General features: G+C 36.2%; 2 pseudogenes; one reads left to right on the top strand and one right to left on the bottom strand.

The window, feature by feature from the left end:
• Window positions 1–1540: 1540 nt before the first annotated feature.
• On the bottom strand, window positions 1541–2300 carry LOC122753269 (annotated as a pseudogene).
• Window positions 2301–24035: 21735 nt separating this feature from the next.
• Window positions 24036–46388, top strand: LOC122755084 (annotated as a pseudogene).
• The last annotated feature ends 25701 nt before the right edge of the window (window positions 46389–72089 follow it).

Consider the following 72089-nt stretch of genomic DNA (forward strand, 5'->3'; position numbering starts at 1 on the left):
TCAGGTAAATCCTTAAATATTGAAATATTGGGTTAAATGGGATATTTTTTCTAACATTTTTTGGGGGGAATGGCATGGAAGAACTTCCAGATTATATTCTAAAATGATTCTACCTGTTTATAATTCTGCTAACAATTCATGAGTTTATCTGCTTCTCAACCACCCCACCAGCATTGAATTTTTTTATCTTAGTATTACCTTCTTGGTGCTGCTAGTACATGTTACTCCATCTACTTGCCTTTGTGCCTTTTCACCAGCTATTCCCCATTCTGGTAATGTCCTTCTTCACAGGTCTGGCTTCCCTGGTTTTCTTCAACAGTCCCCTCAAATTCAGCCTTCTGCAAGAGGCCTTTTTCCAGTTCCCATCACCACCACCATTGTTAATTCCATCCATGTAATTTTACTCCCCATTTACACTGTGTACATTGCATGTGTACATAGTTGTTTGCATGTTGTCTACCACCTTAGAAAGTGTTTTCCATAAAAGTAAGGATCATATTTTTCTGTTATTTTTTTTTTGGGGGGAGAGATATACTTAAGTATACCTAATGCTTAGCACAGTACCTGACATATAAGTATTCAATAAATGCTTTTTGAGATGCAAATGATATTTGATTATGGATTTGGGTCTGGAAGAGAACACAGAAGTAATTTTAGTTCAACACCCCCATTTTTCTGATGTGGAAACTCAGTCCCAAAATAGGATGTTTCCCATTCACTATCCTTCTAGATTCTCTGTCCTTCAGAAAAGGATCTGTAAAACCTTAGTTGTATTATACCTTAACAGATAACACTAAGCTCTTTAAGGATTGCAAAGTGCTTTACAAATGCTGTCTCATATGATCCTCATAACTCTTGGAAGATAGGTGCTATTAATACCCTTTTTCTATAGATGAGGAAACTGAGGCAGATAGTAATTATGTGACTTGTCCAGTATCACCTAGCTCATAAGTACCTGAGTTAAGATTTGAGGTTAGGTCTGGAAAGTGGATTTCTATCCACTATACCAGCTAGCTGCCTATATCATCAACTACACAAAGACAAGTATAGCTTATTAATAAGATTTTATTTCAACAAGCTTCTAGCATATTACTCTGCACTTAGTAGTCTTTTTTGGGGGGGTGGCGGGGCAATGAGAGTTAAGTGACTTGCCCAGGGTCACACTACTAGTAAGTGTCAAGTGTCTGAGGCCAGGTTTGAACTCAGGTCCTCCCAAATCCAGGGTCAGTGCTTTATCCTCTGCTTCACCTAGATGCCTCCACATAGTAGACTTTTTTTTAACTTTTTCAAAATTTTCTTTAATATAAAAGGAATCATACATACATCAAATACATACTGTACAAGTGAGGATTAGGGAATTATCTGGAATGCAGAGACAAGGGGAACATGGAGATAATGGTTGACAAGACATGCTTTATTCTCCATAGCTGATTATTTCAGTTTTGTGGGGAGGCAAGATGAATGAATGGAACCATCTCTGGGCTTTTAAGGGAGGAAATAATATGAAGCAGCCAAGTCCAGGAATCATAAGAATTAGGTTCTAGTTCTCCACCAAAGGACAATGCTGATACTTTTTGTTATGTCCCTGATCCCAGGCCCATCCAATCATCTTCAGAGGGTGTCCAGTTCCCAGAATAGCTCCTTCCTTCCTGGTATCCCACATTCTCACTCAGCACTGTGAACCATTTACATTAGGGGACCAGGGGAATTATCCTGCAGGGTGGTGAAGGGAGATCTCCCTAGGATCTTAGCAGCAAGTTTCCTTCTAAGGGATCTAGAACCTGAGGAACAAGGAGTTTCAGAGCCTCTTAAGAACTTGTCAGGGTCTTGGCTGATTGTTCAAAGTGCTGGGAGCTGTTCTGTAACTTCTATGGTGTTTGTCTGTTTGTGGGAAACCTCAGTTTCATTCAGGGAGCCTGGTAGTACCTAGCATTCAAAGGACAGCGGAGTATTCAGAGACAAGTCCTGCTTGGGTTGTGATGGTAGGGCCAACTCAGTGGAATGCTAAACTACTTTACTAGCTGTTTTGGAGAGTCTTCTGATTTGGTTTTCATGGGTGTTCTGATGATGCCAAATGTGGGAGAATGGGGATCTGAGTCCTGAAGTTGCTCTAGATCCTTGGTCTCCACTTCCTGCTGCTGTTAAGAGACAGAGGAACTTAGTTGTGGTGAGCTCTCCACCTGGATGGGGGTACACAGAATGTTTGTGCTGGGAGAACAAGGGTCTGTTAAGTGTGCCAGATACTGGTTGCATTGTGCAGGATGGGCCAGGGTGGCCGGGATGCTCTTGGCCAAGCCCATCCTCACAGCTCGGCTGGCCAGCTGCCGAGGAGGAAGCAGGAGGGAGGACAGGAGAACCTGTGAGAAGAAAGGGGCTTCTCAGGGCTCTGACACCTTCCCAGCCACTTCACCCCCAGCCAAGGGACCTGGGAGTTACCTTTTGAATTTGGCCTGTCTTGGTTCCTCAAAGTGGAGACCACAAAGCTGTCCAGGCATAGGGTCCTGATGGAGAAAGAGGGATGGAGGGAGGTGCCTCCCAAACTCCAGGAGTTTGCTCACTTTCTGGGTTCAGGCTTTTCTCATAGTAGACTTTCAACAAATACTTATTACTGTTATTATACCTTACTAGGAGAATGTAACAGTAAGAAGTTATTTGAGTCAGGGACATGCAATAAATGTTTAATAATCAGCTCTCCAGGAACACTGACACACTTTACTTCCACCATTAACATTCTTCATTACTTTCTTAACTCTAGAGACTAATCAACAAAACCATAAATGAAATCCTGATTTGTAGAATTTGCTGATTTCTGAGGTGAAAACGCTCACACTAAAAATTTAACAATTGGTTCTCAAGAGCTAATTTGAGTTGGTCTTAGTAGAACACTGATAATGGATTACATCACCCCTTTGGAAAAGGAGACTCTTGCACACATCATAGCCTAAAAAAGGGGGATAAAAAGCTGGACACATAAGGGTGGCACTCATGTTGAGGGAAGGTGGAGAACTAGTCAAAAAAAGAGTTTTGAAGTGATTCTGGCTAGTGTGGTCATTCCCTCAGATGGAAGTTCTGGGGAGGAATTCAACAATCTGAGTAGGATAACTTAGGGAGCCTTGGACTGAGCTGGATTGGGAAAGAAGGAATCTCTGTACTTACATATTGACTATATTTATTAGTGAAAGGTAAAGAAGATAATTAAAGCACTCACCTGAATAAAACAAGTTAACAACAACAACAATAACAAAATACATACTCGTGTTCAATCAAATTTTATGTTTCGGGTTTTGTTTTTGTTTTGTTTGTTTTTTTGCTGGGCAATGAAGGTTAAGTGACTTGTCCAGGGTCACACAGCTAGTAAGTAAGGTCCTCCTAAATCCAGGGCTGGTGCTTTATCCACTGCACCACCTAATTGCCCCCTATTTTTGGATTTTAGAATGATAGATTATGATGGAAGTTTACTTCTTTGTGCATATGTCAGGGAAGTTGTACTATAATGGGAATTTATGCCTATGATTTAAAAACAAATAATATGACAGATAAAGAAAATGGAAATAAAAATAAATTAACTGTGAATAAGCTTTATTGAGAATGAAACACAATTACACAATTACAGACAATTCTTTATTGTCCATGGTGAACTATCAATAGTGTGTTTGATCTGAATCAAATATTGCTTTAAAATTTATTGACAACACCTGTTTTGTTTATGTCATGTACATTCTGGCTACAAAATCCTACCCTGCATGGAACTTAAAGTTTAGTTGCCAAAACTGAGGAGGTACAAACATTTAGCTCTCTTGGCTCCTTAAAGATGATGTGGGAGATAATTGTGCTCAGGATGGTGATGTGTTGGTACAGGAGCCTGGCCAACTATTCCCAACACTGAGTGAGATTCAGGGAGAAGTTACAAAAGAGGAATTAGAGAGGAAATTTGTTTCCCTGTTGGTTCTGTCAGACCTTTTGTTGGAAACTCCATTGTGTAGTTTAGAGAGTATGAGTCTAGAACATTAATAGATCAGTCAACAATCAATTTTGAAGTGGTTATTTGTGGTCTGGTACTGTGCAAGGCACTAAGGATGCAAATACATAAGGAAAATAGTCCCTGCCCTCAGGGTGCTTATTTTCTAGTAGGAGATAACTTTCATGTATGTGCCTAAAGACAAAATAGATAAAAAGTAATCCTTGGCTTTGACAATTGCATGAGCTAATTTAAACTGGTATGGCTTCACCACACTCAGTATCATTTACTTTATACTAATAAATATAGTCAATATTTTGTGTCTAATAAAATGACAGAGAGGCAAATTGAGGCAACATTTTCTCTAGCATAAGATAATAATTTATTAACAGTGACACATATAGTGGGTCAGACTATTCCCCCTCGGTTGGGAATGAAAAGACCATATTTATTGAGATCCTGTCAAAATATGAAAGGAGGTGGGGTAGGGTAGTTGAAAAGCCTTGCAATTAGCTGTAGCTTGGGAAAGTGGGATGGCCTTCAAGTGCAGCTAATCATGCCAATTTGGGAATGCCAATTGCTTCAGCTGCCTAAGCTGCCTCTAGTAACCTTGGTGAGAAAATCATAACCTCCCCAATCAAGATCCTCCTCAAGCCTTCCCCTTTAAGAACAAATCATCTTTAACATTAGCAAGAAGGGTCAAAGTAAGGAGAGCCTGTACCCTGAGGAGGCACCCAAGCCAAGATCTTTCTTTGTTTATAGGTAAACAAAGCAAAGGTTAAAGGTTAGACTGATTGGCAAGATCTGGCAGCTAGGTGGTGCAGTGCATAGAGTGCCAGCCCTGGATTTAGGATGATTCATCTATCTGAGGTCAAAGACACCTACACTAGCAGTGTGACTCTGGGCAAGTCACTTAACCCTGCTTGCCTCAGTTTCCTCATCTGTAAAATGACCTGAAGAAGGAAATGGCAAACCACTCAAGTATCTTTATCAAGAAAACCCCAAATGGAGCCATGGGGGCTAGAAATAATCACATGATTCAATGACATCTTTAGCCAGACTGGGAGATATGGCATTTTGAACTAGACAGAGATGGAGTTTGAAAAAAAATGGGAGATAGGATGGATTGCAGAGGAATACCGATTATTAAATGAAAACATAATATTAATTTTCTTTAATGTAAATAAAGAGATTCCTCCAGGCCCACCCCCCAATCCAACTCAGTCCAAGAGTCCCCAGAGTATCTCTTCACCTGTTGGCAGCACCTCCACTCCTAAGGCCCTCTGACTGGATTGCTGCCTTCCTCCCTAAAACCTCTTTTAGAGGAAGTGACCACACTAACCAGACTTACTTCAAATGTATTTCCATGACTCTGCACTAGTTTTCCACCTTACCTCCACCTGGGTACCATACTCTTGTATTGACCTTTTCACTCCCTTTCATAAACTGTCTTCTTCTATTAGAGTATAATCTCCTTGAGGGCAGGGGAAAGATATAACATCTCAGGGAAGATACCCATAATGAAATATGAAAATTAAAAATATACTCCAAGGTCTAATAGAAGTGAGCAGAGATTTATTATGAACCATTTTATCTGTTCTTCTCTTATACTCCCGTGAATCAGTATGGCTACTCGATAGTTGCTTACTTGAGCTCTTGGCAGAACTTAGGCTTTCTAAAAAGCCAGATAGGCTTGAAATGTCAATTCCATGTGAAACAAAACAAAAGGAACACACAAACTTTCTGAGCCACCAAGACAGCATATTCAAGTTTTACAAAATATGTAACTGCACACCTGATCTCACTTGTGTTAGCCAATATGAATAAACCCATGCTTGTCCTGAAAAATTTAGGGCATGAGATTATGTTTCTAAGCACAGACATTCTTTTGATATGCAAATTACAAAATGCATGGCTATATGGGGCTAAGCCAAAAAATATTAATCAATAAAACACAACAGGGGTGCAATTTTCATAATTACACCCAGTGCTCTGCTGTATCGAAAGATTTAAGGTGCAGCCCTGATTGCTACTTTATGATAAATGTGTGCCCTTCAATTGTCTTTTAGCTAGCACAAGGATTGTTCCCTGCCAGGGAAGTTTTCTGGTTCAAAGAATATGAAGGCAGCAGTTTCCAATTCAATTAAGTAGAACAAACATTTATTAAGCACCTACTATGTGATAGGCACAAGAGATACTAAGATAAAGCCTTTGAGAGGCTTACTTTCTACTGAATAAAATTTCAGGATCAAATAGAGAAATTTAGTTTAGTTCAGTTTAGTATTTTTTCATAGTCACAAACTCTGTAATCTATAATGCCATTTGAAAACTAGGATAATTAGATTTCCTCAATTGGAATACAAATCACTTATTAACCCCACTCTCAAGCCCCCAGCCCTATCCCAAGCCATTTCATAGGACCAAACATAGGATATGAGATCCAGATTTGGAAAAAAACCTCAGAAACCACTCAATCTGGTGTACAAAGGATTTATTTAGTTGTATGGGACCAATTCTTTAAACATAAATCAATATAGAAACAAGTCCCCAAAACAAGAACATATACACATGTACATGTGTTTGCATGCCCACACACAGACACAAGTAGAATGTTCCCTGTATTATTCAGTAGAGAACCAGCAACACTTTCTCCTAAAGCAAGAAGGAAATTATTTGTCTACTTAAACTGCTATTAATCAGCTTCAATAAAATTAAGATATACATCTTGAAAAAAAAAAGGTATACATCTTGAGAGACAGTGGGGTTTCCAAGAACTGTACCTCTTGTTAGAACTGCATATTGTTGCAAAGTTCTATGGTAATCAGAGGAGAAAGTACTCATAACTAGCTCGCAGAATCAAATAAGGTTTCATAGAGGTAGTGGCAATTCAGTCTTGGGGGATAGTGTAGATAAGTAAGAAAGGAAGCAGAAATGTGGGGAGCAAATGAATGGAGAGAGTAAAAAGCATGGTATACTTATGCCATAGCACCTGACGTTGGATTGAAGTATAGAGTATACTTAGAGAAACATGGGAGATAACATGAGAAAGGCAGGTCTGTGGCCTAAGCATGGAGGGGTCTGAATACTCGGTGGAAAAGTTTGTACTTATTTTGGTAAGAAATTGAAAAACTCTGGGGAAGCTAGGTGGAGCAGTGGATAGAGCACCAGCCCTGGATTCAGGAGGACCTGATTTCAAATCCGGCCTCAGACACTTAACACTTACTAGCTGTGTGACCCTGGGCAAGTCACTTAACCCCAATTGCCCTGCAAAAAACAAAACAAAACAAAAAACAAAACAAAACCAACAACAACAAAAAAAGAAATTGAAAAACTCGTTTTTTAGAGGAGTAATATATTGGAAGGTAATATTCTGGTATCCTGAGCTGGAACCTATGATTCATTTCACCACTGAAATAGTGTTATTAATGAAGGTGTGGTTTTGATATTTACTAACTGTGTGACTATGAGCCAGTCACTTAATCTCTCATCCTTAGTTTTCTCTTCTAGGAATCCAATTGTATCTTGGAATTTAAAGCTAGAAGGGTCCCTGGGGATTATAATATATGACCTACCTTCTTCCCAGGTATTTGGGGTTTTTGTTTTTGTTTTTATATGAGAATCAAACCATATGTAACAAATATTTAATAGCAAATTGTAAATTATTACAATATCATTATTATTATCAACAAGCTACATAGCATTGAACCGCGGAATGTCCCAGTGTCTGAAAACAGAGAGTTGACAACCATTCAGTGGGCAATCAAGATATTCCCACTGAGCATTAGTAGGCTGGAGTATATTAGCAACAAATAATTGCATGTAAAGACCATGGGCTCCATTTATTCCCATTCAATGTCAAGTAATCTAGACGTCACCCTTCAACACTTAGGTATGTCACTATGGGAGATTTATGGAAGAATTTGAACAAGAGACTCATAGCAGGAGAAAATTATGATCTCTATAACTGGAGAGGGCACCAACATCTATTAGATCATAGCTCCATCAATAAGGAATTATTAACATAACTGGGAATAATGTAATTATTATTATGAGTCATTTGGGTTATTATGGAAGTAGGGATTTATATATACAATTTTTTTAAATTGGAAAATACAGTCTATTTCCTAATTACCTTTATTTGCATCACCTAAATTTATACCAGGATGACTCTTCTTACACCTCCTTGAGTTAAGTCAAATATATATATATATATATATTTAGTAATATGTCCTGTACATTCCCCACTCCCAATGAAGATAAACAGGTAGGTAGGAAGGTAGGTATATAGATAGATCAATAAATAAATGCTTAGGGTCCTTATACAGAAATATGCAGTCTGGCAAAATAAATCTCTAGACTAACCTTGTCTGAAAATTTGGATCATTTTTTTCTGTTTAGAATTTTATTTTCCAAATTACATGTAAAAACAAATTTTGACAACAAGTTTTAAAACTTTATGTTCCAACTTCTCTTCCTCCCTCCCTTCCCACCTTCCACCCCAAGAACTCAAGCAATTCAATATAAGTTATACATGAGTAGTCACAGAAACAATCTCCACATTACCTAGGTTGTGAGAGAAAACAAATAAAAACAAAACTTCAGATTAAGGAACTATCAAAAAAAATTATGCTTCAATCTCTTTTCAGATATCATCAGTTATTTCTCTGTAGATGGATTGCAAATTTCATAAGTCCTTCAGACTTATATTGGATCATTGCCATGCTAAAAATAACCATGTGCTTCCCAGCAGATCATCTTACACTATTGCTTTTATTTTGTATACAGTACATTTCACTCTGCTTCACTTTATGTAGGTCTTTCCAGGTTTTTATGATAGCATCCTGTTCATAATAACTTTTATATAGTACCTTAAACTTAAAAAAGAGTTTTTTTCAGAAGAGCACAGCAAAGTAGGTACCATATATTTTGCCATTATAATCAATCATCAAAACTGTTTCCCTCCATCCTATTCATTTCCCATGATATTTACTCTATTTTCTATCTTCTTTTATCTTATTCCTCCTCAAATATGTTTTCCTTCTGACTACCCTTTCCCCTGTTCTGCCCTTCTTTCTTTCATTCTTCCCTCCTTATCATCTTCCATCCAACTTTCCTTTAGGGTTAGATAGATTACTCCTCCAAATCAGGTGTGTATGTTATTCCCACTCTGATGAGATTAAGGTCTATGAGCTAATTCTGTATTCTAAATTTTCTTCCTCCCTCCCTCCTCAACCATCCCTATGGAATCAAGCAATTCAATATGTCATTACATGTGCAGTTATGCAGAACATCTTCACCTGCCTCAAAAGTGTTTTGCTTTTTACTGCTCCCTCCCCCAATCTGCCCTTCCTTCCTTCCCTTCTTCTCCCCCCACACCTATCTCCTTCCCCTCCCACTTTCCCTCAGGGCAAAATAGATTACTATACCCATTTGATATGAATGTTATTCAAATGATAGTAAGGTTCACTCACTATCCCACTCTTATCTCCCTTCCTCTCCCCTCCATAAGTTTTTCTTGATTTTGGGTTTTTTCTTTTTGTTGTTTTTTTAGTGAGGCAATTGGGGTTAAGTGACTTGCCCAGGGTCACACAGCTAGTAAGTGTTAAGTGTCTGAGGCTGGATTTGAACTCAGATACTCCTGACTCCAGGGCCGGTGCTCTATCCACTGCACCATCTCGCTGCCCCTTTTTCTTGATTTTTTGTTTTGTTTTTTTATGTGAGCTACTTTCCCCCAGTCTACCTCTCCCTTTCCCTTTCTTCCAGTGCATTCCTCTTACCCCTTAACTTTATTTTAAAGATGTCATCATCAGTTAGCTAGGTGGCACAGTGGGAAAAGCACCAGCCCTGGACCCAGGAGGCCCTGAGCCCAAATATGAACCCGTACATGTGATACCCCACCCCACCTGCCCCACATAAAAACAAGGATAAACAAAAAGTAAATGCCTTACAGATATCATCCCTTCATATTCAGTTCAGATGTGTGTCCTCTGTTTAGGTATATTCCTTTCAGCTGCCCAAATACTAAGAAAGTTCTTATGAGTTAGAAATACTATCTTCCCACGTAGGAATGTATACAATTTAATTTTTTAATAACTCTCATGATTTCTTTTCCCTTTTTTACTTTTTTATGCTTCTCTAGGGTTTTGTATTTGAAAGTCAAATTTTCTATTCAGTTCAGGTCTTTTCATCACAAATACCTGAAAACCCTCTATTTTTCATCATTGAAGTTCCAATTTTTCCTCTGAAAGATTATACTCAGTTTTGCTGGGGAGGTGACTCTTAGCTGTAGTCCCAGTCCCTTTCCCCTCTGGAATATCATTCCAGGCCCTCTGGTCCTTTAATGTAGATGCTGCTAGAACTTGTTTTTATCCTTGTAGCTCTACAGTATTTGAATTCCTTTTTTCTAGCTGCTTGCAATATTTTCTCCTTGACCTGGGAGCTCTTGAATTTGGCTATAATATTCCTGGAGGTTTTCCTTTTGGGATCTCTTTCAGGAGGTGATCAGTGGATTCTTTCAATTTCTATTTTACCTTCTCTTTGTAGAATATCAGGGCAATTTTCCCTGACCATTTCTTGGAATATGATGTCTAAGCTCTTATTTTGGTCATAGTTTCAGGTAGACCAATTATTTTCAAATTATCTCCCCTGATTCTATTTTCTAAGTCAGCGGTTTTTCCAAGGAGATATTTCATTCTGCCCTCTATTTTTTTAAATTCATTTGGATTTGCTTTATTGTGTCTTGGTTTCTCATAGAGTCACTAGCTTCCATTTGTGCAATCCTAATTCTTAGGCAATTATTTTATTCTGAGAGCTTTTGTATCTCCTTGTCCCTTTGGCTTTTCAAACTGTTGATTTTTTCTCATGAATCTCCTGCATTACTCTCATTTCTCTTCCAATTATTTCCTCCACCTCTCTAAATCTTCCTTCTTTCTCTCCAACTTTCTCTTCAAAGTCTCTTTTGAGCACTTCCAAGGCCTGAGACTAATTCATATTTTTCTTGGTAGCTTTGGATGTAGGGGCCCTGAGGTTGTTATCCTCTTCAGAGAGTATACCTCTATCTTCCCTGTCACTAAAGAAACTTTCTATAGTTCCCAATATTCTTTGCTTGCTCATCTTGCAGTCTTTTACTTGACTTTTAACTCCCACTTACAGTGGGGCCCTACTTCCAAGCTACACTGTCCCAAGCTTCAGAGGGTCCCAGGTGTTTTCAATTTTAGAAATGACAGGTTTTTCTCTTGCAAGACCTGTTCTCTTGTCTGAAGTTAACCTCAAGCCAACTTGCTAATTATCTAGCCAGCAAAACTTTGTGTGCTTTGTTTCTTACTTCTGAGGAGCCTGTTCCCTTCCCCAACCTGGGCCACCCCCTGCCCAAGATTTCTTCCTGGTTCCTGCAGACACCCTTCTATTTTCCCACCTGGCCAGACATTCAACCCTCTCACAGGACCATAAGCTTAGTTCCAGAAGACCCTGGTGCTGCAGCTGATTGGGAGTCTTGGGGGTAATTTTCTCTGATATAGCCTGCCTGGGGACTGTTTCGGCATGATCATGGTTTTGAATTCTTCTTGCAGCCCAGCACAGCCCCCCAAGCTGTCTGTGACTGAAAAATAATCTCAGCCCATCTTTTTTATGGGATTTGCTGCCCCAGGGTTTGTTTTATTGCTATTTTGCGATAAATGTGTCAGGAACTCTGTGTGTTTAATGTCTTTCCTCCAAAAATGTGTGTCTCTTGATGGATTTTAAATTAATCACCGCTCTCACAGAAGTTAAATGACATTTTATATATTCATTCTTTAAATTTTTGGTTTATCATTATGTAAATAAAGATCCTAAAGCCTTTCAGAGTTGTTTTTTCTCTCTAATGTTATTATATAATCTCTTTTCCTACTTCTCTTCTCTTCTCTCTGCATCAGTTCATGGATATCTTTTCAGCTTCCTCTGAAATCATATATTTTATTATTTATGACACAATAATATTCCATTACATCATATACCATAATATGTTTAGCTGTTCCTCAGTTGAACACCTCTCTAGTTTGCAAAGTTTGACTACTGCAAAAGAGTAACAACAAATATTTTTGCATATATAGGTCTTTTTTGTTCTTTTTACAAAATTTTTTTCAGGTATAGACCTAGTAGTAGAATACCTCAGTCAAAGGATTTGGACAGTTTAGTAAATTTGGGGGCAAAGTTCCAAATTTCCCAGAATGTATGAACCAATTCATAGTTTCCACAATAATATTCTATTGTACCTATTTTTCCCCCAGCCCCTTCAAACATTCAACATTTTCCTCTTTTGTTATCTTTGACAATCTATTGGATGTGAGGTGGAGCCTCAAAATTACTTGAATATTCCTTCCTCTAGTTATTAGTAATTTCTAACCTTTTTATGTGGGTTTTTATATCTTATATCTCCTTTGAAGATAATGTGGTTGTTCTTATCTTATGACCATTTATCAATTGTGGAATGGCTCAGTTTTACAAATACATATCAGTTCTTTATATAAGACTTTATGAGAAAATTTGTTGCATAGATTTTTCCCAAGTTACCAGTGGCCTTTTTGAAACCAAACACATGAAAATGTATGTGTATACACATATACATATATATTAAGTCAGTCAAAAAACATTTAAGTGTCAACTATGCTCAAGGCCAAGCCTTAAACTTTTACACTCATGACCCCTTTTCACCAGAAAAATTTTTATGCTACTCTTCGTATATAAAATAGGTATATATAACCTTTTACTCCTGCCAAATTATTTGCCACCACACATTCAGTTACACAACCTCATGTGTGGTTGTAACCTACAGTTTAAGAAAGTTTGCTTTAGGTACATTGCTAAGTACTGGAGATAAAAAAAAGTCAAAAGAACATCCCTAACCTACCCTCAGATTTTACAATATTATATATATATATATATATATATATATATATATATATAATTTATAATATAATTTACAATATAATATATATAATATATATCTATATCTATATTGATACCCCATTTTATCAAGTATGATCTTTTCTTTCAATTGTCCAGGCATGACATTTTCCTTTATCTATAAATCTGAAGGACAATTTATTGTTATTACTCTAATTTGTTTATTTTGTGACCATTGAGATCCAGACCATATATTCATTTGGAGCTTATCTTGGTATATGGTATGAGTTGATGGCCTAAAACTTGAGTGTTGTCTAGTTTTCCCAGCACTCAAATAGTTACGTATTTTCCTAATACCTCATGTCTTTAGGTTTATTGAACACTATATCAGTGTGTTTGCTTCTGTATGTTGTTGGGTTTTTTTTGCTTCTATATGTTATGCAAGTAATCAATTCCACCGATTTTTTCTGTTTTTTTTTTTTGCCATTGTTGAAAAGGCCTTTATTTTTTCTCTATTTAATATAATATGTTCTACTCCAATGTATTTGTAAAATATAAGGTTGGCTTCTGTGTGTGTGTGTGTGTGTGTGTGTGTGTGTGTGTGTGTGTGTGTGTGTGTGAAGTGAGGGGCTAGGTAAATCTGCTTTCTGGATTCCAGAACAATAAGACATTCTCTATTGGTGAAAAGAATTATAAACCAATACATGAATAATGTATGAGGGAGTCAGTGATCATCCCGACAAATGAAAAAAAAAAGTGCTGCCTTTAATATCACAGGACCTGTGTTCAAAACTCACTTATGATTATACTAAGATGATACTTACATTACCAATGAGTTACGGGTTAGGCCTGTTAGGCCTCAATTCTGTACATAAAATAAAAGGAGTAGACTAGAAGGCCTGTGGAGTCTCTCCCAGCTTTAGATCTTTAATTCTATGATTTCTGCATAAAATTCACTGTTCTTCCTAGTCAGAGACATTCACATAAAAGGAATGTGGAGGATATACCATCCTCTAAGGTCTCAGCCCTTGCATCACTACAGAATCAAGGCAAGCTTGTATTGTCAATGCTTCTGCCTATGAAACACAGCCTTTGCCTGTCCAATAAAATTGAAAGGATTTCAAGCATAGGGCTTGTATTTGACTATGTGTCTGTTGCCTGACGATCAATCTAGCTAAGCAAAGAATTCACTACCAAATAGCTGTACACTAGGTCATTAATTTGGAGACAGCTATAACTCATGAAGATTATCTTCTAAGACAATACTGGGATGCTAAAACCTTCATCAGTGGAAGACATGTCCACATTGATGAAATTTTTAAAAAAGCATTTAAAGAATTTGTGCAACATATCCATCAAGGATCTGTGATGTCACTGGGGAAGTGATTTTTTTTCCACCTACAAAGATCAGAAGATAGCTATAGTTTATATTTCCACATAATTTCTTGAAGGTTATGGTTTTACTACTCCTCATATGAGATCGGATTTGAAACCAGTTCTTCCTAACTCCAGGTATAGTATTCTACATACTATGCAGATCTGTTACTCGATATATTCTTATGCATATAATAAAAGTCTGATTTAGGCAGATACAAGTGTGCTTCCAACATTAGGAGTAGAAATATATTACTCAGTTTGTTGACTTAATTACAATTTGAAATTCATTTTCTCCCTGGGTGCCATGGAACATTTCTCACAAAACCAAGCTTATGATGTGTTATTTCAGCTTTCCAAATAATCACTTTCTCACTCACCCAGGGCAAGTAATAAAGAATGATGATTTCACATGTTTGATTTACCTATATGCCTGGGGGCAGGGGAAAGGTTTAGAGAGAGGTCTGGTTTGTAGAACATTTTTTGTTGGGTGATACCTGTAAAATTTAAAAAAAAAGTCTATTTGCTTGGAAATGCTGTTATTAATTTTCAAAAGTCTAATATTTGGCTGCTTTAAGCTTGTAGTTCAGTTTTTATTCTTTCACCCACCATAGAAAATTATTTTCAAACTTGTAAGGACAGAACAAAAATAGTTACAATGTAGTTCAATCTCAAACGGAGAGATCTTGCCACCTTTTGTAATTCAACTCATCTAGCTTGAGTAAACTACATTAAATTCAATAAAGATTTATTAAGTGCCAACTATGTGAATGGAACATTAGATGATAGATAGATAGATAAATAGGTAGGTAGGTAGATAGAGATATCCTAGGTTACTGGAAAGTGGAAAAACTTATAAGGGGGCTTGGAATTGGTTGATGTGATTGTTAAGAGACATCGTCATCCATCTTTGAAATATCAGCCAGTGGAAGAGGATTGGAAGAGGATTTTTCTAAATAAAAAAGGAACATGGCACAATAATAAATTGTTTTTTAGTGAGCTTTACTTTGAATAATGGTGGGGGAGGGGCTAACAATTAAAAAGAATGGTTTGTGAAAACAGAAAGGAAACCAGTGATGACAAATACAAGCAAGTCTTTCAGACAACAATTTTCCCAAGGCTGTTTTTCTTTCTTTTTTAATAAGACTGCTAAATACAAATCAATGGAATACTGTAGATCTAATATACCTAGATTTTTTAAAAATGCCATCTTATTCTGGCTTTGTGGACCAGATAGAGAGAAATGGAGTAGGAAAAAAAGCATGATGGATTCCCATGTGTTTGAATGAAACAAACATCCTCCCATCCCATATTTCCTATTATTAATAGGAATATAACCATTTTCCTAATCATCAAGTTTACAACCTTGGTGTTATCATGGACACCTCACTCACATTCAGAACACACACCCAATCAGTTGCCAAATTCTGTTGTTTCTAGCCTTAAAAAATGGCTTTCTGCCTCTTTTTCTCTATGTTGATCTCTCTTCTGTTCTCTTTTTCTTTCTCTCTTAACTGTCCCCTTATCTTCTCTTACATAGGTCGCACCTTAGGATAGGTTCTTTTTCCTGCAGTAGCTTTTATCCTGCCTCAACTCAAATCTCTTTCAGTTCTCTAATCAATCTTCCACTCATCTGCCTGGACATTTAAGATCCTCTTTGCCCAGGCTTCAGCACAGGGTTTTTTTTTTTTGTTTGTTTTGTTTTGTTTTTTTTTATGCTTATCTCCTATTACTCCTTATGCTTCAGTAAGTGACAATTGGAATGATGCCACTTGCTGGAGAGTTACTGTAGGAAAGCTCTGCCGTGAGGAGAAGGCATCTGAGGGCAAGCCATGTGGCTTGGAAGGTCAGTTCCTTGGCATCAGGAAGTGACATTTGCTTGTGGTTACTGTTGATCAAAGCAACCAGCCAATTAGCTTGGAGCTGTGTGTGTGTGTGTGTGTGTGTGTGTGTGTGTGTGGTTGGAATGTTCCTGGTTTCACAGGAGGCTTGTGGGATGAAAAAGGGGCAATGCACACTCTCTCTCTTTCTTTCTTTTGCCAGGACCTCAGGGGGGAGTGCAGCAGGAGACACTGGCTCCCTGAGATAGATACCTGAATCTGGGCCTCTTTTTCTCTCTCTTCACCAAATTCTTATGCTCCTTAATAAATGCTTAAAAGTCTAAACTCTTGCTAAAGCTTCTAATTTATTAGGGACCACTCATTAAATTTTTAGGCAGTATAGCTAGAATCTTAGCAACTTCACAAGTCAAATTTGACTTCTATATGCTCACCTAATATATCCCATGCTCTCCTTCCTTTATGCCTTGGGTTCTAATTAGTCCTTTCATGTGAAACACCTTTTGTCCCAAGGTCATCTGCCAAAACACATGACTTCTTTCAAAACAAAATGTAATTGTCATATTTTAAATTAAGCCAGCCCTGGTCTTTATTACCAAATGAGTGATTGTGCCTGTTTTCCAAGATATGGTGAGGGAATACATCAATGATTATACTTGTACATGGAACTGCAAGATGAGTAAACTTCCTCTACCAACACAAGTCATCATCTTCACTATAAATTATAGGCTTGGAGAGTCATACACAGCCCTGAGAGGTTAAATAGCAGTTGCTTGGAGTCATAAAGCTAATACTTATCAAAAGAGAGACTAGAATCAAGGTATTCCTGCATTTTGGGTCAGCCCTTGATCCATGACAACCTCCTGTCTCTAACCTCCTTTATAGTTATCATAGATCCCTATTTGAATTTATTATTTCTGTCTGTATCTCCTAAAACTTAAACTCTGTCTTCTATTTGCATCATCAGTTCCTTGTTTATCACTTTGGGCATCTAATATACTTCATTATGTTTACGTACCCCATGTTTCAAGACATTCCAATGTCTCTGGACTTACATGAAAGGCTTTCAATCTCGTGGGCCTGACCCAAAGTGTCATTTTCTCTCTTTGCCTCTTTATGGCTCTATCTTAATTTTTCTAAGAAAATCTTCAAAATACAGCTCAGGTATGGTTAATGGCTAGATAATAGGCCCCCTAGCCTTTACATAGTCACTCAGTGTATAATATTGCCACAGGAAATTCATATGGCATAAAGGTCACACAGGGGTCCAGGAACATTCAAATAGTCCATCATACAAAATGGCTCCATCAGGAAAGTAAAGACACTTCCTATGACCAAGGAACAAATCTTTTCCTTTCATTTCATATGCAATTTCCAAACAAATCACAGAAAATCATTAAAGACCTGCAAGGTTCATTCTTACACCCTCAAAATATGTCATCCAATCTCCAACTACAGGGCAATCATCTTTGTGCTCTTCTCCCCACAAGAATGAAATTGAGGAAACCATTTCCTTCTAGAAGGCTCAGAATCAATGGAATGGGGTGGGTATGATGGGTTGTAAGTATGTTAATCATTGAAGAATGAATTCAGGAATATTACCATTGTCCACATTGCACTGTCCGTGAATCGAGTTGTACCAGGAAACTGCTGGGACAGCATCAAGAGACTATGGTTGGCTCTATGTGGGGAGAGAGAGAGAAAGGATGGTGGAGTAGCTATATGGAGTTCTTGGAGCTGACTGGAATGGTTCCAGTAAGGCAAGCTTAACCAAAGACATTACCAGGAGGAGGACTGATACAGGAAAGACACACTTTGATGTTGCAAATTTGGAGTTGGTATCAGCGGGAATATCTAAGCAACAATGGATATATCACAAAGAAATAGGAAGCCCCAGGGGCAGCTAGGTGGTACAGTGGATAAAGCACTGGCTTGGAGTCAGGAGGACCTGAATTCAAATCCAGCCTCAGACACATGAAACTTATTGGCTGTGTGGCCCTGGGCAAGTCACTTAACCACAATTGCCTCACATAAAAAAAAAAAAAATAGGAAGCCCCAGGCAGTAAAAGATTCTTTTTTACTTGAGATCTTTAAGAAGAGGTTGAATAGTTTTTTGTCAGATGAATTTTAATAAGTGTATTTTATATATATTAGGGCATTGTATTTTTTAGTATATGGCCACTGAGTTCCCTTACAAGTCTGAAATTCTGTGATTCTTTTAATGACTAAGATCCCAAAATTGATCCAAATTTCTAGTGATGCTTCACACTTCTGGTGTAGAGTGGACATAATAGAACAGGCTCTTAGTCTTATTTCAGATTAACATCTTTAGAACAGCATAGCAGTGACCTCAGAGGGGACATGGTTCTAAGCTTGTGGGTTACCTTATAATGGTCACACTAATGTAGCCAGAGATGACTACTAGTTCCCTTATTCTTCCTTGAAAGGTGGAGCGTCCAAATATTCTAACAGCCTTGACAAATACATATATTCCATGGAACTCTTTACCAATTTTTCAAATCACAATGTATCAACGCTTGCTAATTTTTTATTCTTTCTGGGATCCTTAAAAAAAAGTACAAAACCAGTGATTCAAATATGAGAAACAAACTATCCTTTCAGTATCAGAACTTACACATTTTTTTAAGTGAGGCAATTGGGGTTAAGTGACTTGCCCAGGGTCACACAGCTAGTAAGTGTTAAGTGTCTGAGGCCGGATTTGAACTCAGGTACTCCTGACTCCAGGGCTGTTGCTCTATCCATTGTGCCACCTAGCTGCCCCTAAATTTTTTTTTGATTGACTGTTTTACTTCATGGACATCAATGTCTACAGGATGCTACCTTTGCCTTATTGCCATGGCTACACTGAGGAATCAATGCAGAGAGGATGCTGACACATCCACCTCCCTAAAACAGCAATATTATTAGCATTCCCAACTCTACTCACCCATTCTCAACAGGATTTTGAATTTCCAAAGATATGTCTTCAAAATAGGTTGCTGTAAATGCTTCAATATCATTTTGAGGAACTGCATACCAGTGCTCTAGCCCTATTCTGATTGCCTGCTTCATTCAAATGTTGCACACTCTGGGATTTCCTTGAAAAGACTAAAAATTCAGCCACCTGATTCCTTAAAATCCTTAGTAAGAAATGAAAGGCTGGCTTACTTGGGCTGTTTTTCCTACTTGGGAACAGTAGGCCTATTTTGGTTCCATGCAACAAGAGAATGTTATTATGGTGATTATAGTGGGTTGGGCATGGGGAGAGGTGGGAAGAAGCAGTGAAGGCAGAAGCTTGGAAGAATGATTTGGGCCAGTTTGCATTTTTTAAAAACCAGAATCAATATATAATGAGTACATCCTTAGCTTTATATCTTACCTTAACCTATAGTGCCGTAATGAGTGTTTTTATTGACCAAAAGAGGTGCTAAAAATCAAGACCACAGTAAAGTTTCTATTTTCTCTCTTCGGGTCCTGTTTGTCAACAAGATAAATAGTCTGTTGTATTATAAACATAAATCTATTATCTCCATGAAGCAGTACTCCTGATACAAAGCTTTAAATGAGCCTTATGATAATGATGACTTCAGAGAATATCTTTACAGGATGTATAACCTCTCTTAAAACACTTCAAAAAGAGGTATTTTATTTGCACTGTGGTTCTAAAGAGGTGGCGATGAATACTCATTTGTAAATGTTAGTACTAAGGTCACTATGATATGGCAGAGGGGGAAATATGAATGCAGAAACTGGAAGATGGGTTGATTCATTTCACAAAGGTAAATATCGAGGCCTGCATAACTGTCTGCATTTAATTAGATTGTCAAAAGATTTTGACAAAGACCTCCAGTGGATTACTGAGTAAACCTGAGCTTGTGATTACTTCTATTGAATCATGTCTTGTCGTTCATAGCTTTTAATAGAATTGATATAATCAGCCTAGTTCTATTTCCTTATCAATTGTATACCCTTCTTTTGTTTGAGTTGGGAACTAGAAGGTTTTCTAGAAACAATTTTGTCTCCTCCCAGGTTGCTATAGCTGGTCTATACTAAGGTGCACACTTTAGATCTCTACTGATAAATATATATATATATATATATATATATATATATATATATATATATATGTGTGTGTGTGTGTGTGTATGTGTATGTATGTATATATGTATACACACATATATATATATTTATTTTACAAATTATGGTTTTTAAATTTATTTCTTTCCCTTGGTTTTCAAAAAATATGTCTTTTATAGAATGTTTCTTTTTGAAGTCTACTATTGAGACACCATAAAACTAGGGTCATTAAAAAAAAAGCCAAATAATAGGGATGCCCTGGTGGTATTCATGATTTTTTTTAACATGGAACACATTTTTTAGTGTTTTATTATTTATAATAATACTCTTCTCACTCCAAACTGATGTGATAGAAATTAATGATAAATTTAGAAAACCAGAGGGAATCCCATATCAAGCAATTTTCCTCTCACCCAAAACAGATAAATACCTAGAAAACCCTTCAAGTTAATAAAGATAATAGTTAAGTCCAAGGGTTGGATGACCTTTGTAAATCTATTAGGAGTGGCTAAAAGTCAAAGTAAATATTGAAAAATAAAAACCCCCACTTCAGCAGTTGCTGCCTATTCCACTTCAATAAATGAGTGTGAGGTGTGACTGGGGGTCTTTAAGAAGCCAGATTTTATATACGATAAATGTTCACTATCACCAGCATAAGCACATAGCTTTTCATAGGTAAATGTTTCATTTTCTCCAAATCCCTAAAAAGCTTAAAAAATGAAAAAAAAAACTTCTAACACAGGGAGTGTTTTCTTAATGGACAGATTTTGACTATTTTGGTACAAAAGTGTAAAATGAAGTCAAGGGGGAAAATAATTTTGGAATGTTTTAAAATCACTCCAGAGTTACAGGTATTTCCCAGATGTCACAAAAGTTAAAGGTATTTTTTTCTGATCAAAAGTCAAATACAGTAGACAATCTGTTAAAGTGACAAGAGGTTCAACAGTAATCTTCTGCATCAAGATGAGAAATCTAAAAAGGTTGGTTCTCTAGAGAGTCATATCAGCCAAAAGGGTATAACAAAGAAGATAGGGGCTGAAACAATCATGTTCGCTGAGTCAAAAGACAATACCTTCCCCCTACATTTTCTAACACATTAATTTCAGGCAATTGATTAAACCAAATACATGGATTGCATTACATGAATATGGCATCTACATGATTCTTTTAATTTTATTCACAAATTATATATTTGTAGATGATGCATTGATTCAAACATTGTCCTCACATTCCATAGTGATTTATAAATTATCAAATGACAGGTCAGGAAACACTCGAAAATCAAAGCAGTATTCCCAACATTACATAACCTAGAAAGGAAGTAAATTTCAATTGTATTTTCAATGGGCCTCATTTTTCTCCTTCGTGAAATGAGAGGATTTGACAAAATTTTCACTGAGGTCTCTTCCAGCTTTAAATGAATGAATTCATGTTCAGATGTGACAGGCAGACATGAAACCCTAAATTCTGGAGCTATATCTGGGGAAAGGTGACTAGCACTTTCCCATATGATGCAGAAATTTGGAGTATTTTTGTATTACTTTTACTCATTAAACTGACAGAAACACTTGATTAGTCTTAATAGCAGATGCAAACAGCAAGTTAGCCTTAATAGGAATCTAACAGATGGTTCTAGATTTCATGTGAGTTCCTACCTACCAGAACTTATTTTTCCTTTTCCCTTTGTGATTGTCTGTCCAGCAGTGGTTTCACAGCTCTGCAGCATACCAATGCCTGGCCCACATAGAGTCCTCTGTCCTGAGTTCTGAAGTTTCCCCAGAGGTCTCTGTTACACCAATGTATTTGCTCAAAATCTTGATTTGGGAGTGATTTGGTGACTCTTTCTCTGAATATATTTTGTTGTGCAACAGGATCAGTAGTATAACTACTGATATATATATATATATACATATATATATAACTACTATAAGACCTCTTAGAGTAACTTCTAACTATAAATTCTAAAATCCTATGGAGACAGAGAAATTAAAAAAATATTTCCCCATTCTTCCCTAGATTATCAAGTAATAGGTTGCTTGTGCGTCTACTTTTACAGGTTTAACTTATGGACAAAAGCTATGCCAATTCTCAAACCATAGAATCACCTGCTTTTCAGTCAAAGAGATGAGAAGGAACCAAACTGAATTAGATCACAAAACCCTTAAGGACCTGGTCCAGATTTGTATCCCCAGAGCCCTGTTTAGTTCCTTGCATATAATAGACACTCAATAAATATTTGTCAATGATGGTGATTACTGTAATTAAGTTAATTACCCTGACTAGACTAAGCCAACCTCTGTAAGCTAATTCATTTGCTTCCTGAAATCATGAAATTCCCAGCTCTTCCATTATGTGTCTACTCATGTGGGGTTTCTCTGTATATTTCACCCTGACAAACTGTACAGACCATACAAAATTTATCCAGCTACATATTTTTTGTTTCTGTTTTTTGTTTTGTTTGGGGTTTATTGTTTCTTTTGTTTTTGTTTTGACATATTCTGTATTGGTGATCATGAAGCACTATAGTCTCTGAAGAATTAAATTTGAAAATTAATCGAAGGGCAAAAGGGAGGCTTATGCTACGTAAGAGCTGGTCATAATACACTATACATATATATGTGTGTGTGTGTTTGTGTGTATGTATGTATACATATAATATATAAGATACATAATACATATATTACAACATAAAGAACTAAGAAGAAGGAGAAATGATAGAAGGAGAGTAGAGAACAAGAACAAGTAATAAGCTAGGCTGGATATATGGTAAATTAAAGAATATTAGACAGCACCTATACCCAATTGTGCCAGTTGTGGAAGGGAACAGTTACCACATGTGGGTATATAACTTATAGCAAGTTATGAACAATACTTGCACAGGTTGAAAATCTGTGAATATGTTACACTTTATTTGTCAAAAGGAATACCCACACTGGTAAGAACTCAAAGCTTGATGCATAGTTAGTGTTTAAAACTCTATAGAAAAAAAACAAACAACTCTAAAGAAAAGCTTTCCTTAGAGATGAAAATAAAGCATAGAAATATAAAATATATGCCAAAGGTTGATATTATTTATGCTTCTCCCCAATCTCCATTAGTCAGATTTCTGCCTAAATTCCACATTTTATTTTATTTCTTTTGTTTTAAAGAATTAAGGAAGCAAAAATATCAGTCAAATATTCAATCAGCAAATATTTCTTTATTGTTGACTCTGTTCATAGTTAGTCATTGGAAGACTAATGAAGTATCAAATGTGGCCCCTTCCCTTGTCCTGCTTAACATGACTTGAGGAAACAAGAGAGATTAGATGAATGAAGGAGAAATGGAATTATACAAGGAAGTATTTAAGTGCCAAGTGAATGGCATAGGGGTTTACGTGCAATGGTAGTTCATACGAAGTTGAAGTTAACTACTTTATGTGCTTTAGTGACAGTGATGTCATTCATAGCAGAGGTAGGATTTAAAGTCAGCCTTAAACAAAAAGAGTGAAGGTGAGAACCAAGATGTTGAAGTGTTAGGAAACAATATGGAGCTCCTTTTCACATACTCCTCTAAATCTATCTTAAAAATGTACCAGCCCAAATACTGATGGGAAATTTAAAAAAAATGCAAGGTGTCCTTTCTCCAGGCAATCTCAGAAAAGTGAGATGACTCAAAATGTCTTCAGATCTTAGAGACTGAATTGGGCTTGGAATAAACTGGGTGGGAGGTACCCCAGAACCTAGAGTAAAGGTATGGACAAGGGAAAGAGAAGGTTTTAGACCCATACTGAGAACACAGACAGAAATAGATACAAACTGGTAGCTTTATCTCCCACTGTCCAATTCCAGGACACAGATATAGGATGAACTGAGAAGGGATTTGTGCAGTGGAATGATATTCTGGAGGAATAAAGACACAGGGAGTGTATGAAGAAAGGAGGAACTTTAGAAGCCTCCAGCAGCAATAACAGCAGCAGCAGTAGCAGCAGCAGCAGTAGTGAGACTCAGATCCAAAGCACAGAACAAGGTATCTCTTCCAGCATCTGGACCATACTTCAGAAGAACAATCTAGGTATGAAACCCAAACCAAAGAGAAGACTAGCATTCTGCCTCTGTGAATCAACAACACTTTCCAGCTGGTAGACATAGTGGAATCTACTCTTTTGCAGGTCCAAACCCAGGTCAAAAACTTGCAGAGTTCAGACTACAGAGACAATAATCAGACTGTGTCACAGATTGGACAATGTGGGGTACACAATAAGTTTTCAGATCCCCAGCCTGTCCCTAATACCCTGGAATAAAACAACACTTAACATGCCAAGAAAGAAGCATAAAAAGCAGGGAGTAGGATAGAAGAATGATCAACAAAAACAACAAAGAACACTCCCATAATGAGCTATTATGGTAGCAGGGGAAAAGAGATACAAATATAAAAGAGAATGACTCAGGGGCAACTAGGTGGAGCAGTGGATAAAGCACTGGCCCTGGATTCAGGAGTACCTGAGTTCAAATCCGGCCTCAGACACTTAACACTTAATAGCTGTGTGACCCTGGGCAAATCAATTAACCCCAATTGCCTCATCAAAATAAAAAAACTAAACTAAACAAAAAAAAAGGAAATTATCTAGATTATTTAGAATCAGAAGGCAAATTAAAAATCAAAAGAATCTACTTGCTAACTCCTAGGGAAAAAAATCATCATCCCCTCCTAGAAACATCATATTCAAAATCCAAAGATTCTCAGTAGTCAAACCCTGAAAATCAATTACCAGAGTCACAGTGATTATGCAACTATTGTTATCTCTGAAAAATAGTAATGAGCTCAAAGAGGTAATACCCCAACCATTAATTCTGAAAAACAAAAGAAAACAAAACAAAATGAAATATAACCAAAGAGCTAACAGTGGTTATAGTCAAAAAGCTTTCTTTATTCCTTTGGAGGAAGGAAACCAGACATGTGTGCCATGGCCTCCTCTAGGGAGACACCTGATTTAATGAGGTCAAGCCTAGATACATATAGCAGATGCTACACAATGAACTGTAGCCATGACAATGAGAGATAATAGTAACAATGAGAAAAGTTTGATTCATATTAGGGCTTCATGGCCAGAACATGGTTCCTACAGGTGCTTGTCCAACCTCAGGGACCACCTGGGGCTGATAAGAAACAATTCAGGGACTTTTCTTCAGCAGAGTTTATCCAGAATATGAGATCAAAGGATCGCTGTTATGCTAAGCTCAGGGCACAGCTTTCTTGCTCAGTCTTACCTTTGAAAAACAGGGTGTCTCCTAATAAGTAAAACGAGAAGGGTAATCTTGGCATGGGGATCCTGACACAGTAAATGAAAAAACGTTCCATGGGGTCAGAAAGAAAATAAATACTAAGGAGCAACAGTTAGTCAAATGTGACTTAGCAGCCACCCTTATAAAGGAGCAGAAAACTCAGAATCCAATATTCCAGAAGGCAAAGGATATGAACTTATAGTCAAGAACAACTTACCTTGAAAAACTGATTATAATGGTAAGGAGGGGGAAATGGATCATTTAGGAAACAGAACTTCCAAGCATTACTGTTGTTTTCATCAGAAAAAGAAACAGAAATCAGAAACAGAAGAGAACTACAGAAAAACTTTCAATTTCAAACACAGGTGTGAAGACTAGTATGAAAAAGCTAAATCTGAATTAATAATGATAAGTGCTAAACAAGAATAAACTATTTATATTCAAATATGGGGAGATGATATATGTATCCCCTCTGAATCCTACCATCATCAGAGTATATAAAGGGTAGATCAAATCCAACACTTGGAAAAAATTCTGTTATGGCTTATTCAACTTCATTGAAGAATGACAAAAAAGGGGAAGAGGAAAATGGCAGGGGCTGGGGAAGAGAGAAGGAAGCTTAAGGAAAATTATCTAAAATAATCAGGTTGCACAAATAGACATCTATACAAACAAGGACGAGAGAATGTGGGGAATGGCTCCTTGAGTCTCACTCACATATGAAGTAGTCAAAAGAAGGAAGAACACATAGAATATAGAAATAAATTTCAACAGGGAAATCAAAGGGTAAGGGGAGAAGAGAGAGGATAATTAAAGGAAAGGTAGATTAAGAATGAGTCTAAAACCACAACAATGACCATAACAACAACAACAACAACAACAACCTTAAGGATATATAAATGTATCTGTACCTTTTTTTGAAGTGGTAAATAATAGGACCTTAGGAGAAAGTGATCATTTGGTCTAATAATTATTGTTTTTCAAAAAGGAGATGGTATCTAGGCAAATGAATGAAATATCTGGGATGCAATCAATCAAACATGCTCAATATCTATATAGAAACAATTATAAAATTTTCCTTAAACGAATAAAGAATTTAAATAGTTGGAAGTATATTCAGTGCTCATGAACTGTGTCAAAATTTACAATAATACTATAATTAATTTATAGATTTATTGATAACCCAAGCAACCATGGGGACACTTCATATAGGTTAGACATAAACTATAAACAATTAATTTGAATGATCAAAATATCTAAAATATCAAAAGAAGTGATAAAAATATGTTAATTAACATATGAAATATCAAAATGAGACTTCACATTATATTTTATGTAATGATATTCAAAGTCATTTGGTTGTTGTAGTTCAGTAATTCAGCCATTTCTAACTCTTCAAGACCCCATGGACTATACTGTCCATAGGATATTCTTGGCAAAGATAATGGAGTAGATTAAGAAAACTAAAGTTGTGACTTTCCCAAAGTCACACAGCTAGTATGTGTCTAGGGCTGGATTTTGACTAAATCTTCCTGACTCCAGGTCCAAAACTCTATCCACTGAGCCTTTTAGTTGCCTCTACAAAATGAATGGGAGGAGGGGGTGGAGTAAGTCGATATAACAGGTATTACAAAAAGAATCAGGAAAAAATGAACTCAGTAATTCATTATTTGATAAATCTAAAAACATACATTGCCTGAAAAAGAATTCCCTATTTGCTAATGATTTCCAGGAAAATATGAATATTATTTGGAGGAAGTTAGGCTTATATCCATATCATATGATCAATGCCATAATAAATTCAAAATGCATATGAAATCTGATTATAAATTATCATACCATTAATATAGAAGAGAAAGTTATCTACTTTTGACAGCTTTTGTATAATGATGGAATTCTTAACCAAACAAGGGACTGAACTACTACTAATAAAAAAATTAAATTAGATAATTTAAATTCCATGGAATTGAAGAACATTGAACAAAATTAATGGTGAGGATAAGAAGGAAAGTGGGTATGTGGGGATAAATCTCTTTACTTAATGTATTTGAAAAGGTTCTGACTATATGTGTGTATGTATATATATGTATATGTATACATATATATACACACACACACACATATATACATACATACATATATATACACATATATATATATACACACAATTAAGAGAAATATTTTATTAAAACAATACCCCAGTGGATAAATGATAAAAAGATATGAACAAGTTTTCAAAGGAAAAATTGCAAACTATTAACTATGAATGAATTATCCAAATCACTAATAATGAAGAAATGGCAAATTAAAACAATCCTGAGATATTATTTATCTCATACTTACAAAATTTGCACCAAAAATACAAAAATATAGGAAGAATCAAGGCTGGAAGGAATATAGAAAAATAAGGACATTAATTCATTATTAGTGGAGCTATAATATTATCCAACCCTTCTTTAAACATTTTGGTAGTGTGCAAGAAGTATGGCTAAAATGTTCATACTTCTGAACCCAGAGATTGCAATAATAGGCATACACCAAGGAGGTGAATAAAAAAAAAAAGAAAGGTTCATGTGAAAGACAATATTTATAGGAGCACGTTTTTGTGTGCATGGCAGCAAAAAACTAAAAACAATGTATATGCATATCAACTGGGGAATAGTAAAACAAGTTGTGGACATTAATACAATGCAATAGTACTGTGCTATAAGAAATGATAAATATAATGAATATAGGAAAATATGAGAAGATATATAAAGTAATGAAGAAAAAGAAGCAAACCTGGAGGAAAAAAAGAAACATGCATATGGATTTAATGTTGTTGAGTCATTCAGTCATGTCTGATTCTCTGTGACCCCATTTGGAGTTTTCTTGGCAAAGAGACTGGAATGGCTTGCCATATCCTTTTCCAGCTAAGTTTAGGAAGGAACTGAGTTTAGAAGGAACTGAGGCAAACAAGGTTAAATGACCTGCCCAGAGTCACACAGCTTGTAAGTGTCGGAGGTTAGATTAGAACTCAGGTCCTCCTGACTCCAGGGCAAGCACTCTATTTACTACTGTACCACCTAGCTCACCTGACCATGGATTACAATAACATAAATGGAAAATCATTAACAAAATCAGTCAAGAAACATCCTTTATGTTTCCACTATTTTCCAGCAAATATGCTAAACACAGAGAATACAACAAAGTCAGAGAGAGAAAGAGAGAGAGAGATATTAATTAAATTAGATTTTTTTAAAAGTCCATGCCCTCAAGGAACTCACAGTCTAATGGGGGAGAAAACATGCAAACAATTATGTACTAACAAGTTCTATTCAAGATAAATTGGAAATATTTAAAAGAAAAAAGACATTTGAATTAAAGGGGTAGGAAAGTTTTCATTCTCCCACTTGTAGAAGATAGAATTTTACCTGGGTCTTGAAGAAAGTGAGGAAATCCAGGAAACAGAGATGAAGAGAGAGAACATTCCAGGCATCTGGCAGAGCCAGGGAAAATGCCTGCATTTGGGAGATGGAATGATATGTTTTAGGAAAGGCAAGGAGGCCAGTGTCACTGCATAGCAAAGAATATAGTGAAGTGTAAGGTGGAAGAAGACAAGAAAAGTGCATGTGGAGGGGGTAGATAAGCAGATTATAAAGGATTCTGAAGGCCAAATAGATGACTTTGTATTTAAATCTGGAGGTGATAGGGAGCCATTGGAATTGATTGAATGGGAGCATGGGTATAACATGGTCAGACTTGTACTTTAGAAAAATCACTTTGGTATCTGAGTGGAGGTTGGACTGGAGTGGGGGAAAGGTCTTAAGCCAAGAGACCCACCACATCACTACAGAGAAAGCTATTTCATGAAGTGATAAAAGTCTCCACCAGGACTGGGTGGTAACAGTGTTAGAAGAAAGGAAAGGGAATATACAAGAAAATAAAATTGAGAAGCCTTGGCAAAATTTTAATTATGGGAGCTGAGAAAGAATGAGCAGTCAAGGATGAATCTAGGGTGAGAAACAGAGTGATTTGGAGGTTGACTGTACACTCACTAGCAATAGGGAGGTAAAGAAGTGAAGATCTGGGGTAAAGTATGATGAGTTCAGTTTTGGACATTTTGAGTTTAAAATGTCTTAGGGTATTCAATTTGAAATATCCCTATAGGCAATTGCAGATTGGAAACTGTAGCTCAGGAGAAAGGTTAGGGGTAGATACGTAGATTTGAGATTTATTAGCACAGAGATGATAAATAAATCTATGAGAGTTGGTAAGATGAATAAATAAAATAATATAGAAAAGAAGTGGGCCCAGGAAAAAAGTCTTTAGGGACCCCCTCAGAGAGCAGCACAAACTGAATGAAAAGCCAGCAAAGGAGGATGAGAAGGAAGATAGCTGAGGAAAGGCTGTGACTTGCCTGAGCTCTCCCCAAGATGCCTCCAAATACCTTCAAATAATGTCACAAAAAATTCCTGGAGCAGCAGAACCCATAAAAAGCCAGGGTGAAATCATTTTCTAGCCAAAGACTACTTAGAAGTTTGGCAGATGGGGCAGCTAGATGGCGCAGTGGATAGAGCACCGGCCCTGGAGTCAGGAGTACCTGAGTTCAAATCCGGCCTCAGACACTTAACACTTGCTAGCTGTGTGACCCTGGGCAAGTCACTTAACCCCAATTGCCCCGCAAAAAAAAAAAAAGAAAGAAAGAAGTTTGGCAGAAAAGGTCTGTTGTACCTGGGTGAGAGTGGATCACTGCCCTCCACAGGCCCCACTAGCACAGACCCAGCCCTAGCACAGACCCAGACTCAGCCTCAGCAAACCAGGAGCAGGCATTGGGAGTCTCAGAATCAGCAGTAGCAGAAATTTCTTCTGGAACTCAGCTCAGAGACAGTAAGGGGGGTGAACAATTGACCAGAACAAGATTCCAGGGATCTCTTCACCAGCACTGAGGCAGGACCCTATTGTTTTGCTCATACTCATATCAAGGTCCTAGTCTTGGGTGGCAGTCCCAGGCAGGAGAGGAGCACAAACATCCCAGAGCATGTGGCCACAGTGGAGTGGGATTCTGTTCATAGTTCCAGGGCAGAAAAACAGGCCTACCTTACTTGCAGACCACAGCATAGGCCAGGAGAGTAGTAAACATACCTCTCCTTAAATCATACCACCTTGGAAGAACTAAAAACTTACAAATTCCAAGAAGTATCTCTGAAAACAACTGCACTAACCCCTTAAAACTTGGGACAGTAAGCCCTCCAGTCTGGAAGTAGTGCCACACTTTAACAAAGAGTTAAAAGTCAAGAATAGACTGAGAAAATGAGCAAAAAGAAAAAAAAAATGCTGAAGCTAGAAAGTTTCTATGCTGACAAGGATGATCCAAATATACCCTCAGAAGAAGATAACAAGGTCAAAGCTCCTACATCCAAAGCTTCCAAGAAAAATATGAATTGGTCTCAGGCTATAGAAGGGGTCAAAAAAAACTTTGAAAATAAAGTAAGAGAGGTGGAGGAAAAAAATGGAAAGAGAAATGAGAGTGATGCAAAAAAATCAGGAAAAAAATTAAACAGCTTTGCAAAGGAAGCACACACACACACACACACACACACACACACACACTACTGAAGAAAAGAACACCTTAAAAAACATACTAGGCCAAATGGTTAAAGAGGTACAAAAAGTCAATGAAGAAAAGAATGCCTTGAAAAGCAAATGGAAAAGGGGGTACAAAAGCTCTTTGAAGAAAATAACTCCTTAAAAATTAGGATTGAGCAAATGGAAGCTAACAACTTTATGAGAAATCAAGAAACAATAAAGCAAAGGCAAAAGAATGAAAAAATAGAAGGCAATGTTAAATATCTCATTGGAAAAACAATAGACTTGGAAAATAGATCTAGGAGACATGATTTGAAAGTTATTGGACTGTAACTAGAAAATGACAAAATACTTTTATGATAAAAAAGAAAAATTTTGGACTATCTGAGAGCCACGATTAAATAAAAAGGAGCCTAAACATCATTTTCCAAGAAATTGTCAGGGAAAATTGTCCTGATATTCTAGAAGTAGAAGGTAAAATAGAAATTGAAAGAATATACTGATCACCTCCTGAAAGAGATCCCAAAATGAAAAGTCCCAGGAATATTATAGCAAAATTCCAGAGCTTCCAGATTAAGTGCAGCAGCTAGAAAGAAACAATTCAAATATTATGGAGCAACAGGCCAGATTAGACAAGATTTAGCAGCTTCTACATTAAAGGATCAGAGGGCTTGAAATATGATATCCTGGAGGACAAAGGAACTGGGATTACCAACAAGAATCAACTGAGCTGTATAGAAAATTTGACTTTCAAATACAAGACTCCAGTTCAGCATAAAAAGTAAACAGGAAAAAGAAATCAAAAGAGATATTAAGAGGTTAAACTGATTACATTCCTATATGGAAAGATACTTGTAACTCAAAATAACTTTCTCATTATTGGGGATACTGAATGGGTTATATTTAGACAGAGGGCACAGGTGTGAGTTGAATATAAAGTGATGATATCTTTTAAAAAATTTTTAAAATAAAATGAAGGGGTGGGGGGAAATGCACTCGAAGAAAGGGAAGGGGTGAGATGGAATGGGGTAAAGAATCTCACATAAAAGAAGCAAGAAAAAGCTTATATAGTGGAGGGGAAGATGGGGCAGGTGCCAGGAAATGAGTGAACCTTATTCTCATCAGAATTGGCTCAAAGAGGGAATAACATACACACTAAATTATGTATAGCAATCTATCTTACCCTGCAGGAAAGTAGGAAGGGAAGGGTATAAGGGTGGTGGGGGGGTATGATTGAAGGGAGGGTAGATTGGGGGAGTAGGCAATCAGAAGCAAAACACTTTTTAGGAGAGACAGGATGAAAGGAGATAGAGAATAAATTAAATGTCATGGGAAGGGAATAAGCTCAAGGGAGATAGATTTAGCAAAAGTAACTTTGAAAAAAATTTTGAAGCATATTTTTTTCTGACAAAGGCCTCATTTTTCAAACATAGAAAACTGAATCAAATTTAACAAAATGAGAGTCATTCCCCAATTGATAAATGATAAAAGGATATGGAGTTTTCATATGAAATAATCAAAGCTATCTTTAGCCATATGAAAAAATAATGCTCTGACTGACTATTGATTAGAAAGATGCAAGTCAAAACAATTCTGAGGTACCACCTCATACTTATTGGATTAGGTAATACGACCCCAAGGGGAAAGGGCAAATGTTATAGGGGATATGGGGAAAATGAGACATTAATGCACTGTTGTTTGAGTTGTAAACTGATTCAAACATTCTATAATGCAATTTGGAATCATGGCCATAGGGCTATAAAACCATGCATACTCTTTGACCTAGTAATACCATTACTAGGTTGGTATCCAAAAAGAGATAAAAAACAAAAAGTTAAGGACCTATATATGCAAAAATATTTATGGCTTCCCTTTTCTGTTGCAAAGAATTAGAAATTGAGGAGATGCCAAACAATTAGGGAATGACTGAACAAATTGTGGGATAAGATTATGATGGAACACTATTGCGCTATAAGAAATGATGTGTAGAATGCTCTCAGGAAATCGTGAAAAGACACATGATTGGATGCAAAGTGAAATGTACTCTGTACAAAGTAACAGCAATATTGTAAGATGATCAGCTGTGAATGATTTAGCTATTTTCAGCAACACAATGATCTAAGAAACTCTGAAAGACTTGTGAAAAATATAATCCATCTCCAGAGAAAGAACTGATGGTGTCTGAATACAGACAGAAGAATATTTTTTGTTTCTTTTTTTTGGTTGGAACTGCTTCTGCTTTACTTTTTCCATAAAAATATTTCATTATTTTCCAGTTACATGTAGAGCTAGTTCTCAGCATAGGTTTTTATAAGATTTCTAGTTTCAAATTTTTGTCCCTCCCTCTCCTTCCTCACCCCTCCCCAAGAAAGCAAGCATGCAATATAGGCTATATATGTACAATCACATTAAACATATTTCTGCATTAATCATTCTGTGAAAGCTCTAAATTGCCCCACAGAATGGCCTGACCAGTTCACAGCTCCACCAACAATGCATTAGCATTTCAATTTCTCCACAGCCTCTCCAACATTTGTCATTCTCCCATTCTGCCACACCACCCAATCTGATAGATGTCAGGTAGCTCCCCAGAGTTGTCTCGATTTGCCTTTCTCTAATCAATAGTTATTCAGAGCATTTTTCATATGACAATAGATAACCCTGATTTCTTCATCAGAAAACTGCCTCTTCATATCCCCTGACCATTTCTCAATTGGGGAATGATCTGGATTCTCATAAATTTGATTCAGTTCCAATATATTTTAGAAGTGAGGCCCTCATCAGAAACACTGGCTATAAAAATTGCTACGCAAGGCACCTAGGTGGCACAGTGGATAGAGCACCAGCCCTGGAATCAGGAGGACCTGAGTTCAAATCCGGGCTCAGACCTTTGACACTTACTACTTGTGTGACCCTGGGCAACTCACTTATCCCCCATTGCCTCACAAAAACAATGCTTCCCAGCTTTCTGCCTCCCCTCTAATTTTGGAAACATTGCTTCTGTTTATGCAGAAACTTTTTAATTTAATGTAATCAGAACTACCCATTTTGCATTTCATAATATTCTCTATCACTTGTTTGGTCATAAACTATTCTCCTTTCCATAAATCTGAGAGGTAAACTATTCAAGATCAAGAATATCAAGGGAACTACTGAAAAAAAAAAATGGACAAGAAGGTGGGTAGCTGCACCAAATCTGAAGCTTTATTATAAAGCAGCAGTCATCAAAACTATTTGGTACTGGCTAAGAAATAGTTTGGCCAATCAATAGAATAGGTTAGGCACAGGAGACAAAGTAGTAAATTACTTTAGTAATGTACTGTTTGATAAACCCGGAGACTCCAGCTTCTGGGATAGGAACTTAGTATTTGACAAAAACTGCTGGGAAAACTGGAAGATTGTATGGCAGAAGCTAGGCATAGACCAACATCATAGACCTTATAATAAAATAAGGTCAAAATGGGTACATGATTTAGACACAAAAGGTGATAGCATAGGTAAATTAGGAGAGCAAAGAATAATTTACCTCTCAGATTTATGGAAAGGAGAACAATTGATGACCAAATAAGAGACAGAGAATATTATAAAATACAAAATGAATGATTTTAATTACATTTTTTATACAAACAGAATCAATGATAGTACTTCTGATAAAGTCCTCATTTCTAAAATGTATCAGGAACTAAATCAAATTTATAAGAATCCAAGTCATTCCCCAATTGAGAAATGGTCAAAGGATATGAACAGGCAGTTTTCTGATGAAGAAATCAAAGCTATTTATTGCCATATGAAAAAATGCTCTAAATCACTATTGATTAGAGAAATTCAAATTAAAACAACTCTGAGGTACCACCTCACACCTGTCAGATTGGCTAATATGACAAAAAAGGAAAATAACAAATGTTGGAGAAGCTGTGGAGAAATTGGAACACTAATGTATTGTTGGTGGATCTATGAACTGATCCAACCATACTGGAGAGCAATTTGGAATTATGCCCAAAGGGCTATAAAGCTGTGCATTCCCTTTGATCCAGAAATACCAATATTACGTCTTTTTCCCAAAGAGATCATAAAACAGGTAAAAGGATACACATGTACAAAAATATTTATAGCTGCTCTTTTTGTGGTGGCAAGGAATTGGAAATTGAGGGGATGCCCATCAATTGGGGAATGGCTGAACAAGTTGTGGTATATGAATGTAATGGAATACTATTATGCTGTAAGAAACAAAGAGCAGGCAGATTTCAGAGAAACCTGGAAGGACTTACATGAACTGATGCTGAGAAAGATGAGCAGAACCAGGAGAACATTGTACACAGTATCACCAACATTGAGTGTTGATCAACTGTGACAGATAGTTCCAAAGAACTCATGATGGAAAATGCTCTCCAAATCCAGAAAAAAAGAACTATGGACTCCAGAAGCAGATTGAACCATATTATTTCTATGTTGTTTTTGTTTTTCTTTTTTGCTCTGATTCTTCTTACACAGAATGACTAATGCAGAAATACATTTAATGTGATTGTACATATATAACCTATATCAGATTGCTTGCTGTCTTGGGGAGGATGGAGGGAGGGTGGGGAGGGCGAAAAATTTGAAACTAGAAATCTTATAAAAACAAATATTGAAAACTATCTCTACATGCAAATGGAATATAATAAAATACTGTTATGGAAAAAAGGTTAAAAATAAGTGTGTTATAATTATTTTCATGTAGTTCCTGGGTTTGGCCTGGAAGGTATACTCTCAGGTATTTTATGCTATGATTATTCTAAGTGGGGTATCACTTACTATATGTTCTTACAGGGTTTTGTTGATGATATATAGAAATAGTGATTTGTATGGGTTTATTTTATATCTTGCCACTTTGATAAAGTTGTTCATTGTTTCAACTAGCTTTTTGGTTGGATCTCTAGGATTTTCCAGATATATCATCATTTCATTGCAAAAAAAGAGAGTTTTACTACTTTATTGCCCATTCTCATTCCTTTGGTGTCTTTTTTCTTCTCTTATGTCTTTTGCTAGAATTTCTAATGTAAAATTGAAAAATATTGATGATAATGGGCATACTTATTTCACTACTGATCTTTTTGGGCAAGCTACTGTTTACTCTCCTTTGTAAATAATGATTACTTATGCCTTATCATTTTAAAATAATCCATTTATGCCTATGCTTTCAAGTGTTTTAATAGGAATGAGTATTAAATTTGATCAAGGGCTTTTTCTGCACCCATTGATATAGTCATATGATTTTTGTTAGTTTTGTTATTGACATAATCAATTGTGTTAATACTTTTCCTCATGTTAAACTATCCCCACCTTTAATGTTTTCTCTTCTATTAAAATGTAAGTTCCTTGAGAGTAGAGACGGTCTTATCTTCTTGTTTGTTTAGACTTAAAATATATTGATAATAGTGATTAAATTTAATGGTATATGGAAATAATTTCCCTCACCCCTCATGCCCATCCCAGTTGTGAAACATTAACTAGCATACCTCTGTATTGCTCCATAAGCATTGGTTGAGCTCAGCAAGAACAGACTAGAAGGCTCAGGAAATGGAATCATCACCAGACTAGAGTGTCTGTGACTATAGGGTGATGATGACGACAACAACAACAACAATGATGGTAACAACGACTGGCATTTATATGGCACTTTAAGGTTTATAAAGTTCTTTAAATCCATTTGCTCATTAAAACCCCACCTCAACTTTGGATATCTCTGTGACATTAGATGAATAGGCAGCATAGCACAGCAACAAGGGCACCGGATCTGGAGTCAGAGAACAATGTAGATTTGTATTCATCTCTGCTACTTATTTGTGACTTCTGTGACCTTGTATAAATCACTTCTCTGAGACTCAGTTACCTCCTATATACAAAGACAGGAATAGACTAGATAATCTCTTAAATTTCTCTGTTGCTAAATCTATTATCCTATGAAAATAATTTAACCCAAAATTTACCTGACTCTATGTAATAAATAATCTATGTATTAAAAAAGAGCAAATTCCAGAAACTGTATTTATCTTGGAGGCAACTAGGCAGCATTAAAAGTTTCTAAATTGGAGCAGATGCTAAATGATGAGTTTTATTTGAAAGATAATCTTTTGGCACGATGGTTTTTAAATAGTTAAGACAAGAGGGAATAGAGAAATTATTTTCAACGAAGTTGTAAGTACCATTTAATGAGATTAAAAGAGAAAAACCAAAAAAAGGAAGGGCAAAATAACCTTTCCAAGGAACCCTATAATCTGTTTCCCAAATCTCATTTCAACTTCATTTCTTACTAATAGCTTATAGAAATTCCCCCTTTGGCTTATTTGATCTGTCCCTAAAATGTGTCTTGTGGCTATGTTGTTACTCTTTGCCCCATCTAGAATGTTCTCTCTATTACTGACTTTATGTTTTAACTCTCCATCAAAACCCACATATTTTCCCATATCCTTTCAAAAATTTCCCTTGGTAACATCCAACTATAAGGGATATCCCTCTTCTGAAATTGTCTTATCCTTATTGTTTAAGTTATATTCCAGCAGTGACTTACTGCTAGGTATGGTATATATCAGGAATAGGCCCCCTTGATTGACATTTTGACCTTTAAGGTCTCCAATAGAAATACATTGCTCTTCCATTATGAATCTACTTGTCCTAACTGCTTACTTTTGGTTACTATTTCTATTGGTTCATATATTTATATATTTATAATACCTAAGAGAGTTGTTCTATGATATTGTCAGGGTCCATTATTGCGATTTAGGTAATTCAAAGAAAACTTAGGAAGGCCAGCTAATGATACTTAAAACAAAAATACTATTTTTTTTTGTATGCTTGAGGGAAGAGCATGGGGGCTAAACTGAGAAATCCTAGGGAATAGAAAAAAGAAGGCAGGAACAACGAGGCCAATTTAACTGAGATTCTGTGTCCAAGACTGACACCTTCAAAGTGCAACTGGGAAGACACAAAAAAAGAATTTAATGAGGAAGGTGTTCTTAGCTGTTTGTGAGTCATAGACTACTTTGAAACTAGTGAAACCTGTTGAGCCCTTCTCTGAATAATATTTTTAAAGATACAAAACAAAATGCATATGATTACAAAAGAAACAATTATAGTAAAATGAAGATGTATCTTTTCATATACAAGTTCATAGATCAGCTAAAATATGTTCATAAGAGGTCTATGAATCTCAGGTTATGAACCCATTCATTATAGGGTACAGTTGTTATAGGTGAGAGCCAGCATCCCAATAATAATAAGAAAAATCCTGCATTCTTCAAAAATGGGAGTGTTGGGTAGGAAAAGTAATTTGTTTTTTAAAAGACTAGGTCTCACCCATTTCACCCAAGATGGAATTGCAAAGGGCTACTATGCCCAAAACAACTAATGGGAGGTTTGACATGCTCCTTTTCTGATCTGGGTCAATTTGCCCCAGTTTGGATAGCCTACTGTGCTGACACTTCATGGGGTTCACAATACTGGTCCCTAACATAGTGTACCTACTCAATTGGTATAGCCCAGTAAATTTAGAATTTCTGAGCTCAAGTCACTTGCAAATCTCAGTCTCTTCTATAACCATGGAATTACAGGCATGCACCACCATGCCTGACCAAAATAGAGTATTCCAAAAGCACCCTTGGGATCCATGTGAAATCTTCATACCATAGCATAACTATCATTTTGGCCATCTTACTGACCAGTACAGATGAATCCTGAATCACATTAAATTATCAGAATTATCATAATAAACAAGATTTTAGAATTACCTTCCACTAAGTTCTATTCCAAAGAAATGGAATCCTTGTTTTTTTAAAGTATTTATTTTATTCTGAACTTAAATGAAACAAACATTTCCATAATACAATAGAATAGTATTAGAGAATAATCCCTCCCCTTCTCCCTCCCGGAGACTGCAAACAATCTGATATGGGCCATGCACGCATGATCACGTAAAACATCACCATACTTGACACTTTGTACAAGAAAACATAATCATAAAAATGTAAGAATGTTAAAAATAGCATACTTCAGTCTGTTCCATAAATATCAGTTCTTTCTTTGGATGTGGATAGTATATTTTATCAATAGTCCTTTGAGAATTTTTTGGATCATTGTATTATTGAGAATAGTCCAATCATTCACAGTTCTTCAACAAATAATATTGCTGTCTCTTTGTACCATGTTCAATTGATTTTTGCTCATTCCCAATACATCATTTCATACATGTCTTTCCAAGCTTTTCTAAAATCATCCTGCTTATCATTTCTTATTGTGCAATAATATTCCATCACCATCATATACCACAGTTTGTTTAGCCATTCCCCTATGGATGAGCATTCCTTTGATTTCCAATTCTTAGCCACCACAAAAAAGTGCTGATATAAATATTTTTGTACAAATAGGCCTTTTTTCTCTTTTTGGGAATGTTTTTGGGATATAAACTTAGTAATGCAATTGCTGGATCAAAGGGTATGCACAATTTTATTGCCCTGTTAAGGAATCTCTGTTAAGAACCCTTGCAAGTAAGGGTTGTCAACAATGAGCCTTAAGTAGTATGGTTTTCAAATTATGGAGGAAAAAAAGAAACCAAAAGGGCTTTAGATTGCAAGGTGCATCAATAGTACATGTTTCATGGCATCTCAGGGCACTTGTGGGATCAGTGTATCCCCAGAATCAGGAAATCTCCTGCAATTTGGGGGATAGGTAGGGTTCTCCTCAGTCTAGCCTGGTTGGCCCCTTACTTCCAGTGTCACAAGGTAAGAAGCATAAGTTCCTGGGAAGGGGAAGAACATAAAAGAAGGGATACCAGGCAGAAGGAGAAGAAATGGCTAGTGTAAAAATGAATTTTCTAAATAAGAAAGAGTATACATGAAAAACCAGAGGTTTTCCCAGATTTCATCAAATACCAAATGTTTCTACCACTGCCTTACATGTCTACTTCAGCCTGAGAGGCTTTTAACTTTAAAGATTCAGATTCTGTAAAATTAATTAGCTCCCTGTTTTAACAGCAATGTAAGAGAGATAGAGATTGAAGGACACTTTTTATTATACTGAAATGCCTAAGAGTTCAGTATATTTAAAAGAGGAGAAAAATCACCCATTAAAGGAAGAATTTGGGGGAAAAAATCCATTCAAATATTACTGTTCTCTCTCTACTTCCAAAATGTTATCTTTTCTACCCAGGACTGATTATATGGAGATAGCAGAATGCATCCTGTAATGCTCTGGACTGGGAGTAAATAGAACTTTTTTTTTTTTTATACTTAGCTCACTAAGTTCAGGCCCAGGAACCTAATCAGGATATTATGTGTATATGTGAAGGTGCCTTTTTCCCAACTCATGCACTAGACATTTAGTCCTAATGGATGCTATTTGCAGACACTGCCTCACCATAAATAACTGTTTCAACGAGGTCAGGACCCTTTGTGTTCAACTTGTTGTCAGTGTTCCAGCTGAATGGCATTTGTGCTTATATCCTGCTTCGGGGGAAAATGCAAAAAAAAAAAAAAAAATCTCCACAGTTTCATAAACCACATCTCCATTCTACACATCATTATTTGTGTCTAAAAAGTTTTGGTCGGAATGAAGCTGGGTAAATTGAAGATGACAAAATTTCCCATGTTTTCCAATGGACAATCAGAATGTGTTTTGCTCAGCTATATATCTTGCCTGCCTGTTACATATTTTATTTATTTTCTCATTTGTTTCTAAATGGCTAGACCTACATTTAAATTTACAGATATAGATCACAGAGCCTCTGGGCACATTTAAAATACAATAAAAAAATGAGTGCTATTACAAAAATTCCATGAAAAACAACAAGAGAACCCAATTTTCTGGGTCTAGCAAGAAGAAAAAGGATTAGAAAACCTAAAAAGGCCTCCCTCAAACTACCAGGTAAAATGCAGACATAATCCAATAAAAATCAAATGTTGTCAAGGAGGATTGTGAAAAAGTAACACATACAAAAGACCTATTCTTTTTAATAGCTCCTTAAATAAAATGAGCATAGGTGTGCTTTATGGTACCAAATGGAGTTCCATGCCTATTATAATCAATTTTAAGCAATGGAAATTATATCAAAACTAAGCAATATCCTTTTCTTTCATATCTCCTCTCATACAAAATGCCGTTAGGTTTGCTAATGCTTGATTCGGATGTAGCCATTTTCCTAATAAAAACAACAACAAACAAACAGAACAAATACAAAACCAAAAAAAAAGAAAAGAAAAGAAAAGAAAAGAAAAGAAAAGAAAAGAAAAGAAAACCCCAAACCCTTCAGTGGCTTCAAATGGATAACCTCAAATGGCCCAAACTCCTTACCACTCATTGGGAAGAGATTTTAGACCTTTGACATTTGAAATTTACTGATTACTATGAATGTAACACATACTATTCATTATTAAAAACAGATTTTGTGGGATAGTGGGGAAAAAAAAGACCAGAAGATCTAGTTTCTAGTCTTAGTACTCTAACAGTGCAGTTGAATGACATAGGGCAAGACATTTAATCTTTTCCTGGGTTCAGTTTTCTCACTTGTAAAATGAGGGATTTGCACTTGAATTCTAGGATTTAAAGCCCACCAAATGTAAAAGAAATAGGTGAAACAATTCTTCCTATCTTTCAGCACTGATTCTGGAGTAAGGAGACCTGCATTCAAATCTGATCTCTGATACTAGCTGAGTGACCTTGTGCAAGTCAGTTAACTTCCCTGAATTTCTATTTCCTCATTTATAAAATGAGGCAATTGGACTAATTAGCCCCTGGGGTGCCTTCCAGATTTAGATCTATGCATGACTCTATTCCTCAATAGCACTAATAAATAGGTATTACATGGTCATCATGTTTTAGTCCATTGTTCTCCTTTTAGATATGAATTGGATACTAATAATTAAAGTATGCAGCATTTTGCACTGTTTATTAACACATGACTGTAGGCAATAGTCTTCATGTATGATCTTGGTATTTTATCTGTAATTACATTTTCTCATATATGGAGGAAAACTATGCCTTTGGTACTCTCTTACATATGTTATTGGGAATAATAAAATTGTTATCAGGGTAGCATATGTTTCCCAATTCAGAGTCCAATGGATGCAAATAATTAGCATTGCAAATTCCTTCAGATAATTCATAAAACAGCATTCTGCAATATTAGGAATAAAGAAAACATGTCATAAACACTGCAAAATTTTAACAGTAATTTAGAAAGTTTTTTTTTAAACCATCTAATAACAGTAGGTGTTTAATTTCAATTATCCAAGGTAATTTGTGTCCTATAACTGCAGGAAGCCAGTTTTCAGCAATTAATATAGCTTTAAACTTTTCAAAACTCATTCTCAAGGAGGTATTTTTCCCCTAAATGGCAAAAGACTTAAAAATTAATGACCCATTTTCAGAATAGGAAACATAACTAAAATGCCTCATTTGGATGATTGTTATGGTTAATTCAGAAAAAAAATAACACTATAAGGAATAAAATTAAATTATCTAAATTAATTTAACATAACTTCTAATCCTCAGTATTAATGTGTGACCTCTGTAGTGCATACCATAGGGGAACAATTCTTATTGTGACTACTGTGTTCAAGAAAGAAATGGATGACAGAACTGGGAACTGGGGAGGGAGTGGGATGGGGGGGTGGCCTTCTACATACAGGAAACATGTACTATTCCCAGTTCACAGGATTGTGTAACATATTTGATGGAATATAAAGACGGGTGGCCCCTCTTCTTCAGGGTTTGAGGTACCTGCTTCTTCATTGGAATAATTACTCATTATCAGAGGCTAAACAAATAATTTTAAAATGGGTAACATGGATTTACCCACAATCACACATTTTTGAGCTCTTTGGGACTTAAAAAATACTTTCTTTATTCTTCTATGTAAATTAGTAGAAGTTTTATTAACCCCATTTTATAAATGAGGATATTAAGAGTCAAAGAAAGTAAGTGACTTGCCCAAGGTCATATAGCTTCAGATTAGCTCATTATAACTGCAATTCAATTCATTTCAATTCAACACGTGATTACTCTGTGTTTATTATATCTTATAAACTGGTGATATAAAGACAAAATGGAACAGCCCTTGTCCTTTAGGAGTTTAGATTCTACTGAGAAGAAAGCAAACACACTAATAATATTTACTTTTAGTTTTTTTGTTTTTTGGGGTTTTGGGGTTTTTTTTTGCAGGGCAATGAGGGTTAAGTGACTTGCCCAGGGTCACACAGCTAGTAGGTATCAAGTGTCTGAGGCCAGATTTGAACTTAGGTCCTCCTGAATCCAGAGCTGGTGCTTTATACACTGTGCCACCAAGCTGCCCCCATAAGATTTATTTTTAAAACAAGTAAATGCATAATTTGAAAGATGGGGACTTCCAAGAAGTAGGAAAAACAGGACATTTTATTGAAGGCTGTACTTATGCCAAATCTTGAAGGTAACTTGGGTTTCCAAAAGGAAGAGGTAAAGATGAAGATTATTACAGGCCTTAAATCAGGTTTTGCAAAGGCACAGAGATGAAATGTCGCATATGGGAAATGTGATTTAAGGGACAAAGGAATTTTTATTATGTCCTAGGGGTAATAGGAACTAGCAAAGCTTTTGAAGTAGGACACTGATATGGTTGAACCTGTTTTCTAAAAGTGTCATTTTGACAAAGGTGTGAAAGGTAAAATGGAAATGAGTGATACTTGAGGAAGAGATTCAAGATAGGAGACTATAACAATAGTCCACACAAGGAGTGATGAATGCCTGAAAAAGGATACTGGTGCTGTGAATAGACAGATCTAATAATGAAGGATACTTTGGAAGTAGATCTAATAAGACCTGAGAAGTGATTGGATAGAAATGGTTTAGTTAAAGGGAAGAATAAAACATGACAGGTCAAAAATCTGAGTGACTAGAAAGATGCATATCTTCTACATAAATAGATAATTTGGGAGAAATGGATCTAGAGGAAACCATGGCTACTGTTTTAGCTATCTTGCCTTTGAGATACTCATAGGACATCTAGGTAATAATATCTAGCAGGTTGTTGGGCATGAAAAACTACAGAACATATACATGTTTTTAGGGTGTTCTACATTGAGATGATAGTTAAAACCACGATATCTATAAAAGAGAGAGAGAGAGAGAAACAGAGACAGAGACAGACGAGAGAGAGATGCAGAGATAGATGCAGAGAGAGACAGAGAATAAGAAAATATTCCCATATCTAGTGGTGGTTGGGCTATTGATATTCGTGAAAAAAAATAGAATGAAAAATGATTCATCAGTCAGGTAGGAAGAGACAGAAGAAGAAAACGTTCATTTTTTTAAAAAAAGGAGGAGAAGAAGGAGTATTGTATTTGTTAAGAGAATCTGTGTGATCTTTGCCTCAAGAGGCAGCTAGGTGGTACTGTGGATGGAGTGTCAGGATTGGAATCAGGAAAAAAAATAAATTCATTTTCAGACACTTGCCAAGTGGGTGACACTGAGCCAGTTATTTAACATCTGTCTGCTTCAGTTTCCTAAACTAGAAAATGGGAATTATAATAGTGCTAACCTCTCATGCTTGTTGGGAGGATCAAATGAGATAATGTTTATAAAACACAAAGCACATGATCCATAGTAGGTGAGCAAGGGGAGGGGAATAAGCATTTATTTAACACCTACCATAACCTAGCTGTGCTTAATATCAGTGAATGCTGGTTTCCTTCCTTCCCCAATAGAAGAGCATTCATTAATTTCCAGGCACTGTCTTAGGCATGATGACATACAAGGACAAAAAGGAAATAGTCCCTGCTTTCAAGGTCCTTACACTATATGAGAGGGAATTATGATAATATAAATATGTATATGCAAAATATTTATCAATTTTTTATGATTCTGGGTGAATCAGCAAAGGCTATACCCAGAAATTGTAGTCTCTTCAGCAGGTTTTAGGGTTTTTTTACATAAAAAAGAATGAAATATTTTCTTTTTTTAAACAATAAACATTTTTATTTATAGTTTTGAGTTCCCATTTTTATCCCTCCTTCCCTCCTTCTGCGCTGCCCTTCCTGAGATTGTAAGCAATCAGATATGGGTTATACATGTTTGATTTTGTAAAATGTTACCATATTAGTAATTCTGTAAAAAAAAAAGGTTTAAATGAAAGAAAGTGAAAAATAGCATGCTTTATCTGTGTTTAAATCCATATCAGTTCTTTTTTGGAAGCTGGTAGTATGTTTCATCAATAGTCCTTTGGGATTGTCTTGGATCATGTGTATTGCTGAGAATAATTGTCATTCACAGCTCATCACACCATGTTGCTATCACTGTGTACACCATTCCCTGCTTACTTCACTATACCTCAGTTCATAAAAAGTCTTTCCTAGACTCTCTGAAACCATCGTGCTTGTCATTTCTTATAGCACAATAATATTCCATCCCATCACATACCACAGCTTGTTTATCCATTCCCCAATTGATGTGCATTAGGATTTCTTGTTTTGTTTTTGTTTAAGAGATAAAGGATTCCAGGAGGTAGAGATAGTAGTACATTTGGGAGATTTGGGATAACATTTGGGCAACAACCAGTGCAAAGGCATAAAAATGGGAGATGGGAGATTTTAAATGAGGAACCTCAAGAAAGCCAGTCGGCTTGAGCTCTATAATGTGGAAAGGGAAGTAATATATAATACGGTAGAAATAAATGCAGGTTGTGTCTAGACTGTGCAAGGATTTGAAGCTAAGGAGAAAAGTTTACATTTGATCAAAGAGGCAGCAGGGGGGCATTTAAATTTATTGAACAATTAAATGACATGGTCAAACCTACGCTTTAGAAACATAATTTTAGACTGCCGGTACCACTGCCCAACAATGATTAACTACAATGAGGGCGAGGAGCCACTGGCCCCATTCGTGGGCCTCAATAGTTTCTGGCCTAGAACTTCAATGGCAAAGATGGGAAAGGGAATGGAAAAAATGGGGGTCTAGAGCATGTTCCCTCCTCATCCTCCATTCACAATGGAGACACGGAGAAGATTCTTTGGAATTCCCGGCATGAATCAGGTCAGAGTAGCTCCAGAGGCAGTTCTTACTGCGACACCCCTTCCCCACAAGAAGATGGTCTGATAATAATTGATGTGGACATGCACACCAGTGGAGAACACAGCTCTCCAGAAGGAGAAAAAGAAATGGAAGCTTTGCAGAAAAGTGTGGACTAGGTACAAGGCTGGGCCAGTCCAGCTGAGAGCACCGCTATCCCCCAAGGAATTCCACTTCTGCCATCCTAGACGTTCTGTTTCGTATGTGTGAGGAAAAGTAGAGCCATGAAGAAAAAGGGCATTTTCTCTGCACAATTTCTTAAAGTGTTCATTCCATCGTTGTTCATTTCATGTTTTGGCTTTGGGACTAGACATCTATATTGGAAAACGACTGAGTTCCCCATCTACTAGCACCTACTGAGGAAGAGGAGAGCCCTGGATGGACATGCCCCACAAAGTGCTTGAACTCGAGACCATTCTAAGCATGCCCCAGCCCAAGACCCTCTTTTTACGTATCCAAGTTCCAACTCCTCTTGGGATTCAGTATTTTATTCAAATTCTTGGGAAGCATTTTCATTACGTCATTCCCTTTTGACCTGTAAGACCTCAAGTTTACAGTTGTCTAGACATTTGTAAAGTCTTCTTTTCAACTCTAATGCCACCAACAAGTGATTTTGTCCATAGCCCTGTTTGTTACCTCCTTTTCAATCCCACCTGGTTTAGAGCTGCTGCATTCCCATAGAAATATTGACTGCTTTAGGACAATGACCACTCTTTTGAAGAAGCAAGCAGGTTAGCAAGTATCGCATCAAACCGTGATTTTTCAAGACACACAAGCTCTTGTAACCTCACAATTTACAGTTATAAAAAATGTGAGACAAAGAAACACAATAAAGTAATCTGTGGCAAAAAAATGTATTTAAAACCAGGTTGGCGGCCATTTTCTCTCCAAGCTTCGTGGTGTTGACTGGCACATTGGAAACTTGCAGGAGGACGACTGCACAAAAACATGATGGTGCTTAAGACCAAGCAAGGTAAGCTCTTAAGTACAAGTGTGGTAGCTGAATGTTGTCTTTCCTATGAGACAGAACCCTTACACTTCTGGTAGAGAAGGTCTCAGGCATAGACTAGAAATGAAAGATGGCATTTGGGACTTGGTGTATTGGGAGTTTTTCCTTCTATGTATGAAGTTGTTTTTGTTTCTTTCATCTCTTTTCTTAAAGGATTGTTTTCTTTCTTTTTCCCTAGAGAGAAGCTCTCAAATGAGTTCTAGTTTGTTTGGTGAATTTACAGGTTTCTACTTATAAGGTCTAATTAATTACATCTTGTTTTGTATTAAAATATCAGGTAGCTGTGAAATCAACTGTTCTTGGAATCTTACTGAAATAAAAATGGCTAGAGCTTATTATCATAAGATGATACTGGCAGTATTTATTGACAACCCTGCTAGAAGTTTGGTGTAGAAGTCTTGGTCTCCCAAACTTTGAGAGAACAAAAACAGTTCAATGTGTAATCTAAAAAGGGTTTCAACTATTAACAGTTGAACTTTTGTAAAGATAAATGTTGTTTAAAAGCTTTATATCTGTTTACAGTTTTGAAAATAAATGCAGGCTTCAATTTTCTTATGTTTAATGAAAACTGGTTTAAAATATTTATAAATAGGATCAAGAGAAAAATGTATAAACTCATACAGTGAAAAAAGAATTAAGTTAGCTTGCTGCAGTAAAGCACTGACTGTTGGGGAAAAGTGTTGAAGACCATCATTCAGATTCTTTCAACAAATTGAACAATTTGATGTAATGATTGGAATTAAATGAGCCAAAGTGATTCTGCATTCTTTATCAATTTAACTATTAGCACCTTGTAACATTATATAAAATCTACAATATATGTATAAGCTGTAGTCATAAACATTTTGTGCCATTAAAGTTTTCACAAGGGGGCAAGACCCCTAGCTAGGTGGCACAGTGGATAAAGCACTGGCCCTAGATTCAGGACAACCTGAGTTCAAATGTGGCCTCAGACACTTGACACTTACTAGCTGTGTGACCTTGGGCAAGTCACTTAATCCTCACTGCCCAGCAAAACTTAAAATTAAAATTAAATTAAATTAAATTAAAGCTCTCACAAATGGGGGGGGGGATATAACTTTAGTAGTGAAGTGGATGATAGATGAAACTGGGGAGAAACCTGAGAAAGCCATAAAAAAATTAAAAAGTATTTATTATATGACTACAATATCCCAGGACCTTTGCTAAGTGCTTGAAATAGAAGGGAAGAAGGGAAAGAAGGGGGAGAGAGAGAGGAGGAGGAGGAGGAGGAGGAGGAGGAGGAGGAGGAGGAGAAGGAAGGAAGGAAGGAAGGAAGGAAGGAAGGAAGGAAGGAAGGAAGGTAGGAAGGAAGGAAGAGTTCCTGACTTCAAAGAATTCACATTCTAATGGAGGACACAGCATGCAAAGAACTATGTGCATGTAAGAAATGTACAGAGTAAATGTGACATAATCCAAGAGCAAATGTAGTAAAAGTGGGAAAAACCAGAGGAGGCTACCTAGATGAGTTTGAATTTAAGCTGAGTCTTGAATGCAGCTGGGGAAGCCAGGAGAAGGAGATGGGGTTCTTCTACAAGAAGCTTTTACCAATTTCTCTTGATGATAGAGTTTGCCCTCTGTGAATTATCTGTAATTTATCCTGTATGTATCTTATTGGTACATAGTTATTTGCATATTGTCTCTCTCAATAGACTGTGAGTACCTGGAGAGCAGGCCCTGTTTTTGTTGTTTGATTTGGTTTGGGGGTTGTTTGTTTGTTTATTTGTTTATTTGTTTTGCCTTTCTTTTGTATTCCCAGCACTATCACAGTGCCTGGCACATAGTGGGCACTTAATAAATTCTTGTTGATCTGAAAAAGAAAGGAGAGGGTGGGAGAGAAAGCATTACAAATATTGGGACAGCTAGTAAAAAGGCAAAGATATTGAGTGTTTTGCAAAAGGAATAGCAATAAGGCCAGTATTTTTGGAAAATAGAATATAATAGAAGGGAATAAAGAGTAAGAAGATTGAAAGGGGAGGATAGGCGAAGTTGTAAAGTGCTTTAAATGCCAAACAAAGAATTTTGTATATTCTATGGTAATAGGGGACAAATTGAATTTGTTGATGAGGAGGATTATTTACTCAAACTTTTGCTTTATCAAAATCATTTTGGAAGTTGAGTTGAGGATGGATTGGAAAAGGGAGAGACTTAGGTGAGGGAGAAATACCAGGATGCTATTACACTGAGCTAGGTATGAAGATGAGGGCTTGAACCAGGGTGCTGTCTATACTAATGGAAAGAAAGATGTATATAAGAGCTATGGTGAAAGTTGAAATGATGGCTTGACAATATATTGAGTATGTAAAGTGACTGCAAGTGAGGAATTAAGGATAACACCAATATTACAAACCTGAGTAAATGGAAGGATAATGGTATCCTCAAGAGTAATATGGAAGATTTGGAGAGTTAAGAGTTTGTTTGTGGGAGTAATGATTTCTGATTTTGACATGTCATATTGAATTATAGATATCTCAAAAGAATCTGGAATTCAGGAGAAATGTTAGGGCTCGGTATATATTTATGGTAATCATCTGCATAGACAATAATTGAAACCAAGGGATATGATGAAATGACCTAGGTCATCTTCTAAATGGGATTGATAAAGAATATACATATTTCACAGAATTGACTACATAATAGGGTACAGTGATTTTGCAAACAAATGTCAAAAGATAGAAATATTAATATTTTTTAAATTGCTGCAAAAATATAAAGCATCCTGACAGAACTTAGGCTTAGAACAATGCCTTATACCTTATACCATAAAAACATAATAAATGTATATGTGATTTTAATATCAATGATCATACTATTAAAAGAGAAGAGGCACAGATATTATAAGAACAGGAGATATATTCTTAACCAAACAAGGAATAGTTGCAATAAAAAAGGATAGAGGAGATAAAATAGATACTGATTACATGAAAGTGAAAACCTTCCATAGATGATTAGGAGGATGATACATATAGAATAAGAAAGGAAGAGGTGAAAAGGGGAACATCTTCAAATCAATTATTTCTCATAGGTGTTTGGTATATATTTCATTTTCTAATAGAGATCAAAGGATATTAATTGATAGTTCCCCACAGACAATTTCAAACTATTAGTAACCATTTGAATATATGATCTACATTACTAATAATAAAAGAAATGCACATCAACCCTGAGCTTTTATCTCATACCCTACAAATTAGCAAAGATCATAAAACATTGGCATAGAAAATGCTGTAGTGATTTGGCAAACCTAGGCATACTAGTGTACTGTTTGTGAAAATGTGAATCAATATAACTATTTTGAAAATCATTTTGGAACAGTGCAAAAATAAGTCAATAAAATGATCATTCTTTTTAACCAAGCAATTAGATTACTAAGTTTAAACCCCAAAGATATTACTGATGAGAAGAGTCTCTATACACATCAAAATATTTGTAGCAACATTTTTTGTGATGTCAAAGTATTGGACACAAAGCAATTGTTCCTTGATTGGGGAGTGGCTAAATAAATTCTGGTACATTAATATAGTGGAATCTTAATATGCTGTCAAATCAAAATGAAAGAAATACAAAGAAACATGAAAAGATCTACATGAATCAATGTAGATAAAGGAAGAGCCAAGAAAGCAATCTAAACCAGGAAAAACATATACACCAAAGAGTTAATATTGCAAAATTACATTGGTATATTACACATTTTTGATGTATTATTTGTTATTCATAGTCTTTCCTCTTATTTTTCCTTTTTTGTTATTGAAGGGGAAAGGGGAGACTTACTGAGAGAAAACTATGGAGATGTAAAAAAAATGACAAAACTTTAAAATTATGAATGTGTCAAAAATTAAAAATACTGAACATATTCAGGTGGATAACATTTGGAAACATTCTATTTGTAGAGAGACAGACAGAAAGAGAGACAGAGACAAAGAGAGACACAGAGAGAGGTGTCATGTATATTTCCAATATTGTGAAACTATCTTATTTAAAAAATAATAGTAATTTCCTCAAAAGAAATAAGTTACTCACTTGAAAAAATCCTGAGTTCAAGTATTAACACTATGAAAAAATGGATCTAAGAATTTTAGTGACCTTGGAAAGGACAAGTCTCACCCTCTTTCTACAACATCACTGATTTCCTAGGTTGATCAGCTTTGTAATTCATGAAAATAGCAACTAAAGAATAATTTGCATAGTTACTATTCTTAATTATTTTCTCTGGTCATACCAGTAGAAAAAGAGTTTCCTTTATGTGTTTTGATGAGGTATTCATGTAGCTTCCAAAATTAAGAGACTCAAGTGAGTTAATATGATAGCAGTCCAATATTCCACCTTCATTATTAAGGTCTTTTCTTTCCAATACCCTTCTGAACAATACCTCACATAGTAAAGGAATTAAGGGAAAATGGATGCAATATCACATAGCTGAGTAGTTCTGATCTCCTTTAATAGCCCATCTGCATAGATTTCTGCTATATAGTCTATTGACCTAATCCAGACCTTAGGTTAACCTTCAGGTAGAAAAGATAGAAAGAACCATTAAGCTCGCATGGCTGGTTTAAAGAAGGCATAGAAGTCAAGTTTATAAAGCAGAGTGAATGAGAAATACCCTTATATGTTAAACAAAGCTAGCACTCTCCCTTAAACATACTCTGTTTTGTATTTTAAAATACTTCAGTCCGTTGTCCTACAGTACATTGCACAGGCAATAGCCATGTCTGATGCTCTGAAGCTTCCTGGAAAGTTTTAATTGACAGTTATCTATTGAGTCTACACCAGTGACTCTTAAAGATCACAAAATGGAGTCCCAATACTAGCAGGACAGCAGAGTTAAATTTAAAATTATCTTAAGAATCAGGATTAGGTCTGGCAGGTGAGGTCCCAGTGGATTTTCAAATATCAAATAAAGCAGCAGGAAGCCATTTTATCATCTCTTTAGCTTCAAATGATACAAGGCACATGTGGGAAATGATGATAATCATTTTGATGGCAATCGAACTCATATAAATTTGGGAACTTCTGATATCTTAAGCATTAGCTGCCAAGTTGAACTAATTTTGAATTTCTTAGGCTGCATTTTAATGGAACTCCCCTAAACTAGGTCACATAATCCTTTCCTTATCTGTATGCTCAGATCCAATAAAATACTTACCATATATGAAATTTGGGGAAGCATAAGAGCGTATTTCTAACATTTACAGTATTAACTACATTAACTTGCCCAACTTGGAAAGATATGATAATATGGCCCTTTATATCATTTAAAAATTTTGATTTCCCATTAAATATTTTGGTTTTAAACCATATTTTTCAGTAAAGTGTATAACATGGACTACCTGAAATTTTATTCTAAGGATGAGAATGTATTACACTGCTCTGTACTTTCACTTTTAACATACTATTTACTAGTTCATCAGAGACAGCATAAAATAGTAGAGAGTGCTTTGCCTAAAGCTAAGAGGATCTGTATTCAACCATAACCACTCTTAGAAGTGAGCAAGAGATATAACCTAAATAAGAAAACTCATTAGGATTTACTGTCTATTATGTATATTCCTCATTTGTTATTGAATGAATATGACACATACCCTATAAACACAGATATATTTTCTCCAATAGAATGCAAAGCCATTGAAAGTAATATAACATGTTCAACATGTGAGGTATTTTCATGGAAGTTTGGGAGCTTCACAACTGAAAGGGTATGACAGTAGTACACTCAGTAATCTGTTTTGTTTCATAGTTTTATGATGTATTATAGTTTATGTTTGCCCACATTAAGTGGATTTATAGAGTATATGATTTAATATTCATGAAACTAACCCTCACAAAATGGACAAGTGATTTAAAAAAATAACTGCAAAGAAATAATGGTTTGGAGTTAACATTAAGGGAACCAAGTTAGTAAATTAGAGAAACACGCAAAAGATCTCACTCAACACTTCCCTCCAAAGAACTTAGAATAACTCCTCCAATCAAATTCTGGAGTGGCAGAGACAACAGAACCTGAGAGTGAAACATTCTTCTAGCACAAGACCTAATTAAAAGATGAGAAGTAGGGAAACTACATCTTGCTAAAAGATACCATATATAGTTAAGTAAACATATATGGACCATATGGAGTAGCAGTCAAAATCTTTTTTTTTGTTTTGTTTTGTTTTTTGTTTAGTGAGGCAAGTGGGGTTAAGTAACTTGCCCAGGGTCACACAGCTAGTAAGTGTTATGTGTCTGAGGCCAGAGTTGAACTCAGATACTCCTGACTCCAGGGCTTGTGCTCTATCTACTGCGCCACCTAGCTGCCCCAGCAATCAAATTCTTAATGGAAAATTAAATTAATCATAGGAGATAAAAATAAACCTATACTAGCAAAGTACCTCAACTTTCTCTTTTCTCAGAACTAGATAAATCTAGCCATAACAAAAGACATGAATAGAATCTTTGAAAAATTGATATGATAGACTTCTGGAGAAAACTGAATGAGAATACAAAGGAGGATATTTTTTCTCAGCTATATATTGTACCTTCATCAAACCTGACCATTTGGGGGCAGCTAGGTGGTGCAGTAGATAAAGCACCGACCCTGGATTCAGTGGGACCTGAGTTCATATCTGGCCTCAGACACTTGATGCTTACTAGCTGTGTGACCCTGGGCAAGTCACTTAACCCCCATTGCCCCGCAAAACCAAAACAAAACAAAAGACTTACCGTGTTTTTATGAGCATAAAAATCCTTATAGTTAAATACAGAAAAGAAATATTAAAAGTACCATTTACTAACTTCAATGCAATAAAAATTACATTTAACAAATGGCCATAGAAGCATAGATTAAAATTTAATAGGAAATTAATAGTGTAATTTTGAAGAATGAGTGATTCAAAGGACAATCATAGAACCAATCTATAATTTCATTAAAGAGAATGACAATACTGAGACAACATTCCAAAATTTGTGGGATACAGCATAAATAGTACTTAGAAGAAAATTTAGATCTCAAAATGCATACGCAAATGAAAAAGGGAAAGAACAGATCAATGAATTGAGTGTGCAACAACAACAACAAAACCTAGAAAAAGAACAAATTAAAATCCCCAATTAGAACAAAGTTAGGAATGCTGAAAATCAAAGGAGAGACTAATAAAACTGAAAATAAGAAAATCATTGAGGCAATAAATAAAACTCTAACTGGTTTTATGGAGGAAAGCAATTAAATTGATAAGCCACTGGTTAATTTGATTTTTAAAAAAAGAGAAAGAAGAAAAACAAATTACATATATCAAAAATGACAAGACTGAATTCACCACAAATGAAGATGAAATTAAATCAATTATTAGGAGCTATTTTGCCCAACTATATGACAACATATCCAATAAACTAAGTGAAATGGAAGAATATTTACAAAATATCAATTGCCCAAATTAATAAAAAAGGAAATAGAGTACTTAAATAACTCTATCTTAGAAAAAGAAATTGAACAAGCCATCAGTGAACTCCTTAGGAAAAAAATCACCAGGATCTGATGAAATCACAAGTGAATTCTATCAAGAATTTAAAGAAAAATAATCCCAATACTATATAAACTAATTAGGAAAAATAGTAGGTAAAGGAGTTCTACCAAATTCCTTTTTTGACACAAATAAAGTCCTGATACCTAAACTAGGAAGAACAAAAAAAGAAGAAAACTATAGATTAATATTCGTAATGAATATTAATGCAAAACTTTTAAATTAAAAGCTAGCAAGGCTATTACATCAGTATGTCACAACAATCATACACTACAACCATATGAGATTTATACAAGAATGTAAGACTTCTCCATTATTAGGAAAAGTATTAGGATAATCAGTGTTTTATATATTACCCCCAAAGTCCAGCAGCAAGATATAGAAAGATCAATTTCATCTCAAATTGTAGACAATAAAAAATACTTGGGAATCTATCTGCTAAGAAAAACCAAGGAATTACATGAACACAATTACAAAAACACTTTTCACACAAATAAAGTCAAATCTAAGCAATTGGAAGACTATTAATTGATCATGGGAAGGCTAAGTCATTATAATAAAAATGACAGTTCAAACAAAATTAATTTACTTATTCAGTGCCATATCAATTGAACTACCAAAAATTACCTTAAATAGATAGAAAAAAAAATAATAACCAATTTCATTTGGGAGAACACAAGGTCAATAATATTAGGGGAATCAATAAAAAAAGTGAAGGAAGGTAGCTTCACAGGACCTGATCTCAAATTGTATTACAAAGGAGTAATTATCAAATCAATTTGGTACTGGCTAGGAAATAGAGTGGTGGATCAGTGGAATAGAATAGGTAAAAATTTCACTGTAGTAAATGGCTACAGTAACCTATGTTTGATAACTGTAAAGATTCAAGCTTTGGGGGCAAGTACTCACTATTTGACAAAAACGTCTGAGAAAACTGGAAAGCTATTGCATAGAAACTAGATGTTGAACAACAAACACTGTATACAGGATAAAGTCAACCTGGGTACATGATTTAGACATAAAAGGTGATATCATAAGCAAATTAGGAGAGTATGGTATAGTTGACTTATAATATCTACTGATAAAGAACAAAATTATAACCAATCAAGAGATATAGAACAGAGGGGGCGGAGCCAAGATGGCGGAGAGGAAGCAGCAAGCTGCCTGAGCTCTCCTTCTGTTCCCTCAAAACGAACATTAAATCAAGCCTCTGGACGGATTCTGAAACTACGGAACCTGCAAAGAGACAGAGAGACACAGTCCTCCAACCAGAGATAATTTAGAAGACTTCAGGAAAAGGTCGGTCTGACTCGGGAAAAAGGGAGGCCCAGCGCAGGGCAGCAACCCAGCGCCGAGGGGGTCGGGGCAAGTCAGCAGGAACTACGGGCCACAGCCGAACAACTGAGGCTCCCGGAACCTGGTTCACAAATCTGGTGGCCAAGAAGGACAGTGGAAAAACTTACCTGCACCGGACGAGAGGGCCACGAACGGCGGGATCAGACCCTGGGGTCTGGCTCCTGGCTGGCCGAGCACAATCATACAGGAAGTGCAGGGCGGGGCATCTCCACACACCATAAAGGCCTCAGAGTAAAAGCCAGGTCACACAGCACCTATACACCTGCACAAGAAGCCCAAAACAGGGACCCTGGTGCCCCCAGAGCAGACCTCAACTTAAAGAATAAATAAATAAGCTGCAATAATGAGTAAGAAGCAAAAAAGAGCCCTCTCCATTGAGAGCTTCTGTATCAATAGGGAAGAAGCCAAAACAAACTCAGATGAGGACAATAGCCTCAAATTGTCTACATCTGAAGCCTCACAAGGGAAGGTGAATTGGTCGCAAGAACAAAAAGCCTTCCTGGAAGAGCTCAAAAAGGATTTTAAAAATCAATTGCAAGAGGTAGAAGAAAAAATGGGGAGAGAAATGAAAGCAAAACAAAAAAACTATGAAAAAAGAATCAGCAGCTTGGAAAAGGAAGCTGAAGAAAACAAAGACTTAAAAAATTCATTTGGCCAAATGGAAAAAAAGCTGCATAATCTCACTGAAGAAAACAATACCTTAAAAAATTCACTTAGCCAAATGGAAAAAAAGGTGCATAATCTCACTGAAGAAAACAGTACCTTAAAAAATTCACTTAGCCAAATGGAAAAAAAGGTGCATAATCTCACTGAAGAAAACAATGCCTTAAAAATTAAAGTGGGACAGTTGGAAGATAAGGAATCCATGAGACACCAAGAATCAGTCAAGCAGAATAAAAAAAATGAAAAAATAGAAGAAAATGTGAAATACCTCATTGGAAAGACAACTGATCTGGAAAACAGATCGAGGAGAGACAATTTGAGAATCATTGGACGGCCTGAAAGCCATGACCAGAAAAAGAATCTAGACACCATATTCCAGGAAATTATTAAGGAGAACTGCCCTGATATCATAGAATCAGAGGATAAAATCATCATTGAAAGAATCCATCGATCACCTCCTGAAAGAGACCCCAAAAGGAAAGCTCCAAGGAATATTGTAGCCAAATTCCAGAATTATCAGGTGAAGGAGAAAATACTCCAAGCAGCCAGAAAGAAGCAATTTAAATATCATGGAGCCACAGTCAGGATTGCTCAGGACCTGGCAGCTTCAACATTAAAGGACCTCAAGGCTTGGAATATGATATTCCGGAAGGCAAAGGAGATTGGATTGCAGCCGAGAATCTATTACCCAGCAAAAATGTGCATTTTCTTTCAGGGGAAAAGATGGACATTTAATGACATTGGAGACTTTCAATCATTCCTGGTGAAAAGACCAGAACTGAATAGAAAATTTGATCTCAACATACAAGACTCAAGAGAAGTTTAAAAAGGTAAACAGAGGGGAAAAAAAAAAGTTACCCTATTAGGTTAAACTGTTTATATCCCTACACAGGAAGATAATACTCATAACTCTTAAGAATTGTAAATGTATTTGGGCAGATAGAAGGACTTTATATAGAGGGTATAAATATAAATTGTCTTTGATGTGATGATACAAAAGAATTAAGGGGATAAAAAGGGAGTCTATGGGGAGGAGAGGAAAGGGGAGGTGGAATGGGATGAATTATATCATATGAAGAGGTGGAAAAAAAAACCTATTACAATAGAGAGAAAGAAAAGAGGGGGGAACATGGTTTCAACCCTATTCTCATTAGATTTGACTCAAAGAGGGAATAACATATACGTTCATTGGGATAAAGAAACTTAACTCACTCTTTAGGGAAACAAAAGGGGAAGGGAAAGGGGGGGACTGATAGAAGGGAGGACAAAAGCAAGGGAGAAAAGGGTAAAGAAAAGGGGGGGTGATAAAAAGGGAGGGCAGATCGGGGGAGGTAGGGGTAAGAAGTAAAACGTCGGTGAGGAGGAATAGGGTGAAAGAAGGGGGGAAAAGTACAAAGGGGGTAAATAGAATGGAGGGGAATAGACAGTCAGTAATAATAACTGTGAATGTGAATGGGATGAACTCTGCAGTAAAACGGAAGCGATTGCAGAGTGGATTAAAAACCAGAACCCTACAATATGCTGTTTACAAGAAACACATTTGAAGCAGAGAGATACACACAGAGTAAAGGTAAAAGGCTGGAGCAGAATATATTATGCCTCAGCTAAAGTAAAAAAGGCAGGGGTAGCAATCCTTATCTCAGACAAAGTGCAGGCAAAAATAGATCTCATTAAAAGAGATAAGGAAGGAAATTACATCTTACTTAAAGGTACTATAGATAATGAAGTAATATCAATATTAAATATGTATGCGCCAAGTGGTATAGCATCCAAGTTCTTAGAGGAGAAGTTAAATGAGTTACAAGAGGAATTAGATAGTAATACTATACTAGTGGGGGATCTGAATCTCCCCCTCTCAGAATTAGATAAATCTAGCCAAAAAATAAATAAGAAAGAAGTGAAAGAGGTGAATAGATTACTAGAAAAGTTAGACATGATAGATGTCTGGAGAAAATTGAATGGGGATAGAAAGGAATATACCTTTTTCTCAGCAGTACATGGCACATTTTCAAAAACTGACCATGTATTAGGGCACAAAAACATCATAGTCAAATGTAGAAAGGCAGAAATAGTAAATGCATCCTTCTCAGATCATGATGCAATAAAAATTACATGTAAGAAAGAGCCAGGGAAAAGTAGAATGAAAATCAATTGGAAACTAAATAATTTCATTCTAAAGAATGAATGGGCCAAACAAGAAATCATAGAAACAATCAATAACTTTATCCAAGAGAATGACAATAATGAGACAACATACCAAAATCTATGGGATGCAGCCAAAGCAGTGCTTAGGGGAAAATTTATAGCTCTAAATGCTTACATGAATAAGAAAGAGAAAGAGGAGATTAATGAATTGGGCATGCAACTTAAAAAGCTAGAAAAAGAACAAATTAGAAATCCCCAATTAGACACTAAATTAGAGATCCTGAAAATTAAAGGAGAAATCAATAAGATTGAAAGCAAAAAAACTATAGAATTAATCAATAAAACTAAGAGCTGGTTTTATGAAAAAACCAATAAAATAGAAAAAATATTGGTTAATTTGATTAAAAAAATGAAAGAAGAAAACCAAATTACCAGTATCAAAAATGAAAAGGGTGATGTTACCACCAATGAAGTGGAAATTAAAGCAATAATTAGGAAATATTTTGCCCAACTGTATGCCAATAAATTTGACAATCTAAATGAAATGGATGAATATTTACAAAAATACAAACTGCCCAGGTTAAATGAAGAGGAAATAAAATCCTTAAATAAACCCATATTAGAAAAAGAAATTGAACAAGCTATTAATGAACTCCCTAAGAAAAAATCCCCAGGGCCAGATGGGTTTATGGGTGAATTTTACCAAACATTTAAAGAACAATTAATTCCAATATTATACAAATTATTTGGAAAAATAGGTGAAGAAGGAGTTCTACCAAATTCGTTTTATGACATAAATATGGTGGTGATACCAAAACCAGGCAAAGCAAAAACAGAGAAAGAAAATTATAGACCAATTAATATTGATGCTAAAATCTTAAATAAGATATTAGCAAGGAGATTACAGCAAGTGATCACCAGGATAATACACTATGACCAGGTGGGATTTATACCAGGAATGCAGGGCTGGTTCAACATTAGGAAAACTATTAACATAATCAACCACATCAATAAGAAAACCAACCAAAATCATATGATTATCTCAATAGATGCAGAGAAAGCTTTTGACAAAGTACAGCACCCATTCCTAATAAAAACACTAGAGAGTTTAGGAATCGGGGGAGCTTTCCTTAGAATAATAAACAGTATCTACCTAAAGCCATCAGCAAGTATTATATGCAATGGAGATAAATTAGAGGCCTTCCCAATAAGATCAGGGGTGAAACAGGGATGTCCATTATCACCCCTATTATTTAATATTGTTCTAGAAATGTTAGCTTTAGCAATCAGAGAAGAGAAAGGAATTAAAGGAATTAGAATAGGCAAGGAGGAAACAAAACTATCACTCTTTGCAGATGATATGATGGTATACTTAAGGAATCCTCGAGAATCAAGTAAAAAATTACTTGAAACAATTAACAACTTTAGCAAAGTAGCAGGATATAAAATAAATCCACATAAATCATCAGCATTTCTATACATGACCAACAAAGTCCAGCAGCAAGAGATAGAAAGAGAAATTCCATTTAAAGTAACGGTAGGTAATATAAAATACTTGGGAGTCTACTTGCCAAGACAAACCCAGGAACTCTATGAACACAACGACCAAACACTCTTCACACAAATCAAATCAGATCTAAATAATTGGAAAGATATCAATTGCTCATGGATAGGCAGAGCTAATATAGTAAAAATGACAATACTGCCTAAATTAATTTACTTATTCAGTGCCATACCAATCAGGCTACCTAAAAATTATTTTATACAGCTAGAAAAAATAATAACAAAATTCATCTGGAAAAACAAAAAATCAAGAATATCCAGGGAAATAATGAAAAAAAATTCACAGGAAGGTGGGTTAGCGGTACCAAACCTGGAGCTTTGCTATAAAGCGGCAGTCATCAAAACTATCTGGTACTGGCTAAAAAATAGAGTGGTAGATCAATGGAATAGGCTAGGCTCAGGAAATGCAGTAGTAAATGACACTAGTAATGTAGTGTTTGATAAACCCAAAGACTCCAGCTTCTGGGATAGGAACTCAGTATTTGACAAAAACTGCTGGGAAAACTGGAAGATAGTATGGCAGAAATTAGGCTTAGACCAACATCTTACACCTTATACTAAAATAAGGTCAAAATGGATACATGATTTAGACATAAGAGGTGATACCATAGGTAAATTAGGAGAGAAAGGAATAGCGTACCTATCAGATCTTTGGAAAGGAGAACAGTTTTTGACCAAACATGAGATAGAGTATATTATAAAATGCAAAGTGGATGATTTTGATTATATTAAATTAAAAAAATTTTGTACAAACAGAAGCAATGCATCCAAAATTGGAAGGGAGGCAGAAAGCTGGGAAACAATTTTTGAGGCCAGTGCTTCTGATAAAGGCCTCATCTCTAAAATATATAGGGAATTAAATCAAATTTATAAGAATCCAATTCATTCCCCAATTGAGAAATGGTCAAAGGATATGAACAGGCAGTTTTCTGATGAAGAAACCAAAGCTATCTCTTCCCATATGAAAAATGCTCTAAATCTCTAATTATTAGAGAGATGCAAATTAAAACAACTCTGAGGTACCACCTGACACCTATCAGATTGGCTAAAATGACAAAAAAGGAAGATAATAAATGTTGGAGAGGCTGTGGGAAAATTGGAACACTAATGCAATGTTGGTGGAGCTGTGAGCTGATACAACCATTCTGGAGAGCAATTTCGAATAATGCCCAAAGGGCGATAAAGCTGTACATACCCTTTGACCCAGCAATCCCACTTTTAGGTCTTTTGCCCAAAGAAATCATGGAAGGGGGAAAGGGACCCACATGTACAAAAATATTTATAGCTGCTCTTTACGTGGTAGCAAGGAATTGGAAGTTGAGGGGGTGCCCATCAATTGGGGAATGGCTGGACAAGTTGTGGTATATGAATACAATGGAATACTATTGTGCTGTAAGAAATGATGAGCAGGAAGAGTTCAGAGAAACCTGGAGGGTCTTACGTGAGCTGATGATGAGTGAGATGAGCAGAACCAGAAGAACATTGTACACAGTATCATCAACATTGAGTGTTGACCTACTGTGATGGACTATATTCTTCTCTCCAATGCAATGGTACAGAAGAGTTCCAGGGAACTCATGATAGAAGAGGATCTCCAAATCCAAGAAAAAAAAAAAGAAAGAAAGAACTGTGGAGTATAGATGCTGATTGAACCATATTATTTCTTTTGTTTTGGGTGCTGTTGTTTTTTTTTTTCTATTTTGAGGTTTTGCATCACTGCTCTGATTCTTTCTCTTGTAACAGGATTAATGCAGAAATAGGATTAATGTTATTATGTGTATATATATGTGTGTGTATATATATATATATATCTATATGTATATGTATAGAGATATATAGATATAACCTATATCAGATTACCTGCTGTCTAGGGGAGGGGGGAGGGAGGGGAGGGAGGGAGAAAAATCTGAAATTGTAAAGCATGTATAAACAAAAGTTGAGAACTATCTTTACATGTAACGGAAAAAATAAAATATCTCATAAAAGCAAAAAAAAGAGATATAGAACATTACAGGATGTAATATAGATAACTTTGTTTACATTAAATTAAAAAAAAAAGTTTTGTGAAAATGAAACCAATGCAGCCAATATTAAAAAAGGATAGTAGAAAACTGGAGGGGGATGGCATTTTGCAGTTTTCCTTTGATAAAGGTCATTTTTCAACCATATAGAGAACTGAGGCAAATATATATATATATGTGTGTGTGTGTGTGTGTGTGTGTGTGTGTGCGTTTGTGTGTTTGTGTGTGTGTGCATTTATATGTATGTATGTAGGTATGTGTGTATGTGTATGTATATAAATTCCTTAACTGATAAGTGGTAAAGGTATATGAAGAAGCAGTTTTCAGATAAAAAAAGCAAACTATCTTTAGAGATTTGATAAAATGCTCTAAATCACTCTTTTTCTTTTTAATATACTATTTTATTATTTTCTAGTTACATGTAGAGATAGTTTTCAATATTTGTTTCTATAAGATTTCTAGTTTCAAATCTTTTTTTCCCTCCTTTCCCAAGACAGCAAGCTATCTGATACAGGTTATATATGTACAATCACATTAAACATATTTCTGCATTAGTCATTCTATGAAAGAAGAATCAGAGAAAAAAGAATAACCTCAGAAAAGGAAAACAAAGGAAGTAGAAATAGTATGGTGCAATTTGCATCTAGATTCCACAGTTCTTTTTTCTGGGTTTGGAGAGCATTTCCCATCATGAGTCCTTTGAAACTATCTTGGATCTTTGTGTTGCTGAGAAGAGTCAATTCTATCACAGTTGATCAACACACAATGTTGTTGAAACTGTGTACAATGTTCTCCTGGTTCTGCTCATCTCACTCAGCATCAATTCATGTAAGTCCTTCCAGGTTTCTCTGAAATCAACCTGCTCATCATTTCCTTACATTGATATTTTTTTTTTTAGTGAGGCAATTGGGGTTAAGTGACTTGCCCAGGGTCACACAACTAGTAAGTGTTAAGTGTCTGAGGCCGGATTTGAACTCAAGTACTGCTGACTCCAGGGACAGTGCTCTATCCACTGCGCCACCTAGCTGCCCCCCCTTACATTGATTTTTTAAAAAACTTTGTTTTCTAAATTTTCTTCCTGCCTCTGTTCTCAACCATTACTATGGAAGCCAGCAATTCAACATAAGTCATAGATATGTAATTATGCCAAGCACCCTCACATTACTCAGGTTGTAAAAGAAAATAGATAGAATAAGTTTAGCAAGAGGAACTAACAAATAAAATTATACTTCAATCTGTATTCAGATACCATCAGTTCTTCCTCTGTTGATGGTTTGCATTTTTCATATATCCTTCTGATAGCATCCTGCTCATAATTTCTTTCACAGTTCCTATTTCTAACTGTATTACCCTTCATCCTATTCCCTCCCCTTGATATCTTCTCCATTTTCTATCTTCCTTCACCCTATTCCTCCTCAAAAGAATTTTGTTTTTACTACCCTACTCCAAACTGCCCTACCTTTCTTCACCTCTCCCCCCTTTTCTGCCTCCCCTTCCACTTTCTCTCAGTGCAATATATATTACTATACCCACTTGAGTGTTTACGTTATTCCCACTTAGAGCCAATTCTGATGAAAATAAGCTTCACTCACTTCCCTACTCCTTGCCCATTTTCCCCTCCACTCCATAAGCTTTTTCTTGTTTCCTTTATTTGAATTACTTTACACCCTTCCACATCTCTGTTTCCCTTTCTTCCCGTGCATTCCTCTTATTCCTTAACTTTATTTTGAAGATGTCATCATGGGTCAGCTGTGTGACACAGTGGACAAAGCACCTGCCCTGGAATCAGGAGGCCCTTGACCTAAATCCAGACCCAGACATAAGCCACCCCACCCTGCCTGCCGTAAAAAACAAGGATGGATGCTATACATATATCATCCCTTCATATTCAATTCACACCTGTGCCCTCCATCTAACTATACTATTTTCAGCTTACCCAACACTGAGAAAGATTTTATGAGTGAGAAGTATTATTTTGTCATGTAAGAATATAAATGGTTTATCATTTTAATGTCCCTCATGATTTCTTTTTCCTGTTTACCTTTTTATGCTTCTCTAGGTTCTTGTATTTGAAATTCAAATTTTCTATTTAGTTCAGGTCTTTTCAACACAAATACCTCAAAGTCCTCTTTTTTATTGAAGTCCCATTTTTCCCCTGAAAGATTATACTCAGTTTTGCTGGGTAAGTGATTTTAGGTTCTAATCACAGTTCCTTTGCCCCTTGGAATATCATTTTCCATGCCCTCCAGTCCTTTAACATAAAAACTGCTAGATCTTGTGTTATCCTGACTATGACTCCACAGTATTTGAATTCCTTCTTTCTAGCTGCTTACAACATTTTCTCCTTGACCTGGGAGCTCTGGAATTTGGTTATAATATTCCTGGAAGTTTTCTTTTTGGGATCTCTTTCAGGAGGTGATTGCTAGATTCTTTCAATTTCTATTTTAGGTTCTGCTTCTAGAATATCAGGGTAATTTTCCCTAACAATCTCTTGGAAGATCATGTCTAAGCTTTTATTTTGATCATGGTTTTCAGGTAGTCCGATGATTTTCAAATAATTTCTCCTGGACCTATTTTCCAGATCAGCTGTTTTTCCAAGGAGATATTTCATATTGCCCTCTATTTTTTTTATTCATTTGAATTTGCTTTACTGTGTCTCGGGTTTCTCATAAAATCATTAGCTCCATTTGTTCAGTCCTAATAATTAGACAATTATTTTCTTCGGAGAGCTTTTGTATCTCCTTTTCCATTTGGCTTTTCAAGCTGTTGACTTTTTTTCTCATGTCTTTCCTGCATCACTCACATTTCTCTTTCCATTCCTCCACCTCTCTAAATCTTCTGTCTATCTCTCCTACTTTCTCTTCAAAGTCCCTTTTGAGAGCTTCCAAGGCCTGAGACCAATTCATATTTATTTTTGAAGCTTTGGATGCAGGAACTTCAACTTTGTTATTATCTTCTCTTTTTTGTTTTTTTAAGGGTTTTTTTGGGAGGGAATGAAGCAATTGGGGTTAAGTGACTTGCCCAGGGTCACACAGCTAGTAAGTGTTAAGTGTCTGAGGCCAGATTTTAACTCAGGTCCTCTTGACTCCAGGGCCAGTCATCTATCCACTGTGCCACCTAGCTGCCCCCTATTATCTTCTTCTGAGGGTGTATTCTTGTCTACCTTGCCCCCAAAGCAGCTTTCGATGGTCTGCTGTTTCTTCTGCTTACTCATCTTGATCCCCTTTTTCTTGGCTTTTAACTTCTTAAAGTGTAACATTGCTTCCAAGACACACTGTTCTGAACTACAGCTTGGTCCAGGAGATTTTTTTTTCCCAGCCTTCCTGGCCTGTGAGTAACCATGCCCTGCTTTCTCTTTGACACAGAAACGGAAGTCTGACTGAAATCTGATTCTCTATGATCAGAAGCTTGGTGTGCCTGTACCGCTCCCCCACTGAGAGGCTGTCCTTAACTTTGCTTGCTGGTTCACAACATGGGTGCCTCTCCCCAGTTCCAGCAGAGATGGCAGCTATTCCTCCAAAGCAATGGACCCACTCGCCCTTCTGAGAGGAGAGCTTCAGAAGAAGCAGCTGAAGATTCTGAATCTCTGGAGGCACTGCCAGGCCAAAGCTGGTCCTGCTCCACAAGCTATGCTCCTTTTTCACCCTGAACAGCATGTGATTCCAATCACCTAATTAAGCCATCTTTGGTTGGAAAAGAGTCTCACTCTGCTCTTATGTGGGATATTCTGTTCCACGAGTTGTCTTATTGTATTATTTTTAGAGCTATGTCGACAGGTTTTTCAGAGCTGGGAGAGTCACAGCCTTTCTTCTACCATCTTGGCTCTGCCCCCCTCTAAATCACTATTGATTAGAAAAAAGGCCAATTAAAACAATTCTGTCTGACTACCCTATGCCTATCAGATTGGCTAGTAGAAGTATGATGGAAAAAGAAATTGACAACAGTTGGAAGAGATGTAGGAAAAATGAGACACTAATGCACTGTTGGTTGTGTTGTGAATTGATGCAACCATTCTGGAGAGCAATTTGGAACTATGCCCAAAGGGCTATAAAACTTTTACATACCCAACTCCAAAAAACTCCCAACAAAGACATAAGACAACTCCTGGAGCAGGAGAACCCATAAAAAGATGTGCTGAGATTATTTTGCAGCCAAATACAACTTAGAAGTATGGCAGGAGGGGGCTGTCATACTGGGCTGAGAGTCAAGTCCAACCCCACAATTGTGCTGACACAGATCCAGCCCCAGGAAGGTTGCACCAGAGAAATTTAACCCTGAGCCCCTGAATCAGCTGCAATGCTTACATCTTCTGGAACTAAGCTACTAAGCTCACAGTCTGGTGACAGGGCTGAACAGATAGAGGGGGGTTGTGGCAGAGGGTAGGGGAGAGTACAGAGGTGTCTGCAGGTCCTGAGGAGGAATTCAGTTGTCCTACCACAGCAGGGAACGAGGAAGAAACCTTGAGTAGAGTCAACCAAGGTGGGGGAGAGGCATAGGCTCCTTGGAGTTAACAACCACAGAAAATAAAATTTTGTTGCTTGGTTAATTAGCAAGTTGGCCTTCGGTTATTTACAGACCAGAGTATATGCCAGGCTAGTGAAGAACCTGCCCCTTCTTAAATGGTACCACCTGGGACCCACTGAAACTTGGGACAGTGTAGCCTGAAATCAGGGCCCCACTTTAAGAAGATGCACAAGATGAGCAGTCAGATGTGAGAATTGGAATGGCACCCCTGCTGGAGAGTTACTGTAGGGAAGCTCCACCATGAGGAGAAAGCATGTGATTTAGAGACCATGTGACTTTAGCATCTGGAAGTTACATCTATAGAACCACCTGAGGGGCAGCTAGATGGCACAGTGGATAGAGCACCAGCCCTGGAGTCAGGAGTACCTGAGTTCAAATCCGGCCTCAGACACTTAACACTTACTAGCTGTGTGACCCTAGGCAAGTCACTTAACCCCAATTGCCTCACTAAAAAAAAAATAAATAAAAATAAAAAAAAATAAAGAACCACCTGTGAGACTTGTCAGTCAGAGCTACCAGCCAATTAGTTTGGAGCTGTGTGCATGTGTTAGCGGCCATGTTTCCTGTTGGGGAGGAGGTTTCTGGGAGAGAGGAATGAGGAAGCAGATTCTCGCTCATTGGAGAACTCTCATTTTGGTGAGGAACCAGTGTGGCAGCAGATGGAGAATGGCAGGGGGAGGGCAGGGCTGGGAAGGGGGGCCCTGTTAGTCATTTGGATACCTGCTTGGTGGTGAGATTTCACATTGGCTGCTAAGAAAGGAAATTGCTTTCTTTCTCTCTGGCTATATCAAATTAGATCTGAGCTAGGATTTCCATGCTATAAGGAATCTGTTCTCAATCTCTCTCTCTTCATTAATCAGTGATTTTACCCAGCTTCCCCCCAAGACTGGGGTGAGGGCAGATTAGAACCCACAATTTAGATTTTAAACAACACACAGAGCAAGTTGAGAATCATGGAAAGCTTCCTTAGGATCTAATGAGGAAGTTGGTGTTGTTCAGGCTTGGGTAGAGAAGATTCAAGAATTATGTGATAACTCTCATCAAGTAGATGAGCTGTTTTATTGTGGAGAAATTGGTCTTTTCCTATTTTGCCTTAAAAAGGAAGATCAGAATTTACATTGGATGCCTAGAAGTGAAATGGTCAGCCTAAAGAGATAATGAATTCCCCTTCCACAGAAGTCTTCAAACAGACACTGGATAGTAACATCATGTATGATATAGAGGTGATTCCTTTTGTGTATCGATAGGTTGTATTAGTAGCCTCCAAAGTACCTTCCAACTCAGAAATTCTGTGACTCCAGAATCAAGGATGTATTCAAATGAAAATGGTGATTTTCCTCCCACCCCCCCCATTGTTTTGAAGTTGTGCTATTTTATCATGCCATCTAAAGAACTAAAAATCAAATGGGAGCAACATCTGGAACAAAAAAGGTGAAAATTAGTACATTTTAATGTGCTTTTAATATATTCTTCTATTGTTATAGCTAACAATTTTTCCATTACTGCATCTGCTTTGCCACAGGAAAATGACTGAGTTTTGCTTGTGAAATTAAGATGTGTATGAATTAATGTATGTTTCTCTTTCTAAGGGTTCATAATCAAGGCCAAACTTCTACAAATTAGTACTTAAAAAACAACTAGTACTAGTAAGATAGAAACATGACTTACAGATTTGCTAATTGTGCTTTCATACAAACTATTTTTGTTTCATCCAAAATTTGGTTTTGTATTCAAACATTACAAGGGCTTTAAGAACCTGTCAATCGTATCTTGTTGCTTTGTTCATGGAAAATCTCCCTTCTATCAGTTCCCTCTCTAACATTAAAAACCAGCTACTGTTTCTGTGTTTTCAGAAGTTACACATGTCATCCATCAGATTTGAAGACTTAATAATTCAATCATTTTGGAGTGGCTCAAAAATAGATGTCACTGAAGATTATCAATAAGCAGGATCATTAAGAAGATGAAGGAAATAGTTAATTACATGCAAAATGAGATGTGTCTTATAAGTATGAGGTTTAATATGGAAAAACTGCTTAAGAGAGAGCAGAAGAAATCAGAGACTCCAAGGTACACTTAAATGGAATGAGGAAATAATGGGGCATAGGTCAAATGAAGGAGAAAGGTTGCATAATCATTTTAAGTTTTACAACTACTTTATTAAAACATTCTATGCTTTGGATAGATCTATTCCATTTAATCTCTGATGCTAACAAAATATAAACGAATATCGATTGAAAATATAGATTCACAAATATTTCAAAATTTAATAATCTGTCACTCAAAGTAAAATCTTTCCATCATAATAGTATAAATAGCAACTCACCTTATTGTCAGCTCAAAAATCATCTTTCTATATAAATATCTCTGCTCCAAGTTTGGGGGGGGCACTATGCTTCTGAATTTCAAATTTGCAATAGGGTCAAACTCTATAGACAATTTAAAAATGAGAAATTTACCTTAATGCACAAATCCACCAACCCAACTCCATCTGAAATGAAGGCCATGTCATGGAGAAAATATATTCCCTTTCTAACACTGAATGACTGGTATGTCAAAGCTACCACAGAGGCAGAGCTATTAGAGAGATGGATGAACATATCAGTAAGTATGGGCACACATATCTGTTAATGGGAAGGTCACAAAGCAAACACTGACAATCAAGAACATTAACATATCCTCCCACTCCCATGAATTCTCAATAGTGACTTTTGACAGGAACAATCTGGTTCCCATATGTCTCTTGCTAAATCTCAGGGACAACTTCTGCTCAGAACAAGACATTTCAAGTTTGTTTGTTGGTTTTTTGTTGTTGTTGTGTTGCTTTTCTTACCCCCTCAGCATGAAGGCACAAAGAAGAGAGAAAGGAAGTGTTTGGCTTCATTTCTATACACTTCACTGAAAAATACCCTTCACTAAATAGCCAAGTAAGTATAATAACTTGACTTTTTTATACCTAACAGTATAGTATAGCAGAACAGGCTGCAATGAGTCAGCTATACCTGAGTGCTATTCTGACTTCTGTGAAAACCTGTGTGACTTTAAATCATTATACTTTTCTGAGTCCCAATTTCCTCAGCTATAATAATCAAGATGTTAGACTACAGCATCTCTAAATTTCCTTCCAGCTTTACAAGTTGAGAAATGACATACCATTCTTTGCCAGACATAATATACCCTCTTCTAGCACTTGTGACAATTGAGAGTTGCAGAATTTAGTTTGGAATTGGTCACAATGGTTATAAAACAGAGTTTTCATTCATTTAAACTTCCCCAAGGAATGAAACGAATAACAAATAGAAAGAGTAAATTGAGGATAAATTACTACATTAACTGAGAATGGGTAGTATGCCCAATGGAGAACCCATGGAAAACATAGACACAAAAGTTGCACAGGAGGGGCAGGTAGGAATGGGTTGTGATAGATATCTTTTGAAGCAACATCCTACTTGATGGAGTCACAGGTCTCTTTGAACATAATTGAGATATTATACTTTGATATAATTTATAATAATAATATCAACAGTTCAAGTATTGTGAAAACCCATCACTGTGGATTTCATGAAGGCTTTTACATAGTAATTTACAGTTTCAAAGTATTTTCCCATATCTTTTATTATGAGACATAATAAACATTAGACTATCATTCTGTCATTTCAGTCAGGATAACTATATTTGTTTTTATAGAGAACATAATACAGGGGAGGGGAGAGGATGGGTGGGAAGGGGAGGGGACAAAGGGGAAAGAGGGATCAAAAAGTATTCTTTATGAGAAGTAATATGAAGGATATGAGGAACGAGGAAAACATTAAGCATAGAGGAAACACTTACAGAAATATTTGAGACAACAGTTAAATATATTTCAGATTGAGATTAAGTTAAGTAGTAATTTCAGTCTCAAGATAATTTAGCAGGAGGTAACTGAACAGAAATATTAGGCATATAATAGAAGATTTAGGAGATATAGAATAATAGCTAACATTTATGTAAAATATGTTATCTCATTTGATTCCCCACAGCAACTGTGTATAGTGGATGCTATTATCATTCACATTTTACCAATGAGAAAAATGATGTTGAGATATTTTTTGTGACTTGCCCAGGGTCACACTGGTAGATAGAATAGTCAGAGAGAGGATTTGAATCCAAGTCTTCTTGACTACATATCAAGGAATTTTATCCAATATACCACCTAATTGTCTTCATAATAAATACCATTTATATAATGCTCTAAGTTTTGCAAAACACTTTATACATTATCTTTTTTTGAGATAAGGAACCCATAAAAGATATTGAGTTAGGGAATTATATGTATTTTGCAAAGTGAAGTTTTATAGAAGAGAGTTTTGCTGAATCTTTTATTTAATAACAGACAGTACTGAGCATAAAATTATAAGAGAAAGATAATTTACTGACTACATTATGTTATTTTCTATCTTTTAATGTACCTTCTTGAGAAGATTTTTAAGATGTTCTATTCCAATTATTATTCTCTCTAATCACAGAGTTAAAATGTTCACACTTAATCATACCAACGTTATGGGAGAAATATCTCCTTTCTCAGTTCAAATGGTACGTAGCTGCTGCTAAAGTATATTTACCATAATGCAAAAATTATGTAGGTTAAAAAAAAACTAGGTTGTATTATTATGCTCAAGTATAGTTTCAGGACTCAGAGAAAACCTGAATCCCCATTAGGATTCTCATAAGCCCTCATATACGCAAAATTACAGCAGTGACAGAAATAATTCTTCTGTATGTTACATTTTTGCATATTTCTCTTTAGCTATAAAATTTAAAGAGAATATCTATCCATAATCCCATTCTTCCTTCAGTCCTAAATTTTGAATGAACTTAGTTGAACAGTGATAATCTGATCAAACAAACTTATAGGTAAACTAAGTCAAGTTACAGATGAAATTCCATTTAATTTACAAAAAGACTGACTGAAGCAGATTTACAATATCACCAAGGACTCAAGGAGAGTTGAGAGAAAGGGCATCTTAGTTAAGGAGTGTTTATGGCTATAATTAAAATTTAACTTCCCATAGGACAGGTTTTGATCAATACAACAACCTCTCAACTAGGGGAAAGAGCCCTGATCTTCCTTTAACATTATTATTTCCTAAATCAGGTCTTGGTTAGCTGAGGTTAATTGATTAAGAATAAAAAAAAATTCCAATTACAACAACAATGCATTATTATGAACACTTCATCTTTTTTGTTTTATTTTGTATTGTCAATAACCTCCAAATAGGGTGCAGCTTAT

The sequence above is a fragment of the Dromiciops gliroides genome, chromosome 4, assembly GCF_019393635.1.
Source record: "Dromiciops gliroides isolate mDroGli1 chromosome 4, mDroGli1.pri, whole genome shotgun sequence".
In the NCBI taxonomy this organism is placed as follows: domain Eukaryota; kingdom Metazoa; phylum Chordata; class Mammalia; order Microbiotheria; family Microbiotheriidae; genus Dromiciops; species Dromiciops gliroides.